The following is a 72,089-nucleotide window of genomic DNA, read 5'->3' as shown; positions in this document are numbered from 1 at the left end:
TATACTCTAATGGATCTACTTGCTCACGAAAACCATTAGAAGCAGCCTAGGGGTCTATAACATGCGCCCAGTAAACAATGGCTCATCCATTTACAAAAAATATTCTAGACATATTACTACCAAGAGTACTAGTGTTTACTTCTATGTACATGAGGGGAGGGTGTAACTAAATGGATGGAGGTTATGGGGAAAGAGACTTTAATTTAGTCATTCCATTTTTTTTTAAGAGTAGATAATACTCACATGGTTCAAAACAATCACAAAACAAAACATAGGAACAAACAAGAATAGCAAAAACACCGCCCCCAATGGTTCAAATCTCTACATTCAAGCAATGGAAAACAAAACCTGTACCTCCAAATTTGCACTACCCCAGAATCAAAGTGGTGGGAAAGCATCATTCTGCCGTACTTAACGTTAACAAAACAGCACTGCTACTTTCCTCTAGACCCAGGAAAACAGGCGCTCCTTACCAGATCCCCACTCTGTGTCACTAAATGAATAGCTAACCATCAAAGTAGCTCTTCTTCAGGATGCTACCAGACAGGCAATGGAAAGGACTACCAGAATCAAATAAGAAACATTTAGTAAATGTAAACATCAATATAGTATATCATGGTATACAATAACTCACCTGTGTTGTTTTACCAGACCCAGTCTCACCAACCAGTACAAAGGACTGATGTCTAACCAGAATATCTGTAAACCTATCCTTGTATTCCCAAACAGGGAGTTGAAGCCGTTTCTTTAAAATATCATAGTATCGAGGAGTATGGGGTAAGTTGGTAAATGGATTGATGCACTGTGGAAGTGATGTGTGTCCTGCATGTCCGGTGTGTGTTGAATGAGCAGAATGTGTCGAATGTGTTGAATGAGCAGAGTGGGTTGAGTGAGCTGAATGGGAAGCTTTTAAAGGTGGTAATCCAGCACTGATAAGCATAGCATTAGTCGAAGCTCTCAATTCCTTCTCCTTTTCTTTTTCCCTCTCCCGCTCTCTATCTCCTCTATCACGTTCTCGGTCTCGATCTTTAGACCGATCTTCACGATCCCGGTCACGATCTCGATCCTTCCTAAAAACAAAAATTTAGAATTCAGATTCTGAAATTTTATGCAGAATGTTCTTGGCAGTGTTACAGTAACAAAGGAAGTAAATGTCCAACAACCAAATGAATAAAACCAACGTAAAACTCAGTGAATTACTTAAGTATCAGAAATAATAATTCCTTATAATCAAGAATTCTCCATGCCTCACCCATAAACAGCTTTCCCTCCTTGATGAGGCCTCAGATTTTGTTAAGGGACAGGTTCTTTCCATAACCTTTAGTCACCAGCTAACACGAGAACTCAGACTCGAGTGAAGTAAAATCCCTTCCTATTTAGACACAGCAGAAATTAAAAAATGAGGGCAAGGTGGGAAAAAGGTAGAGGTCAATGATGCAAAAACAGGATGACATCACAATCTTCCCCAGATTCTCCTTCATGTTATGTGAAAAGGTATTTTGTGCACTGATTAGTATGTTAAAAATTCAAAACTATTTCTGTACTCAAAGACAACTCCTTTGCACTTAACAGGATATGAGTTAAAGGACTGTAGGTGAGTTTGTTTCCAAGTTACACTTTCCAGCACGTTCTCAATTCTGTTTAATAAGCATATCTTTGCTCTGTAAGAAAAACTAAAATTAAAACACTTTAAACTTAAATTTAAAACACAAAAATTCTTTTGTTTTCATTGTTTATTCCTACATGATCTCCTTAATAACAACTGCAAAACATTGAAATTACTCTGTAAGCCTATGTATACTTTGGTCATCCATCAAACAAGCTCCAATGGGGCGCCTTGGTGGCTCAGTCGGTTAAGCATCCAACTTCGGCTCAGGTCATGATCTCACGGTTGGAGCCCCGTGTCAGGCTCTGTGTTGACAGCTACCTCAGAGCCTGGAGTCTGTCTTCATATTCTATGTCTCCCTCTCTCTCTATCTCTCAAAAAAATTAAAAAGATAAAAAATGAAAAAAAAAAAACAAGCTCCAATGAACAACAGTAAGTTGTTTTAAAATGTTAAAATTATGCAGATGGCCACTATATTAAACCAAGGTTAATTTTAAGTACTCAATTCTAGTATCTACTTCTATTTACTAGACATGATTCCTAATACAATAATTTTTAAATAATCCCTGCTTCTTTAGTCTACTAATCCAGTTTACTTCAGAACAAATCCTATAGCAAACTTGCCACAGGGTGTAATTGGACCAAAACTTGAAATAGTGAAGCACACAGAGCTATTAAGACAAGCCACTAAACACATCACTATTCCTTATCCATAACACACAAAAGACATACAAATTTCCCATACCCCAATTATCAGTAGCTGATCAGGAAAGACCATTCATTCCTATAAGAGCACATCGGCAGGACAAGAGAAATCCCTTGGTAGTCCACAGCTAAAATTCTAGACCCAGCATGAGTTAGGATGGTTTCCCAATTACAGAAGTGGTAAGGAGACCAATTATATTTATTTTGTCCTTCCTAAAATATAATTGTATTCCACAGGAATTTACACTGACAGAAAAGCTTTATTATGTGCAAACATACATACACACATTTCATACTTATATGTACTTTCATATGCCCATATATACTTTTAATATAAATACAAAATATATATATGGAAAGTGATTCTCCCTTCTCCCATTCCAGTGTTCACTTTCTCCAGAATCACAGAACATACAAGCTAGGATTGAAGCCTTTCATTCCATTTGGCACAAAGAGAAAGGAAATCAAAGAGAAAAAGAAGCGCCAAGGATAACCTAATAAACATACAAAATTAAGTCTCAAAACTCAGCTTCCTGCCCTATCTTTGAAATATGCCATCAACCATCCTTTCTTTGATTTTCGCATCTGCCTCTAGTCTCAGGTGCTCATTAATTAAATAACTATATTGCTCCAAATGTAAATGACAAAGTTTGTAACAGGGCACACAGAAATGTGCCCAGCAAAAACGAGCAGCACTGTAGCCATGAATGGTTCAAAGACCTGGTATCTTAAAGGTCAGAGGACATAAAACAATCCTTAAAGAACATCTGGTCTAAATGCAAAAGATTCATGTTTCTAGTACTCCAGGGGTGGGAGGCAGGGTGTGATAGAAGACCATTACCTGACCACCAAGAGACAGGACAAAAACAGAAGTTTAATGAACTCCACTATACTCCTAGCACAGTACCTGGCATTTCACATAAGGACCTAACCTTTTAAGAGTTATAAAATACAGGAGATGGACAGTGATTGACAAAGTAAATCATTATCACCTTGCTAATAGCTACACAAAAATGTTTTTCAAGGGCCTACTTCATCAGAAACTTCATTACCAAAAATAACCAAAGCATAGGAAGCATAAAATATATTCTAAGGGCACAAAGATTTAACTGCTGACCAGGAAATGGGGGCAGACACAGTAAAAGGAGCACTGATATCAGTTGTAAAACCACTGGCAAGTCTCAATTTACTAACCTGCAAAGTGAAAAGTATTAATAAAACAGTAATAAAATAAAAAATAACAGGAAGTGGGGCACCTGCATGGCTCTGTCAGTTGGGTGGCTGACTTGGGCTCAGGTAGTAATCTCATGATCCGTGGGTTTGAGCCCTGCATTGATCGGGCTGTGAGATGACAGCCCAGAGCCTGGAGCCTGCTTCAGATTCTGTGTCTCCCTCCCTCTCTCTTTCTGCCCCTTCCCCTCGTATTTAGTCCCCCCCACCTCAAAAATAAACAAACACAAAAAAAATTTTTTAAAGAAAGCAAGCAACAGGAAGGATGCAGAAAGTAAATTCAAACATCTTGAAATGTTGCCTATGATTCAAACTATCTACTTCCAATGGCGGAGGGAGGATGAAAATTAAAAGTCAGCCAAGGAGGGCTCTCGAACCCACTGCTTCATAAATAACATGTAGGCTACTGAGTACATGCATGTTTTCTTTATTTAAACAAGCACTTTTACTATACAGAAGTTTTGCTGTCAAAAAGATTCACTCATTGAGATAAGAGTAATGTTTAAAAAACTGAGTGAAAAACAGTACTTTATTGATCACAGCCACAATACCAACAGGTAGACACAGTATGACACAGTTGTTAACCACGTTTCTTAATGGTCTCAACCACTGCTCTGGCTCAGCACTTAAGCTAACTGTATGACCACAGTTACTTCTTTCATTGCCTATAAAATGCAGCTACTCATATGCCTTGTGCAGTACTGCAAAAATTAAGTTATATGTAATGTGCTTAAAATTGTGCCTGGAACATAATAAATGCCCAATAAATATGCTTATCGTTAAAGTTTTTTTTCAATTTACAATACCATGTTAAAATTCTACATGAAACAACAGGAATTAAAGTACTGCTAATACAGATGTCAACTGATTATTAAAATCAGAATATTTTAAATAAGCATTCCCTTTATCTGGCAATCTTACTTCTAAGGATGGAAGTGCACAAATATGTATACATAACAATAATCTTTTCACTTGTAAAATAATAAAGACTGGGAAACTTCCTAAACACCAACGAACAGGAACTGGTTGGATAAGTTAAGATACCCCTTTAAAAGTGGAATACTCGACAGCCAATGAAAAGGATAACGTGTATCTATTCTATCGTTTGTGACACATTTCTTAGTAAATAAAAACCAAAGCACAAAACAACCCATATTGAAACATCCCACTGATAATATTACAATTTATATATGTGAATAATATGCAAAGACTAAAAACAATATTCATCAAGGGGTTAGAGGAGAATGAAGATTTCAGGGAAATTTCTGCCTTTTCTTTGTATCTTTACATATAGAAATTTCTTGTGTTCCCTGGGGCAAGTGACTTAAAATCTCACTTTCCTCAAAGGACTGTAGTGAAAATGTGGTTATACATACAAAGCACCCAGAATAGTTTGGGGAGCGCAGTATGTACTCTACATGTTTTATTTCACTTTTCCACAATTAGGAAGTGATCTCTGGGGTGCCTGCGTGGCTCATGGTCTCACAATTCCTGAGCTGGAGCCCCACACTGTCAGTGCAGAGACTGCTTGGGATTCTCTGTCTCTCCCTCTCTCTCTGACCCTCCCCCACTCATGCCATCTGTCTCTCTCAAAATAAGCGTTAAAAAAATATATATATATATTTTTTAGAAAGTAATCTCTGAAACAAACATCAAAATGGAAAATATCCCTACGTTCACAAAGTTTTTTCCCTACTTCAGTTGTCTTTTTTGGTAATAGTTTTATGTTATTATAGAAAATGTTGTGAGATGATGAAAAAAAGCAGTAAGGTCACTATGTAACAGAAACCTTCAATTTCTCTACTTGACCTGCAAATAAAATACAGCAGGACTAAATAATGCCATAAAAAATTTGGGAACTTGAATCTAAATGAAATCTTCCACCAAATTACCTTCCTCCTCTGGGGAAATGGGCCAGCCATTTTCAGCAGTGGAGTTCCTAAGACTGACAAGCCTAGTATTCTCTTAGATAAAACCACTTGCTAATAACTATTAGGACCAAAAAAGCAAAAACAAAAACCCTTCTAGACTGCACTGCAGTCAACATCCAATACCACGGAACAAAACCAAGCACTATTAAACACTGTAACCCACTGCTAAAGAAAATTAGTCCTGTGATATGGAAATGCCTACAAAACTTCTCTCCAGAATATCTCAGAACTTAGGCTTCATTCCAAAGAACTCTCCTTCATCAACAGGTAGATGTCACATAACATTCAAGAGAATCATAATGTCACGATCGTAGACCTAAAAATGTCCACATTTTACTGAGCGTACCTGTTTTGCAAGAGAAAGGGAGCAACTTCATATGTATCATGAAACCACTAATCCCAAGAAATGCATTTAAATGGTGCACATATATACAAATACGGATAAATGAATTCACTGCACCCCAGTATATTTTGCTGCAAGGTGAACTCTTGTGAGAGACATCAGTTGCATCTTAGCCAGATGACATGCAATTTATTTTTACTTCACAGGAACCAAGCACCAAGTGTTCCCTACTTTACCAACTCATTACAAATGTCATTAAAATAGGCTGCACCAGGGGCGCCTGGGTGGCTTAGTCGGTTAAGCGTCCGACTTTCGCTTAGGTCATGATCTCGCTGTTTGTGGGTTCGAGCCCCACGTTGGACTCTGTGCTGACTGCCAGCTCAGAGCCTGGAGCCTGTTTCAGAGTCTGTGACTCCCTCTCTCTGACCCTCCCCTGCTCACGCTGTCTCTCTCTCTCTCTCCTAGAAATAAATAAAACATTAAAAAAAATTTTTTTAAATAGGCTGCACTGACTTAACTATAGCCATGGTAGGTGCTGTAAAGGAAAAGAGAGGCTAAGAGAGAATGAAAAGATCAAGGTTCCAGATCCAGCTATACACTGTAAAGTTGCACAAGCCACATGAGTCTCCACCTCTCATCCCCTTGAGTAGAGCTGATTATACTCTTCAAAGTCACTTCCAGCTCTAAAGAGTCTGTATTATAACCCAAATATGCTAAAGTTTTCCTGGGGGGTGGGGGGAAGAGATCCTAAAGAGAAAACAGCCTAAAAGTAGAGAAACCTAATGTCCACCACGTGTAAAACTAAAAAAAAAATTACGAGATTAAAATGTTACATACTTCTGCTTTCCACATTCAGTACGTGGAAAGGTATCAAAAAGTACACCCTACCCTGGTTTATACTCCAGACACTGAACACATACTCGGAAATCAATCCAAATGAAGAGCTCTGGGTGAACAAAAATTCACAAGTTATATAGATGACGTGACACAGTGATTCTTTACATTCTTTACACATACCCAAGGATAAAATTATGAAAAGTATTTGGATATTCAGACTTTTGTGTTCTAGCCTGAATTATCCAAATAAATCTCTCTGAACTTCAGGAATGAAAACACACACTGGACAAGAAATCATGTCGATGAAATTGCTAAAAGTCAACTGTTAAATTCCTCTATAGCTTCCAGAAAAATGCGAAGGGAAAGCAATCTGAAACATCACGAGTCTGTACTTCAACTCTCAAACAACCTCCCCACGGGCGACATTTTGCCATAAATATTAAAAATTTTCTGAAAAGTGCCTGCCTCTTTCTAAAGCAACTAGGAGAGGGGCAGAAAACAAGAACTTCATGGGGGTGGGGGGTGGCATGCCTTCTAATTCCCATCCCAGGGATGTCCAACAACCAGTTTTAAGCAAAGCAGGAAATAAAGGAGATGGCGGGAGCGTAGGCAGAGAGCGGAAGTTTGCCTCGTATCTACTTTGAAGTGTTTGAATGGACCGAGACACAAGCTCTCCCGCCAAACGACAAATGCCGTGGCTCCAAACCACCAGCCCTCCAGCGCATCAGGTAATCTCCACATTTTCCTTTCTCCCGCGGGTCCTCTACTCTCCCTTCCCCCGAGAACTCGTCTGCACGCCTCCCTCAACTCCCGCCACCCCCATCCCAACCTACAGAAGAATCCACACGCCTCCCTCACTTTCTGCCCTCCGCCTTTCTNTCGCTCGGCCTGAGAAATACCTGGTGCCCTTGGAAGCGAATACTCCCGCCGCGCCCTCCCCCACCCGCTCCCCCGGCTCCAGGCCTCACCCGGGAAGCCAGGCCACGAGGTCCGCGGCTCCCTCCCGGCTGCTCCCCTCGACGTGACTCTGGCTTGGCTCGGCCCGGGGAGGAGGCGCCCTCGTGGCCACACAGGCCTCCCCACCCTCCCGATTGGGCCGGGCGGCGGCCGCACCACACATCTCCCCGCGCCCTTGCCCAGCCCGATCACCGGGAGTGGCGCCGCTTACCCCCGACCCGCCGCAAGTGAGCCAACCCACAGGGAAACAAAGGGTTGCGCCCCAGGGCCGACGTGCCTAGGGCGGCCTTGGCCCGCTCTCTGAGGGGACCCCAACAAAGCCCGAGCCGCTACCTCGCGCCCCCGGCCTGGCTTACCCATCGGTCCCCGCACGCTTCTTGCCGGAGGGGTAATCCTCCCCCAGGTCCAACCGGTGCCGCTTGGACATCTTCGGACTCTGCGAGCGCGCGGTATTGAAGGAAGAAGANCGCGCTTCCGCAGCGTGCTGTGCGTGCTGTGCGTGCGTGCGTGTGCGCGCGCGCGCATCGGAGGCGGGAACTCCAGGCCCGCCCTCTTTCCACCTCGGCGGCTTCCTTCCTGCCTCTTCAGGGCTCTCTCCCTGCCGAGTACGCGGCTACCCAGAGGCGTACGTACTATGGCCTTCCTGCCCTTCTGATTTAGGAAATTCAGAGAGAAGAAAGTCTAGTCCTGCTTAGGAAGTTTTATCCATCTCCATTATCCTGGCTTTAGGGGAGTCTGACGCCAAGAGAGGTTAAGAAATTAATGAAGATCATAACAAATGAAGGGCAGAGGCAGATTTGGAAGCCAATATTTTATAACAAATCTAGAAGAACTTGCAGCCACTGACCAGACCCCTTTCAATTATATTAGGGAAACCGAGGTGAGAAAAGGTCAAACTCTCCGTGATCCGTTTTGTCCCCCCTTTTTTTTAACCCAGCACAGACAACATACATTCAACCTATAGATGTTTTTTCCCAGAATAGAGATAATTAGCAGTAAGACCGTAATTTGCCTTCCCCCCCACCCCGTGTGCCTATTATGTGATTCCACAGTGTTAACCCTACTTATGTCCTCAGTTTTACAGTAACACTGCAAGGTAGGTGTTAATAGATGTGAACACTAAGCCTGGGGAAGATAAGAAGGCTTATGGTCCTATTAGCTATCTAAAGCAATAGCAAATTGTTGGGGTGAGATGACTTTTATGACTTTTGTAGATCTCTGCACCCAGAGCATATCCGTTTCACAGTTTGAAGGCTACCATTAAGTACTTTAAAATTTGGGAGAAATAATCAGGGAACAGTTGGAATTAGGCCCACCCTGAGGATCAGCTCGTCTTAAGTATGCAAGGAGACTTGATGAAAGAAGATCTGAAATCAAGACAATGATGCTTCTGCCTTGGCCCTCGGGTATATCTAAAGAAAAGGATAACCTAATCAACTGTGCTGTAGTCTGAATGAATGAAGAAAAGCCATCCTTACCAAAAGATAGCGGCCTTTCTGGAATCTATAATAAGGGGAACAAAGGGCCAGAATCTGCCAGGATGTTCACACTACTTGGGAGGAGGGGCAGAATTCTGTGCCGAGATGTTCTACTTTTGATTTTTAGATACCACTGTCCCTAGCATAGAGAAAAGCCACCCACCACGTCCCTACAGCTTCCTGGGAATGCCAGAAAATACTTCCTTTACACCAACTCTTTATCTACTGGACAAACCTTTGATCTGTTACTTGTGGCATGAATTTATTTGCCTAGAGGGAATGTCTTAGGCAACTAACCAGCTCCAGGTGTCCAGCCAGAGATGTCTTCCAACCTAAATTGATAATAATGAAAATAGCCAATGCATATGAAGAACTTATTGGGCACCAGACACTGTTTCATATATGTATACACATATATTTTTTAAGTTTATTTTCAGAGAGAGCAAGCAGGGGAGGGGGAGAGAAAGGGGGAGAGAGATTCTCAAGCAGGCTCTGTGCTGATAGCATGGAGCCTGATGGAGGGCTTGATCCCACCACTGTGAGATCATGACCTGAGCTGAAATCAGGAGTCGGATGCTTAACTGACTGAGCCAACCAGGCGTCCCTGTTTCTTTTATATTTTAACCTATCTGACCCTTACAACAACTTTCAGTGAGGTGCTATGAGCTAGACTCCTTTATAGGTGAGGAAACTGATGCACAGACAGGGTTAAGTATTGTGGCCAAGATCACAGTTCTGGGATTGCCGGACTGTCTTTGTGTTTAAGTGCTACTCTGTGCTGCTGCTGCTGCTGTTGAATAGGTATTCTTATTCCTGTTATTGTCCTTCTAGGGTTTGGTTGTTCGAGGACAAGTTCCACGAGTCTGACAAACTCAATGTGGACTGATAAGCTGAATTTTCTACATTTGTACATTTTCTACATTTTCTCCATCAAGGGGAGGACTCCTTTACAGGGCTCTGGCTAGACAAGTTAGGATTTGGAAGATTTTAACCCAGCCTGACTACAGAGCCACACTATTAACCACTACACTGTATCACTATTATCTATCTTAATTACTTCATTTACTTATTCAGTCAATTAGTATCTATTAAACCCCCACGTCAGGCACTGGGGTTTGCTCTGGGGAGACTGGACAGAACAAAATAGCCATAATTCCTGCCTTCATAACACTTCTCAAAGAAAGAGGCTAACTGCAAAAATAACTGTCATTTGTTAAAGCTCTGATAAGTGCTAAAAGGGTCATCCAAAGGTGCTGGGGTGCCTGGGTGGCTTAGTCGGTTGGGCGACCGACTTTGGCTCAGGTCATGATCTCACAGTTGGTGGGTTCGAGCCCCGCGTCAGGCTCTGTGCTGACAACTAGCCCAGAGCCTGGAACCTGCTTTGAATTCTGTGTCTCCCTCCCTCACTGACCCTCCTCTGCTCATGCTGTCTCTCTCTCTCAGAAATAATTTTTAAAAAAAAATAAAATAAAAGGGACAGGTGCTTTTTTCTTTAATTTTTTATTTATTTATTTTTTTGAGAGCCAGAGAGAGACAGTGCGAGTAGGGGACAGTCAGAGAGAGAGGGAGACACAGAATCCGAAGACAGGCTTCAGGCTCTGAGCTGGTTGTCAGCACAGAGCCTGACGCGGGGCTTAGAACCCACGAACCATGAGATCATCACCTGAGCCAAAGTCAAACGCTTAACTGACTGCACCACCTAGGCACCCAAAGGAGACAGGTGCTTTACATGCATATAACAAATGGTCCTGATCCAGAATGAGTGTTAGGGGAGACCTCTCCGAGAAAAGTACACAGACCCCCAAAATGAGTACAAATTGGTCAGGCAGAAAGAGGAAAGCATTCCAAACAGAGAAAACAGCCTGTGCAAAGGCTCCAAAACTTGAAAAAGTCAGGTGCAACCCATAGACAGAACAAAACGATGCAGATGCAAGAAGGGACCACATCACACAGAGCCTGAGGGGTTTTGCTAAGGATGTTGAGATGTTGTCCTTCCCGAGAGCAATAGGAAGACATCATAAAGTTTTAAATGCAAAGACAATATGATCACTCAGGAAGATTTGCCAGGATCAGTCCACAAATCTCCCTCTTTAGATTCTCTTTAGCAGCAAAATGCCTACAAATTTGCAAGAATCTTCAGTACCGTCTTCAATCACCCTGTCCTCTCTTGACCACTTAATGGATAGAAATGGTTACCAAGTGTAGTGGCATTACGGTTTGATTGGAAATCCTGCTTCATGATTGAAATTCATCCTTCAGTTCCCAAGAATGCTACCTGCAGACATCCTTTAGCTGTCAGCTCCTTGCAAGAACTTCATTGGCCAAGGGAAAGTGCCCGAGGGCAGTTTGGATACAGTGTGAAAGTATATGCACCTAGTCCTTCTTCCTAGCTTGGGACAACTGTGAGCTTCAGAGCATCCGAGCTCCCTGTGAGGTCAGCGAGGCTGTTGTTATAATGGCATCTTCTGTGCTGCAATACAGTTCAGTCAGTCACCACCTAGAGAGTTAGCTCAGACCCCACAAGTTAGGGGTATAGGCCTCAACAAGACTGGCCTTGCTGCAGATGCCATCCACAAGTTCGGAGAGTCCTGGCCATCTGCACTTCTGACCAACTGGCTGCAAATGGAGGTTCCCCCACAACTCCCTCAGGTTCACTTACTTGCTGCAGTGACTCATAGAACTCAGGAAAGCACTATAATTATGAGTACAATTTTATTGTAAAGTATACAAATTAGGAGCAGCCAAATGAAGAAATAGTATGAGGTCTGGGGGGCTGGGTCCCTAACACAGAGCTTCGGTGCCCTCTCCCTATAGAATTAGGATGCATCACACTCCCAGCACATGAGTATGTTCACAAACCAGGAAGCTCCACCAAGTTTCAACATCCAGAGTTTTTACTGGGGTTTCATTTTATAGCCACAATTGATTGAATGTTTAGCCCCATGATTGAACTCAGTCTTCACCCCCTTTCTCCTCCCTAGAGGTCAGGAGGTTGGGCTGATATCAAGAGGCTCAAAGCCTCAAACTTTTTAAAAAAAATGTTTTAATGTTTGTTTATTTTTAAGAGAGACAGAGTGTAAGTGGGGGGAGGGGCACAGAGAGAGGGAGACATAGAATCTGAAGCAGGTTCCAGGCTCTGAGCGGGCAGCAAAGAGCCAGACTCAGGGCTCGAACCAGCAAACTGGTGAGATCATGACCCGAGCTGACGTCGGCCACTTAACCGACTGAGCCACACAGGCGCCCCCCAAAGCCTCAACCTTTTAATCACAGGATTTGTCTTTCTAGCATGATCAGCCCTCACCCTGAACCATCTTATTAGCATAAACTCAAGTGTGGTCCAAAGACCCACCATAAATGGCAAAAACAGTCCTGTTTCTTGGGAAATTCCAAGGGTTTAGAAGTTACCTCCCAGGAACCAGGGACAAAGGCCAGTCAAATCCTGTATTATGCAACAGCATCACAGCCCATTTCTTTCATTCTGTCTGACCCTACTGTTTTCCTTTCCACTGATGTTGTGTACTCCTTAATAAACTTTCTGAACATTGATCTTTACTTCAGAGTTTACTTTTCATGGAACCCAAACAAAAAGATTTGGTGCCAGGAATGGTCCAAGAAAGCAGACACTGTGATTGAATTTTGGAGTCTGGTCGCTGGCCCACAATGAATCAGCGGTGATGGGTAGAACATAGCTACCATGAGAAAATAGGGTAATTGTTAAAAGTTTTACCCATGGTGTACTGAGAAAGAGCATGTGGTATATAGTGAAAGAACATGCATTACTGTCAAAATATGAGGGAAATAGTAACTGTAAGCACATAGGATGTGATGGCTACTGCTAAATGCAATTGATGCTTTGAAGAGATAATCAATGATTACAGTGATAGGTCTGCAATTCAAAGTAAAGTGTGAATGCCAGAAGACCTTCTGGGAACACATAAAGAAGTTCTCATCTCCTGCAGTGAGAAGACAGAGAAAAGTGAGGACCAGTCCCAGGACTTAAACTTGATAGTACAGAAAGCCAAGTGGAAACTTGCAAAGATTAAACTCTCAACTTAGGCAGGCATGATATGTCAATGTCAGGGCCCTAGTAGGGAAAGTGTGGAACTATCACATGGATGGGAACACTTAGGTTGATACACCTAAACAATCTTGAATCTATAAATTCCCCTCAACCTACTGAGACTGCCCAAATGCACCACTCCTCCCTATTAAAAGCTAGTGTTCCTTGCCTGTGAATTAGTGACAGTCTTCCTCTCTGCGGGATGCTATGCACTTCTCTCAGGATACACTGCCACTTCCCCTGCTGACTACTACACAATAATTAAAGTGAAGTCGCAGTATATGATATTCCAGGGAGGTCCTAGGGTTGATAATATTGGAAAATGACCTTACCCCAAAAAGGCCGTAGGACCTAGCCAAAAGGTATCTGCAGGCCCCAAGAGGGTAGGCATGGCAACCACTAGATTTAAGCATAATTGACATGTTAAGAGAGGATATATGATAGAATTATAGAAAATGCTCAATTAAAACTAGAGGAGGCAAGCAAAAGAACAGGCGAAAAAAGAAATAAAGAGAAAACTGTAACGAATAGAGAACAGTTACAAAATCAACCTAAGGAAACAAGAAAAACAACTTACTTTAAAAATGAGTAAAGGATTCAGGGGAACCTGGATGGCTCAGTCACTTGAGCTTCCAATTTCACCTCAGGTCATTATGTCACGGTTAGAGAGTTTGAGCCCGAATTGTGCTCACTGCTGTCGGCACAGAACCTTCTTCATATCCTCTGCCCCTCCCCCATACTCTCTCTCTCTCAAAAATAAACATTTTTCTGAAAATGAGTAAAGGATTTGAATAGACATCTCTCCAAAGTAGATACACAGATGACCAATAAACATATGTAAAGATGTTCAACATCACTNGGGGGAGTTGGAGGAGGAGGGGACCTGGGTGGCTCAGTCAGTTCAGTGTCTGACTGTTGATTTCAGCTCAGGTCATGCTCTTGAGGTTTTGTGAATTCAAGCCCTGTGTTGGACTCTGCACTGGCAGCTTCTTGGGATTCTCTCTCTCTGCCCCTCCCTGACTCATGTTGTCTCTGTTTCTGTCTCTCTCAAAATAAATAAATAAAGCTTTAAAAAAAAAAAAATCACACAATGAAAAGCCACTTTACACCCATTAGGATGGCTACTATAACAAAATAAAACAAGTGCTGGCAAGGATGTGAAGAAATTGGAAACCTTCTGCATTGCTGTTGGGAATGTAAAATGGAGTGGCTCAGTTGGTTAAGCGACTCCTGATTTTAGCTCAGGTCATGACCTCATGGTTGTGAAATGGAGCCCTGCATCGAGCTCCGCATCAGGCCCCCTTGGCACTAGGCATGGAGCCTGCTTAAGATTCTCTCCCTCTCCCTCTGCCCCTCCCCCCTCCAAAGGACATGTATTATATGATTCCACTCATCTGAGGTACCTAGATTGGTCAAATTCGTACAGAAGACAGAAAGTAAAATGGTGATTGCCAGGGGCTGGGTAAAGGGAGAAATGGGGATTTCTTGTTTAATGAACATAGAGTTTCTGTTTGAAACATGAAAACTTTCTTTTTTTTTTTTTATTTCAAGATACTTTATTTTCAAAACAGGTCACAGCACTAAGCCTTGGTCGGGCCCGTTCCGCCGCCACCCAAGCTACAAACGCTTGCTCAGCGGCCGAGGGTCTTGAAACATGAAAACTTTCTAGAGATGAGTACATGCACAATGTGAACACACTTAGTAAAACTGAACCATATATTTACAAATGGTTAAAATGGTAGCCATTATGTTGTGTATATTTTTACCACATTAAAAAGAAATAAGACAAAGAATGTAAAAATTGTTGCTTCCCTTAAAGATCTAAAAGATGGATGGGTAGTAGTCTGCATCATACCTCCATTGAGCTTACTGGTCTGGACTCTGCAAACTCCAGACAGATTCCGGAAAATGGCAATTGACTATCACAAACCTAACTAAATAGTATCCCCAATTGCAGCTGCTAGAACAGATTTGGATGGACTCAGGTATGTGATATATGACAATGACCTGGCAAATTCACTCTTTTTCTATCCCTATCAAAACAAGAATCAGAATTCACATTCCTTCAGAGTATGAAACAGTTTCCATTTATAGACTTGCTCAGTGCTATGTTAACTCTGCTGTCCTCTGTTATAACATAGTCTAAAGAGACATAAACCAGCTGGACCTCCCACAGAATATCACACTGGGCTGGGAAATTGATGACATCATACTAGCTAGACCAAATAAATAAGTGCCTAGGAGTTGGGAGGCCTTGGTAATTCACATGCACTCTTGAGGGAGGCAAAACTTAAAAGATTCAGGAATCTGCCACCTAAGTAATTTTTTAGGGTCTAGTGATCTTTGCTATGCGGGGATATCCTCTCCTTGCCATCATGTGCAAGGAAGCACAATGCCGGCTGGGTTGGTCTCTTCAAGTTCTAAAAGCAATATATTCTTTGGCACCTGGGTTGCTCAGTCAGTTAAGCATCTGACTTTAGCTCAGGTCATGATCTCATGGTTTACAAGTTCAAACCATGTGTCAGGCCCTGTGCTGACAGCTCAGAGCCTGGAGCCTGTTTCAGATTCTGTGTCTCTGCCCCTCCCTGGCTCACACTTGTCTGTCTCTCTCAAAAATAAATAAACATAAAAATTTTTTTAAAGAAACAATATATTCCCAGAAATATTGCTCCAACTCACATATTGGGCAACACAGTAGGAAAGGTCTCTACCACAGGTCCAGGGTGGAGGGCAAACAGCTAGTCTTCTGGGCCATACAACACAGCAGATCCTACAGCATCAGAGGTATCAGTGATTGAAAGAGATATCATATGAATTGTACATAACCACAATTGGAGAATCACAATGTGGATCCATAGGATTCTGGATCAAAACCATATCAACTACAGAGAATTATACACTTTTCAAAACACAGCTTTGGTAGTACTATCAGGCTCTGAGACAGGTACCTCATCATAGAACATCAAGTGACCATGACATTAGAACAACGCCTCATAAGCTAGGTTCTATGACTTCTTCCAAGCCATAAAGTGGGATGGGCCCAGGCAGAAGAGGAATCTTTAGGATAGGACACCTATAAAGCCAGATAGCACAAAGCTGCAAGAGCAGGAAGCATGCATGTAGCTTGATCATCCACCACCGTTTTACACCAACCTCTCCCTCAGCTGTAATGTATAATGGAGCCAGTTTGTACCAATTCACGAGAGCTCATTGTTAAATTTTCAGGAATGTTGCCATCCCATTGGCATCACATTGATAGTTTGAAACTGACCATAGTTGAAGTATTTATACCATGAAAATGAGTAAATGCTGCAAATCACATAAATTTTCTCCTTTTCAGTAAGCTAGTTGCTAAATATTTACTGGTACACCACTGCTCATCTCACATCTCAACGATCAGGTTGACATAAGAGGGAAAAACCTGAGATGGATTCACAAATGGCTCAATTTGGTTTGTTCATGAAAGCCAGAAGTGAACAGTGGCTGCACTGCTGCCTCACTCAGCACGATCATGAAAGATTAGTGGTGAAGAGATATCATCCCACACACTCAGCCACTTTGCATGGAAAGAAATGAGAACACACAGGGATTCATGGGCAATGCTGAATAGCTTGGCCATCTGGTCAGGGGTCTAGAAGCAGAAAGCTTGGAAGATTGGGGGTACAATGGCAGACAATGAAGATTAGGGTAAAGCCATGCAGATGAAGTGGGCACCAAGTGTGAAGATCTTTGTTTCATATGCTAATGCCTATCAGAGAACATCCATCATGGAAGAGGCACTAATAAACCACATATCACCCAGTGATGTACAGGTCTCTGTCATCAGCCACTCCACTGCTGGCTTGATGAGCATATGAATGGAATTGTCATGGTAGCAGGGATGGAAGTTATGTGTGGTTGCAACAGCATGGGTCCCACTCAACAAGGCTGATCTAACTATTGCCACCACTGAATGTTCAACCTTTTCATAACAGAAACCTCAATCCTGAATGCCCAGGATGATACAATTTCTCCAAGAAACAAAGCAATAACAGGTTAACTACATTTGATACCATCACCCCTGGAAGGGGTAGCCATTCATTTTGACAAGAATAAACAAATACTCTGGATAAGGATTTGCTTTTTCTATCCACAGGTCCTCAACCAGTACTATTGTCCAAGAGCATATGCAATATTTAATCCCCTATTATGAGATTCCACATACTATTGTGTCAGACAAAGGGACCTACTTAACATTAAAGGAGATGCTGGAACAGACATATAACCAGGAGATACACTGTTCATATCACATATCACATACTGCAAGACCCGGAAGTGATGAGTATGATGGCACAACTGGCTCAGACACAACATCTTCTGAAGATGGCATGCTGTCTGCCATAATGCAATGCACAATCTAAATTGATGATTAATGACCTCAGGGGCATCTGGGTGGCTCAGTCAGTTGGGCATCCTACTCTTAATTTTGACTCTGCATTGAGTTTGGATCCTGCTTGTTGGGATTCTCTCTCTCTCTCTCTGTTTTTTTCTCTTCTTTCTTTCTTCCTTCCTTCTTTCGTTCTTTCTTTTTTCCTTTCCAGTTCCTTCTTTCTTTCTTCCTTCCTTCCTTCCTTCTTTCTTTCTTCCTTCCTTTCTTTCTCTCCCTTTCTTTCTTCTTCTTCTTCTTCTTTTCTTCTTCTTCTTCTTCCTCTTCTGTGCTCTGTCTCTCTTTGTCTTTCTCTAAAAAACAAACAAACAAAATGAACAAACAAAAACCACACTAAATAAATGACTTTTATATGGTACTGTTTCCCCAGTAGGTCGAATACATAGGTCTGGGAATCAGAAGTTGGGAGAAAGAGTATCCCCACTTTCCTTCACTTTTAATTATTCATTTTGGGAATGTGTACTTTCCATTCCTGAAATTCTGGATTCTGAATAGTTAAGGTTCCTGGTTCGTAAAAAGTAATACTTCCACCATGACAGTCAACTGTGCTCTCTAAGCTCTTCATGCCAAGGGACTAGAAGGCAGGAAGAAGAATCACCATCCTGGCAGAAATAATTGGCTTTGGTCACAAGAAGGAGATAAGGCTGCTGTTGCATAAAAAAAAGAATATGTTTTCAACTCAGGTGATTCATTTGAGCATCTCTTGATACTCTGTTTTCTAATTTTGATGATAAATATACAAATGTAGTAGCTATATATAGACTGAGAATGGCATAGTCACCAGGGCCTCAGACCCTTAAGATTTGAAGGTCTGAGTTTTATTACCAGGTAAATCATCAGGATCACCAAAGATGCTGCCTGAGAGTGAGGGTAAAATAGATGGGCAGTAGAGGAAGGAGGCAATGAAGATTCATTGCAGCATTGAGACCTATTGCAATGCTGATGGGTAGCCAGTGTCTAGTGACCTAACATTATGGGAATAAAAATCTTGGTCCCGCCCACTGTGATCTGGACCCAATTTCAAGAGCTGTCCTAGCTTTGGAGTTCCCAGTGGGATTGGCTTCAGTCTTTTGGGGGACTATCACAGACACACTTTTTTCTCTGTCCAATCCTACTCTCTTCCCTTCCCTTTCACTTGTTTTGATCCCTGGAGCTCTCCCTCATACACTTCCTGTATGCTAATATCAATATCAGAATTTGTTTCCCAAGAAACCCAATTTAAGGTATTAGAGTTGGTTTCTTTATTTTCAATATGAAAAACTTCCAAACACATTCGAAATAACATGTCAGAAAGCTTGAAAGTTTCATATTTACATTCATTCATTCATATATTTACTTGGTGGCAACTGTATGTCAAGAACTGTTCTAGATGCTAAGGCTATAGTGATGAACAAAATAGAAAAGATTCCTGGTCTTGTGACACTTATATTCCAGTGGAGAATAATAAACAATAAGCAATAAATTAATAGGAGAATTTTAGATATTGAAGAGTATTGTGAGGAAAATAATACAGGATAGTATGATAGAGAATGACAGAAAGTGCTACAAGAAGGAGGGAGTATATTGAGAAGGTAGCTAGGAAAGGCTTCTCTTAGAAGTTCCATTCACCAAAGCAAGAGGGTCCCAGCCTTTTCAAGAACTGGAAAAGAATATTCCAGGCACGGAAGTGTAAGGAAGGAAATTAGTATGAGTGTGTTAACAATAGGAAAAGACCAGCGTGGATGGAGGTGGTGAACAAGAGGGAGTGGGCTGAGATGAGGTCACTGAGCTAAGCAGGGACCAGATTGTGTAGGGCCCATGGGTCATTGTGAGGAGTTTGGATGTATTCCAGCCTCAGTGGAAATCCACTGGATGATTTTAAACAAGGCAGCAATATTTCTGTTTTATTTTTTAATAAGTCACTTTAGCTACCATTTGCCATTGGAGAATCAACTATGGGGAAAAAATTAAAAAACGGGAGCAAAGAGACTCATACTGTAGCTTCTAAAGTAACCCAGGTGAGAAGTGATAGTGACTAAACCCAGATGACAACAAAGCAGGCAAGACATAATTGGATTTGGGATCTATTTTTGAAGCAGAGCCAACAGGACATGCTAGTGGGTTGTCTCAACAGAAAGTTGAGAAAGGAGAAAGAAAGGAGAAGAATATAAGACATCTGATCAACTGGGTTTATGGTGGAACTGTTTATTAAGACTAAGGTGGGTAGGATTGTGGTGGGGGGCGGTTGGAGGGGATGAATAAAGAGTTCTATTTTGAGGGGCACTGGGCTGGCTCAGTCAGTTGAGTATCTGACTCTTGATTTCGGCTCAAGTCATGACCTCATGGTTCATGGGTTCATGCCCCACGTTGGGCTCTGCACTGACAGCATAGAGCCTGCTTGGAATTCTTTGTCTCCCTCTCTCTCTGTCCTTGCCCCACTCACACTCTTTCTCCCTCTCAAAGACAAATAAATAAACATAAAAAAATTTTAAGTGTTCTATTTTGGTTGTGCTGAGTTTGAGATGCTTATCGTTCTGTGGAGATATCAGGGAGGCAGCTAAACATATGACTAAAGTTTAGGGCTGGGGATATAAACTTAGGCATCATCAGCATAGAGATTCTATTTGAAAACATGGAACTAGGTGAGATCACTTCTTCCATGAATAAGAACCAGGCCCTGGCATCATCCTAGTGTCCTTTCATCTGCCAAGGAAGACAATGGAGAAGAACCAACCATCAAAACCAGGCCCCTTAACATAAGAAAAGTAAACATATCATGAAGAAAACGTTCAATGTTTCTAGGAAGCCCAGTGAGGTAGGCAAGACTTTTGCTCCATGATCTTCATTCTCTGGATGTTTCCCCTATATCCATTACATGATGTGGCAAAAAGATACTTTGCAGATGAAATTAAGCTCACAGACTTTAAGATGGGGAGATTATCCTGGATTATGCTGGCAATCCCAGTATAATCAAATGGGCTTTAAAAATGGAAAAGGAAGGTAGAACAGTCAGTCAGATTGATGTGATGAAAGAAGAGGAAGGAGAGATTCAAAGCGTGGGAGGGAGCCAACCCTCTGTTGTTGGCTTTGGAGATGGAGGAAGGGGGCAGTGAGCGAAGGAATGAATGTGACCTCCAGAAACTGAGAACAATCCTTCGCTGAGAGCCTGCAAAGAAAACAATCCTATGACCACAAGAAACTGAACTCTGCAAATAAATCTAAATAAACAAAGGAGCATATTCTTCCCTAGAGCCTCCAGAAAGGAATGGAGTCCTGCTGACACCTTTATTCTAGCCTGGTGAGTCCCCTGTCAAACTTCTGTCACATAGAACTATAAGATAAGTTCTGTGGCTTTAAGTTGCTAAGTGTGTAATAATGTGTTTCAGTGACAATAGAAAATGAACACTGAAATAAGATGGCACAGACCTCTGACGACTGGATTTGGAATGATGGAACCCATTGATGGCCTTTATGTGAGCTGTTTCTGAAAAGTGTTGGGGATGAAAGCCCAGACAAAGGGGTTGAGTCAATGAGAGATGAAAATACATGATACAGAGTGATAGGTAAAGCCATGAGTTCTGATACAGCATCCAGTCCCCAGAGAAAGTGTACAGGCTGGTGAAAAATAATATTGGGTTCCACCAGCAAGAAATCAGACCACTTCAGCATTGGCAAACAGGTCTACTGCCAACATTTAAGGGGTCTGGGTCAAGGGTACAAATAAATGCTCCTGACCTGTGGCACGCACACTTTCTCTCCCTTCCCTTCATGGACATCCCAGCCCCATTGTTATGGCTCCTGTCCAGGTTCCCAGGGATAGGGACTCCAAATAGACACATTCCCTTGGCCCTCTAGACAACTGGACAAGTGGGTGAATACTGGCTCAAGAAGACCCCCCGTGGAGCCCTGAGTGACCCAGAACTCACAGGGTCATGAGAATGGTCATGAAATCTGGGCCATTCAGGGCTTGAGCCCTGGTTCCCTGAGTCTAAGGGATACCCTGTTCTAGAACCTAGTAGTTAATAGCAGTGTCTCCCCTTCTCATGTCAACTTTATAAACAGAGCAGTAGAAAGCTCAGGGCAGCACCTTGTAACCTGCCCCATACAGGTACTGAATTCTTTAAGAGGCAAGTAAAATGAATGGAAGCCTATAAAGAAAACAGGAAGGAAAAGAAAATAAGGAATCAATCCCACCAGACTGAGAAACTTGAGAACAGCAGCCACATCCCCAGAAGCTGAATCCACAGCACAATGCTTGGAACTTACTCGTGTATTGGGAATGTTTCTCCTTCCACCCCCAGCTTTACACACGTTTCAAGCAATCTTCCTCATGGGGAAGTACCAAGGAGGAAGATTTCACCATTTCCACCCACCCAGCGAGAGCCTGATCTCCACTAGTCCATTTTCTCAATTGGGTGGGATTAAGGAGTCTCTGTGTGACCCAGGATTTTGGTTCTTGTTCTCTTGGATCTGCATGCCTAAAAAGGGAGTCCATTCTCTTTCTCCACTCCTCCTCCTTGGTGTAAGTTGCCAAGAAGAACACCCACACTGCTCTTGTCCACATTTCTCCAACAAGAAGAGGAATGCCTACAGATACCCAGCTGTGCTACTTCCATTCCAAGAGTGAAGAGATATTAGCCACAGGTCTGAGCTACAGTTCGTGGTCAGTTTTCGAAAAGCCAATTTTCTAAAAACCAATTCACCAAAGGCCAATTCACTGAATGACTCAGTCTTCAAAACCTCAGTCACTCGAAGTTTCATGTAGGTCTCTCCCATATCTCCTGTGCTTCTTCTCCACACATTCCTGCCTTCCTCCACCTTCTTAAACTTGAGATTATTCTTTTAATGCCAATGCCTACTAGTTTCATCATCTGTATTATTTCTGGGTCCATTTTATTGATTTTTTTCCTCTCATCATTATGAGTTATACTATTCTGGCTTTTTGCATGTCTGGTAAATTTCATTGGGTGCAAATAATATGAATTTTGTCTTGCTCAACACAGGGTATTTTTTGTCCCTTTAAATATTTTTGGGCTTTGTTTTAGGGCTCAGTGAAGATATTGGGAAAGAACCTGATCCTTTCAAAGCTTGTCTTTACCCTAAAGCTAGTTGTGGGGATTGTTTTGCCTGATCCTTTCTGGTGGTCTTTCTCTCACTTACATGTGGTTTTCTCATATACATCGCTGTGGCATGGATGTTTGAATCCCCCAAATCCATACACTGAAACCTTAAACTCAACAAGATGGCATTTGAAGGTGAGGTCTTTGGGAGGTAATTAGGGTTAGATGAGATCAGGGGGGAATGGGCAGCTCACATGATGGGATTAACACCTTTTTAAAAAGAGTAGGAAACACAGGATCTCTCTTCTATCTACAAGCAGCACCAAGGAAGGCCACATAAGGGTATGATCAAGAAGAGGGTCCCCTCACCAAGAACTTCACCAGGTACTCTGATCTTGGACTTCCAGCCTCCAGAACTATGCAGAATAAATGTTCATTGTTTAAGCCACCAAGCCTATGGTATTTTGTCCCAGCAAAAGATACTAAGATACACATGTACTGATAAGTGCTAGGCAGAGACACTCAAAGGAAACCTTCTGCACATCTTCAGAGCTCTCTCCATGCAGCTCTTTCCTCTCTGGTGTGCCCCACACATTCTAGCTGCCTTGACCTCTTCAGACACTGACTCTGTGCTCAGGTCAGTGGTCACTCTTGTTGGATGCTCCTCCCTGAACTGCAGCTGAGAAATTCTCTGTGGGCAGGAGGCTTGGGCAATCATATGGTTCACCTTGTTTGTTTTCCTTCTCTGTGCTGCCTGTTGACCAATGCCTGAAACTGTTCTTTTATATATTTTGTCTAGTAATTTCATTATGTTGGGAGGAAGTTAAATCTGGATGCTGGTTGTTTCGTTATGGCCAAGAGCAGATGTTAGTAAACTAAGTCTACACTGTAGCCTCTCAGCACATGCTCCAATATCTGGCAGGGAAAATCTTCTCTCATTTTTCTTCTTTTCAAAACACTCATGGCCATTTGGGTCTCTTTGTCTTTCCTATGAATGTATAACTGGCTTACTAAGCTCCCTTAAAAAGTCCTGCTAAGGAGCACCTGGGTGGCTCAGTCAGTTGAGCATCCAACTCTGGATTTCATCTCAGGTCATGATCTCACCATTCATGAGACCACACCCTGAATAGGGCTCTGCACTGGGCATGAGGCCTGCTTGGGATTCTCTCTTGCCCTCTATCTTTGCCCCCCACCACTTGTGCTCACTCACCGCCCCCAAAATAAATAAAAAAGAACAACAAAAAAGTCCAGTTAAGATTTGACTTGGGATTGAATTAAATTTATGTATAAATATGAGATATAACTAATACCCTTACATTTACATATACCTTGCCCTTGGATGGGGAAAGATAACATCATAAAATAACATATCTAACCTGCTGGATGCTGTCGACAGACTAGAAAGGGAGGATGCATGATATGACTGAAGGGTGCGTTTGAAAACCCAATTGAGGGCTTTGGCCAATTCAAGGCTGAGAAGCTAGAAAGAGTGGGAACTCCACTGGATGAAAACATTAAAATTCTCAACATTAGGGAGAAAACGTGGTCTCTCCTTAGATAGATTGTTAAATGAAAAAAGTTAGAGAGAAGTATATACAGCTCTCTACCATTTAAGAAAGGGGAGATACACAATACACATATACACATACTAGTATATAGACACAGGTGCATAAATCTACTTACATTTAAAATTGGAAAGTTAATTAGCCATCACAGCAGTTTTAGATGACTCCCTGTTAGGGGAAGTAGTGAATAAGCAGGCACAGAAGCTGGACTTTTCTGAATACGTCTTGCTTTTAGATTTTACTTTAAAACCATGTATCTATTACATAGTTACACATCCAATTTAAATTTTTAACAAGCAGTCTCTGAAAACTGAAAGTAACCAAATGAACCCAACTCAACTGAAATCAGGATGGTGGCACAACTATACAGAGAGAACCTACATAAAGTGATTTTTAAAGCACAGTAATTTGATAGCCCATCCCTAGTGAGATATGCCCTAGGGGCAAGAAAAGAATTGCAAAATTTATCTTCAGCTGCTCTCAGAAATCTCATGTTTTGGAGGTAATGTGGAGATGGTTATTTTGAGCTTGTAGTGCCTGCAGAGTGGCGTCAAGTAAACTAATTCTACTGGGATTGTCAACAACCAAAATTTTTTAGTGTGGCCAAAAGGAAAGATCAATTAGTTAAGTAGAAAGGCTGGAGTCTTTAATTTGAATTGCAGCTATTAGTAGGGTGGCTGGGTGGCTCAGTCAGTTAGGCATCTGACTTTGGCTCAGGTCATGATATCACGGTGTGTAAGTTCAAGACCCACTTTGGGTGAGCGCAGCTTCTCTCCCTCTCTCTCTGTCTTAAAAAAAATTTTTTTTAATGCTTATTTATATTTGAGATAGAAAGAGAGAGACACAGAGAGCGAGCAGGGAAGGGGCAGAGAAGGAGACACAGAATCCAAAGCAGGCTCCAGGCTGAGCTGTCAGCACAGAGCCTGACATTGTTGTGCCCAATTCGCGAGTCCCCAGAGACCACCAAGGAGCTGACACCGATGCAAGTACAAAAGGGTCTTTATTACAAGCTCGAGCAGGGGCTCACCGGCCTACCGGTGTAGAGGCAACAAGGTGAAGCCAAGAACAATAGTGAGCACGGTTTTTAAGGGGTAAGGGATGGGGATGTCACAGTGCACACGTTGTACATACAGCGTCATCACATAAGCACCAATTACAATTGTACAGCACCCATGGTAACAGCTTTGACCATTCAGTATCTGTGAGGTGTTCATTACTTTTGGTGGGACCCAATCATGACTTTTGAGAATCCTTTGAAAATGACCAATTATGAGGTGAGTTCAAAGGGCCCATGTGGGGTTCAGGCAAGTGGTGAGAAATTGGCTAGTTTTGTATAAAGTAACTATCTGCAGTTCCCAGCCTTGACTCAGACCACAGGAATGTTTTTTGATCTGAGGGCGGTCCGAGGATGGCTTTAACCTTGAGCAATCTGGGGCTACATGCAGCCCGAGGTTGCTCTTAATGGAGGCCCTAATTTCAAAATGATGTTACTTAGGCTCTTCAGCATAAGGCTTGAACCAACAACTTGTGAGGTGATGACCTGAGACTAAGTCAGATGCTTAACCGACTGAGCCTCTCAGGCACCCCATTCTTCTCTCTCTTTCTGCCCTTCGTGGGATTCTCTCTCTCTCTCTGCCCTCGCTCACTTGCGCCCTCTCTCTCTCAAAACAAAAACTATTAATATAAACTTATGACACGTGTAATCTGATAAATAAACACCATTTTCTACTCTGTCTACTGAAAAAGTCCAGAAACAGTGACTAAGCCGATAATGCCAAGTGCCCAGATGGTGGTCCCATTTCATTTTCCCTAGAAGGCAGCAGTGTCCCTGGGGCTACAGCCAGGACAGGTCCAGGCCTCCTGCATCTGAGCTTCCTTTCCTCTGATATGACCACAAAGATTCCCTTCGCTGTGTGCAAAGGACACACCAGACAGCCTGAAGAGGCTCCCAGAGGCTGCTGAAACAAAATTAATAACTATAATTGAAACACATCAATATTTTAGGCCCACTGGTTCTTAACAAAAGACACAAACTGGACAAAACTCAGTGGTCACCTTTGGAGGATTCCAGGAAACCGGCTCTTCTGGAATCAATCCTTTATCTTGTTTTCCTGCATTACCTGTACTCCAGGTACCCAGGTGGTTGTAAAGGACACGGCATCTTTGTAGAAGAAACTTCTAGAGCTGCTCCAGTTAACAATAAAGAAGGAATGATGGAATTAAAATATCACCCCTGGAAGACCCCTAACAACTCAGTGGAGAGTGGAGTGCTAAGCAGCAAAGAGAGGTACTCAGACACCCTGTGTCTTCTATGCAGAGAATTTGCCAGAAAATTGAACGTGTGTCTGATCAAACTTCTAAAATCTAGCCGCTAACACAAAGAAACTACAGGAGACAGAGGAATACATTAAATGGCACCACAGAGGTGCAATGATCAAAATTTGGCGTAGGAAGATGCTACTAGACAGTCTATTTTCTTCAATAAGTCGCAGGAATAAATGTGACAGGGGGAGAGTCTACAGACTTAAAATAATTAAAAACCAATTGCCCCCAACACAATTTATGGGTTTATTTTGATCCTGAATCCAACAAGCAAAGTAAATAATCATGAGATAAGTGGAGAAATTTAAACAGTGACTAGACATTTAATTCCATCAAGAAAGTTTTAATTTTTAAAATGTGATAGTACTATTTCTTTTTTAAAGAAATACTGAATTTGTTACAGATTTTAAAAATATCAATTTTTCCCCTCAATAGACATAACACAATTCCATTTATTATCTCAATATCCTTTTGAGGGGTGGAGGGAGTTGGAGAAAATTATATTGAAATCCATAGGGAAATATAAATGCCTGAATAGCAAAGAAAACTATGAAGAAGATAAATAATGAGAGAATTGTCTTCAACTGAAAGCCACTACAATAAAAATCACTGTAATACAACAGACCTGGTATTGGCATAAGAGTAGACAAATCAGTGGAACACAAGAGCGGATCCAAAAATAGATCTCAATATATATCTTAATTTAATATGTGACAAAGGTAGTATTTCAATTCTATGGGAAAGAATGGTTTATTTAATAAACAGTGCTAGCATAACTCGCTGTTCATCTAGAACAAAATGAACTTGTATCCCAATTTCACAAGCCCAAAAATAAATTTCAAGTGGATTAACAACTTAAGTGTAAACAATAAATCTTATAAGAACATTTAGGTGACTACATGCAAATCTAGGGGACAGAGAATACCTTTTAACTAAAATCAGAAACATGGAAAGTATAAAAGATACACATTTGACTATATAAAAGATAAACTTATATATAATACATAATTATATAATAATATATAAATTATATATATATTTTATAATATATAAAAGTTAAACTTTTATATGGTGAAAGATACCATAAACAAAATTAAGAGTCAAAATATGCATTTAGAATAATAAGTGCAATGCAGGTAACAGATATAGGGTTAATATTTCTTAAATGAGAGGAATTCTTCTAAAGTGATAAGAAAAAGATAAACCCTTCCAATTTCGAAAAAGGGCAAAAGGTATAAACAGGCAATTTACAGAAAAGCAAATCCAAATGGCTAATAAACATATGAAAAGACAGCCAAACTCACCAGCAGTGGAGGAACTGAAAATTAAAATAATAATGAGACATTACTCTACACCCACCAGACTGGCAAAAAGTTAAAAAGAGTGATATTATCTATTGCAATCTCATGCATTGCTTGTGAAAATGTGAATTGTTATTGCCTTTTGAGAAAAGACTATCTAGCAGCATCTATAAAAATAAAGAATCCACATACCCTTTGATCCATGGATTGCACTCCTGTGAATGTAGCTAGTAGAAATAAAAGAACCAGTACAGAAGGCTCTTTGTAAAACTGTGCACTGCAGAATTATAGTGCCAAAAACCTAAAAACAAAGTGGATATCAAAATGGATACTTTGAGCGCCTATAAGGAAAGAGTGGAATAAACTGTGTGTACCTGTATCACAAAATACTATGTAGTTACTAAGAAGGTAGAAGAACAACTTCTCCCTCTGAATTAGAAGGCTTTCTACAAGATATTGAGAGAGAAAGGCAAGATGCTGAGAATTGTGTACCATACGGCTCCTAGGGATGACTAGTATATACATATAAATGTGTGTTTATGAGTAAATGCGTATATTTGTACGCAAACTTCGCTGTTGATGATTTCATGAGCTTGGGGGAAAAGCATGGAACATTCTTTTTTTTTTTTTAAGTTTATTTTTGAAAGACAGAGAGAAAAAGTGTGGGCAGGGGAAGGGCAGAGAGAGAAGGAGACAAAGAATCTGAAGCAGGCTCTAGGCTGTCAGCACAGAGCCTGATGCAGGGCTCGAACTAACAAACTTTGAGATCATGACCTGAGCCTAAGTCAGCTGCTTAACCAACTGAGCCACCCAGGCGCCCCAAAGCATGGAATGTTCTACATAGAGTTGTTAGCAGGGTTTATGCCAGGTGGAGGGTAATGGGATGAGATTTGGGTAGATGTAAGAAGGATAAAGGAAAAAAAAGAGCTGATCTACATTGTTTTCAAGTTTAGTTATTTTGAGAGAGAGAGAGAGAGAGAGAACACAGGCACGCTCAGGCGCGTAGGCACACACAGGATAGCTGGGGGGAGGAGCAGATAGAGAGGGGAGAGAACCCCACACAGGGCTCGAGCTCACAAAGTGTGATATCATGACCTGAGCAGAAATGAAGAGCCAGGTGCTTAACCAACTGAGCCACCCAGGCATCTTTAAATTTTAATTTAATTTTTAAAAAATGTTTATTTTTGAGAGAGGGAAAGACAGAGCGCGAGCGAGGGAAGGGCATAAAGACAGGGAATCTGAAGCAGGGTCTGAAGTTGGTTCCAGGCTCTGAGCTGTCAGCGTAGAGCTCGAACTCACCAAGCTCGAACTCACGAGCCACTAGAGCTGAAGTCTGACGCTTAACCGACTGAGCTACCTAGGTGGCCCCTAATTTTTTTAAAACTAGTTTTAGATCTAGATCTATCTACCTATCTATCTATCTATCTATCTATCTATCTATCTCTATCTGTACACAAACATTAATGTGTATATACATTATATATACATATGTGTATAGTGTATATGTGTGCGTATATATATATTAAGGGAAAAAAACTAAAGTTGGATCTATATCTACATATTTGCGGGGTGTCCATGAAATGTTAAATTTTAAAAAGCTTGTAATGTGTATGGTATGCTTCTGTTTTGTCAAAACAAAGTGCTTGCAGGCAAACCTTTAAAACTGTGGGCTGCACAAAAGCTTGTAATAGTGAATGAGCCATGAAAAAGATGTAAAGGGATAAATGCCAGGTTGTTAACATTTGTTACCTCAAAGGGGATTGAGATGGGGATGAAATGGTGATTCACTTATTCTTTATATATCACTGTACTATTTTACTTGTTACAATTGGCTGTCTTGCTTTGTAACTTGAGAAATATCAAGCAGAGAAAACAAAGAGAAGCTATATATATATTGGGGCTTCCATCTAGAGAATACTATACTATTCATTCACCACCATATATATTGAGGTCTTCTTTTTCCCTTTAAATAAAGTTTCTTTATATTTTTAGCCTGCTGAGGTTTTTGTTCTTACCATTGTTTTCTTAATCAGGAATGAGGGTTTAAAGCTTATTAAATTTGGGTCACCGGGGTGGCTCAGTCGGTTAAGCGTCTGACATCAGCTCAGGTCATGATCTCATGGTTTGTGGGCTCGAGCCCCGCATCGGGCTCTGTGCTGACAGCTAGCTCAGAGCCGGGAGCCTGTTTCAGATTCTGTGTCTCCCTTTCTCTGACCTTCCCCTGCTCACGCTGTCTTTCTTTCTCTCTCAGAATAAATAAAACATTAAACATTTTTTTTAAAAAAAATAAAGCTTATTGAATCTTTTGTGGCATCTGTTGAGATCATCAGTTTTTTTCTCCTTCAATCAATTAATGTCATTTTTCTCTTCCATATCTATACTGTCCCATGTAGTGATCTTATTCACTCTCATGGCTTTAAACATGCCAACAACCTCCACATAGATCTCTCCAGCCCAGACCTCGCTTCCATACTCCAGATGCTGGAGAACTGCCTATTGCCATCTCCACTTCAAAGTTTAATTGATATCTCAAATTCAACACTTTCAAAATGGAACTCATGACCACCTTTCCCTTTCTCAGATTCCACATAGCCTTCTCTACCTGTAGTTATCCCCATCTCAGTTGAGGTCAATCTCATCCAACCAGCAGCTCCAGCCAGAAAATGTGGATCATTGATAACTTTTCTCTTTCTCCCGCAATCTACACCCAATTCATCAGGAAATCCTGTTATACCTTCAAAATGTATTCAGAAACAGGGCACCTGAGTGGCTCAGTTGGTTGTGTCCAACTCTTGATTTTCGTTCAGGTCATGATCTCAGTGTTCATAGTTTGAGCCCTACATAAGACTCCACGCTGACAGTGTGGAGCCTGCTTGGGATTCTCTTGCTCCCTCTCTCTTTGCCCCTCCCCTTGCTCACTCACACTTGCTTGCACACTCTCTTTCTCTCAAAATAAATAAATAAACTTTTAAAAAAGAATTCTCTTCCTCCCCTATACTCTTCTACCTGACACTGCTCCCATTTTATTTAGATTAAAACCCAAGGTCCATAAAAAGGGTGCACAATCCAGCTGCCTGTGACATCTCAACTTGATCTTTTTCTACTCTCCTCCTTACTTACTCTCCTTAGACATTCAGCTTCCTTGAAGGTCTTAGACCATGACAAGCACACCACTCCCATCCTGGGGCCTTCACACTCACTGTTCCCTCTGCTTTGAATGCCCTTCCCCTAGATAGCTTCTTGGCTAACTCTCTAGTCCTTCTCAAAGAGGCCTACCCTGACCACCTTATTAAATATGTTTGCCTCCATCAACTTTTTCATTTCCGTGGAGTTCATCCTTACCCGGCATGCTGAAATATTTGTTAGGTTTATCTTTTATTGTCTGTGTCATCCCACTAGAACATATGCTCCAAGAGGACAAGAATCTTGTTTTGTTCACTGAGGGACCCAAATGCCTAGAACAGTGCTTGGCACATAACAGATGCTTAACTTGTAATTGGTGAATAGAAGAATGAATTAGTGATTTGCATTAGCTCTGAGCATAAAACTCCCCAAAACCAGTCCTCCTAATGCTCCAGTTCCTATCCTGCATGCGTTTTGAACTGTGATATTCTACTGGATTTATTTTATTTTAAATATAACTCCTTTTGGGGCATTTGGGTGGCTCAGTGGTTAAGCATCTGACTTTGGCTCAGGTCATGATCTGACAAGTCATGGGTTTGAGCCTCCCTTGAGCTCTGTGCTGGTGGTACAGAGCATGTTTGGAATTCTCTCTCTGTCTCTCTGCCCCATCCCCACTTGCACTATCTCTCTCTCTCTCTCTCTCTCTCTCAAAATAAGTAAACTTTTAAAAAATTTTAAAAATATAGCTTCTTTTGCTTTTTTCCTTCTAGAAATAATTCCAAATTTGTGGCTCATTAAGGAAGCTTCCTATTATTTCCCCACATGGCTATAGATTTATTCTTCTTACAAGTCCCTCTACAGTGACTTCATAGAATTTGGTGAGGAAGGAAAGGCAAATATGTGTGCTCCCTCCCTCCATCCTTGACCTCAGAGAATTGGTAGTTTGTTAGCGTGAGTCAGTCTCTCTGAGTCTGAGTAAATGTGATAGACATGAGTTACTGGTGACCCACCAACACAATGTAAAGCCTTGTGAGGCCTGGCTTGGCCACCAGCGGGAGTCTTCTAGTACCTCCTGCTCCAGCCCCTGAAATGTAACTTTGCTCTCATTAACCAGATCTTATAAAGTATTTTTTTCAACTCAGAGAGGAAATGAATTGCATAAATGCTAGATAATAAAAACGAGGTTCTAATGCCTGACACCACATTTCCTTCCTAATCAGCTCAATCTTAAAATTAAAGATACTCATCCACAACCTTAGGGAACTCATTGAAAATCTTATGCAGCTGGAAAAACTTCTCAATCTCCTTTTGCCATGGCTCTACGAGTCAATTAAAGACTTTTCAAAATGTAAAATATACATCTTTATGTCTGATTTCAATATCACTAAAGACCAGATTTTGACCATTGATTTATATGCTGAATATGCCCGCCCTTCGAAAAGAAATTTGGTTAATTTGAGAGTTTGGGAATGTGCTAAACTATTTATATCTAACTTTCCCACCAGCGTAGCATTTCTAAACCACAGAAAAACATACTTTTTGGTCCTTTGTTTAAAAAAAATTATATTCTCAATGCTTTTGATTCTTTGCTTTTATGTAATTTCATGACTATGTTGGATTTGAGGGGACTGTGAGCCAAACAGGAATTAATACAGATCATAAAAATCACAAAGCTGTGACCAAAATTACTATTTTTAAAGGATGTGACTTGATCAGGGTACCTGGGTGGCTCAGTTGGTGAAGTGTCCAACTTTGGCTCTGGTCATGATCTCGTGGTTCATGGGTTTGGGCCCCATGTCGGGCTCTGCGCTGACAGCTCAGACCTTGGAGCCTGCTTCAGATTCTTTTTTCTTTTTTAATGTTTTATTTATTTCTGAGAGAGAGAGAGAGAGAGACAGTGTGAACAGGGGAGGGTCAGAGAGAGAGGGAGACACAGAATTCAAAACAGGCTCCAGGTTCTGAGCTAGCTGTCAGCACAGAGCCCTATGTGGGGCTTGAATCCATGAACCATGAGATCATGACCTGAGCCGAAGTCGGACACTTAACTGACTGAGCCACCCAGGCACCCCCAGATTCTGTGTCTCCCTCTCTCTCAGTCCCTCCCCCACTCTTATTCTCTCTCTCTCTCTCTCAAAAATAAATAAAACATTAAAAAATATTTTTAAAAAAAGAATGTGACTTGATCTTTAACTACTAAAATGAGACAATATTGAGAAGAGACTTTGAGCTATCAGTTGAATCAGCATCCCACCAGTCAACACCCATCTATCAACTAGATGAACCAGTTTTTCTAGATCTTTATGTACAAACTGATAGAGGGACATGCTCTTTGCCTTCTGGTAAACCCCCACCTTTCCCTTACCTTCCCCAAGCTTCTCCAAGTAAGAAGTCCAGCTTGTAAATCATTGGTATAAATGATTTTCATTATCTTGGGAAAAACCTATGAAAATGAAGGTCCTCATCTTGTTTGGGATTTTATTTCATTGTTCTAGCAGGTAAATTCTGCCTTGTGTTCATCCAAAATGTATCTATATCACTGTAAACTCATTTTCTCTCAAACAAAATTATTGGACATGGAAAATCATTGCTCACATCCTCTGTATTATTCTTGGAGACAATGCCCAAGTTCTCTTTTTGGTCTGTTCTATTTAAATTTTTACTTGGGAAAAAACAGAAAACTACTTTTCATTTCTCATCATTTTTGGACGCTATTCAGCAATTCCATGGGATTATTAAAACGTGGTGGCCACAATGAGACCCCATTTACAAGATCTTTGCAGAAATGGTAGCTTTTGAAAGACTGAAACAATAGGAAAAATTAAACGGGAAATGATAGATTCAACAGTCTTCAATTTTTGGGTTTTTTTATCGTGAAAAATAATAAAGCTGTTGTGGAAAGTATTTGCACCACATAGAATGGTTAAAAATTCATATCTCTACGATCTGAAGAACTCACTCATATTGATGAAAATCTGCTCATATGTAAGATCTCATTTTTAACAAATTGCATTTTAATGAATTCTATTCATTTATTTTGTTATTTTTAACTAAAACAATCTTTTTGAGCAACACCACAACTCTAGTAGATACATGAATGGACAACACACTATTGGCAAATGCTCACTTTTCCTCAATATCTACTTGACATGTCATGGCTTGGAAGTCCCCAAAAACTCCCATAGAAAGTAAGCTTCTCTTCCAACTCTGTGATTCTGTATTCTATAGCACACTGTACTGCCTTTGTCATACAATCACTGCATTAATCTGCAATTACTCATATAATTAATAGTATTAGAAATGGCTACCTGATAAGTCATCAGAGCTGAGACTGCTTCATTGCTTCATTATCTTTTCATTATGTAACATGGTGTGCGGTGCATGCAGTAGGTGCTTCATAATTGTTGATTGAATGAATGAGGTTCCTTGTAAAATAAATGTGAATAATAATTATAGAATTATAGAAAACATCTCGCTCCCCAAGCTCTTAATCAGGGGTATGCAACATAATGCACTATCATCATTATTTTTAAATATATATATATTTTAAAAAATTATTTTTTTTAAGTTTGTTTCTTTTGAGAGAGAGACATAGAGAGAGGCAGAGAGAGTGAGCATGAGCAGGGCAGGGACTGAGAGAGAGAGAGAGAGAGAATCGTAAGCAAACTCCATGTTGTCACTATGCTGACATCGGGCTAGAACTCACAAATGATGAGATCATGACCTGAGTTGAAATCAAGAGTCTGATGCTTAACGACTGAGCGACCCAGGCGCCCAGGCAATATTATTTTGTACAAGAAGACTTTATTTTTTTAAATATTTATTTATTTTTAATTTTTTAAACATCTGTGTTCATTTTTGAGAGACAAAGAGAGACAGAGCATGAGTGGGGGAGGGGCAGAGAGAGAGAGAGAGAGAGAGAGACAAGATCTGAAACAGGTTCCCCCTCTGAGCTGTCAGCAAAGAGCCCAACACGGGACTCAAACTCACAAACAGTAAGATCATGACCTGAGCCAACGTCAGATGCTTAACCTACTGAGCCACCAAGGCTCCCTTAATCATTTATTTATTTATGTATTTATTTATTTATGTATTTATGTATTTATTTATTTATTTTTGAGAGACAGAGAGAACCAGAGCACGAGCAGGGGACATAAGAGAGAGGGGGAGACAGAATCCCAAGCAGGCTCCAGGCTCTGAGCTGTCAGCACAGAGCCCAATGCAGAGCTCGAACCCATGAATTGTGAGATCATGACCTGAGTTGAAGTCGGACACCTAACCGACTGAGCAACCCAGGCGCCCCATTATTTATTTATATTTGAGAGCAAAAGCTGGGGAGGAGCACGGAGAGAGGGACAGAGGATCCTAAGCAGGTTCTGCGTTGACAGTAGGAAGCCCAATGTGGGGCTTGAACTCACAAACCACAAGATCATGACCTGAGCTGAAATCATACACTCAGCCAGCTGCGCCACCCTGGTGCCTAAGAAGACTTTAACACATTGATGGACATGTGTTCTCTTTGCCTAGGAACTAAAAAGATATGAAGATTATTAGAAAGATATTAAAAGATATGAATTCTCCTGAAGTGAATTTATAAATTTAGTGTGATGCCAGTCAGAATGCAGGGTCTTTAAAAACTTGATGCAATTATTCTAATGTTCATTTAGAAAAACAAACAAGAGAAGAGTCAGGAAAAAAACTGCAGATCAAAAGAAATAAAGCAAAGAAATAGTCCTATCAAATATTTAAATTTTCGTTAAATTCCAGTGATTTGCATACTATAAACTGATATGGAAAAGATTCTACTAAGTAAACAGAATTGTAAACTGGGGAAGAATTGGAAATTCATAAATGATTGGAAGTATATATAAACATGATTATATTGTAAAGCTATCCTCTCAAAAACAGTGGTGTAAGATGGCCAATCCAATAAACTATGTTTCAAAAAATGGAAGGCCTTTTGACAAAGGTTGTCTGAATCTCTACATTATCTCTTTCAAAAGGAAATTCAATGGCGTAATCTCTCAAAAACAAAAATGCCATAACAACAAAAACTCTGGAAGAAAACATGAGTAAACTTAAAAAAAAAAAAGTTTATATGGGGAAGGCTGTGCTAAACCCGACACATTAAAAAAACCATTAGGGATAAAATTGATTATTTAAATAGTTGTTTTAATTCTGAAATTTCCATGTGGCAAGAAAAGGCCCACAGAAACAAATCAACAACAGCAGAAAACCTTCCAAAGATAAAATAAAGAAACAGACAGGAGACAGAAAGAATCCTACATGACACAGGAGGGATTAACCTCTTCAGTATCCAGAGAGCTCACACTGATCCATATGGAGAAAATTAATGATCCAATAGAAAGATGGGCAAGGGATAAGAACATAAAAGTCATAGGAAAGCAGTAAATGGCTAATAAACCTATAAAAAGATAACAAAAGAGTATCAAAAGAAAGCAATGATGTTCCATTTCTTACCTTTCAGATTAGCAAAAAACAGGTTTTAAATTGAAGGCATTCAGTGTTGGTAACAGAGAGGGCGAATAGATGCTCCCAAAATACTGGTGAAGGATGAAAAGATATATGATATATTGTAATGGCAATTTGGCAATATTAATAAAAACATCAAATAAAAACAAACAAGTAAAAATTGGTGTGCATGGGTGGTTCAGTCAGTTAAGTGTCTGACTCTAGATTTTGGCTCAGGTCACGATTTCATGGTTCATGAGTTCGAGCCCTGCATCGGGCTCTGTGCTGCTTGAGATAACTTCTCTTCCTCTCTCTGACCCTCCCCAGCTCTCTTTCCCTGTCTCTCTCCTAAAGTAAATAAATAAACTTAAAAAAAAAAGGCATGCAAAAATATATTTAGGGATTTTTGTTGTCGTAGCATTGTTTGAAACAATACTGCCAGATATAACCTGAATGTTCTCAATAGGGAAGAGATTCACCAAATTCTGACATAGCTATGCCATGGATTTCCATGCAGTTCAGATAGAATGTGCTAGAATAGGAACATATAGAAATGTGTTAGTTATATCATTAACTGAAAAGAGAAGCAAATCCAGAAGAGTAGTAGCATACTNATTAACAAGGCCTACTTGTGGAAACAGGATTGAAAGGAGAAAGATATGAGAGACTTTTACATTTTACTTTACACTCTTATTTTTTATGAGCATGCAGTATTTTTGTAGTCAAATTTAAAAACATTGTAAAATAATGCTCGTGTTTTACATAGCAGTCATTAGCAGCAACGACAGTCTGGCAACACATGATGAGCCGCAGAGGTGGGGCTGGGATGAGGCAAAGGACACACTTTTCCTGAGGGCACAATTTAAGGGGACAGCAAAACACTCAGTCATCAAGATAGACATTTTAATGCAACATTTTAAAAAGATCAAATTTAATGCAAAAAAAATCTATTGGTTAACAGAATGTCAAAAATTTAAATGAAGTCCTTACAATTGCATGAGTGGCCTCACTCACCTCCTTACTCGAATCCTGGTCCCTTTGATACTGTCTTTATAGAAAATATTGCTATTTTATGAACGTTTATTTAATTTTGAGAGACAGAGCGCAAACGGGGGAAAGGCAGAGAGAGAGAANAATGCAAAAAAAATCTATTGGTTAACAGAATGTCAAAAATTTAAATGAAGTCCTTACAATTGCATGAGTGGCCTTACTCACCTCCTTACTCGAATCCTGGTCCCTTTGGATACTGTCTTTATAGAAAATATTGCTATTTTATGAATGTTTATTTAATTTTGAGAGACAGATCGCGAACGGGGGAAAGGCAGAGAGAGAGAGACAGTGAGAGACGCAGAATCTGAAGCAGGCTCCAGGCGCTGAGCTGTCAGCACAGAGCCCAATACAGGCTCCCACCCATAAACCATGAGATCATGACCTGAGCTGAAGTCAGATGTTTAACTTACTGAGCCGCCCAGGCGCCCCTAAAATCTTTTTTTTGGAAATAATTATGCATTCACAGGAAATTGCAAAGGTTACACAGTAGTATCTCCTTATCTGTAGTTTCACTTTCCATGTTTTCAGTTACCTGCAGTCAAATGCCGTTTGGAAGCAGAGATGGTCCTCCTTCTAACATATCATCAGAAGGTCAACAGTAAGGGGTGCCCGGGTGGCTCAGTCGGTTGAACCTCAGATTCTTGATTATGGCTCAGATCATGTTCTCAAGGTTGTGGGATGGAGCTCCCTGTCGGCTCCATGCTGGGCGTGGAGCATAGTTAAGATTCTTTCTCTCCCTTTGTCCCTCCCCTGCTTGCGCTCTCTAAACAAACAGAAAACAAAACCACAGAAAACAAAGCAAAACAAAAATGAAAACTAAACAGTCAATAGTAGTAGTAGCCTAGCCCACCCAGAGATGCACACCCCCAAAGTCAATATCGGTCTAATGCTACATCACATGCCTACATTGTTCACCTCACTTGATCTCATCACAGAGATATTTTATCACCTGACATTGTCATTAGATGGCAAGGGAGTAGACTACAATAAGATAATAAGATATTTTGAGAAAGACCATAGTCACATGACTTTTATTAGGGTATAATGATGCCATTTTATTATTAGTTATTATTAATCTTTTACTATGCCTAATTTATAAATTACACTTTATCACAGGTCTGTAAAGGCAGAGTCATACTATATACAGGATTTGGTACCGTTGAAAGTTTCAGGCATCCACCCCGAGGTCTTAGAACATATCCCTGTGGATAAAGGGCGACTACTGTGCAGAGAGGTCCTATGTATTCTTGACCTGGTCTCCTTCAACAGTAACATTTTATATAACCATAGTATAATGTCAGAACCAGAGATCTGACATGGTGTAATGTGCGTGTGTGGTTTTGTGTTAGTTAATAATGTATAGGGACCCCTGGGTGGCTCAGATTGTTCAGCGTCCAACTTCACCTCATGTCATGATCTCACAGGTTCGTGGGTTGAGCCCCATTTCAGCCTCTGTGCTGACAGCCNCCATTTTATTATTAGTTATTATTAATCTTTTACTATGCCTAATTTATAAATTACACTTTATCACAGGTCTGTATGTAAAGGAAGAGTCATAGTATATACAGGATTTGGTACCGTTGACNTGGAGCCTGTTTCAGTCTGTGACTCCCTCTCTCTCTGACCCTCCCCTGCTCACGCTGTCTCTCTCTCTCTCTCCTAGAAATAAATAAAACATTTAAAAAAATAAAATTAAAAAACCCAAAATTATGTGTAGATTCATGTAACCACATGATCATGATGCAGAATGAATGATTCTATTCTCTCAGAAATCTCTTTTGTGTTACCCTTTTGGGTCACACTCATCCCTTCCTTTCCCCCTCCCTAACCCCTGGCAAAACCAACCTGATTCCCCACATCTATGATATTGTCATTTTAAGAATGATATGTAAGTCAAGTCACAGGGTATGTGACTTCTTGAGTCTGGCTTTTTTTTCACTCAGCATCATGACCTTTGAAAATCTCTCCCAACTGCTGCAAGCATCAATAGTTCGCTTACTTTTGTTGCTGAGTCCTCTACAGTATGGATGAACCAGAAATTGTTCAACTATTCACCGATCGAAGGACAGTTTGGGGCTATTCCAAATCGCGCTCCTATGAAAAATCACGTGTACACTTCCATGCAGGTTTAAGTTTTCATTTCTCTAGCATAAAAGCCCCAGAGTGCAAATGCTGTTATATTCTAAGTGTATGTTTAGTTTAGCTCTTTAAGAAAGGGGCAAACTATTTTCCAGAGGTCGCTGTACGATTTTAGATCCCCACCAGCAATGTGCAAGGGACGCAGGTTCTCTACAGCCTCCTCAGCACTTGGTATTTGTTATAGATTGAACTATGTTGTCCCCCAGATTCATGTGCTAAAGTCCTAACCCCAGTACATCAAAATGTTACTGTATTTGTAGATACAGTCTTTTGAGAGCTAATTAAGGTTAATGAGATTGGGGTGGGCTTGAATCCAATATGACTGGAGTTGATTTGGACACAGGCAACCACAGAGGGAAGACCATGGGAAGGCCCGGGGAGAAGACGGCCATCGAAAAGCCATGGAGAGAGGCCTCAGGATGAAATCAACCATGCCAACTCCTCCCTCTGGCACTTCTGGGCTCAGAACTGTGAGAAATAACTTGCAGTTGATTTAAGCCCCCCCGGTCTGTGGTATTTGTTATGGCAGCCCTAGTAAATTAATACTGTACTGTCACTATTTTTTATTTTAGTTGTTCTGACAGATGTGGGGTAATATCTCATCGTATACTATTATGCTGCATTTCCCTAATGGCTAGTGATGTTGGAATTCTGCTCATATGCTTATTTGCCACTTTTATGGCCATTTTGGTCAAATGTCTCTGCATGTCTTTTGCCCACTTTCTAATCAGATTGCTGGTTGACTTTTAAGTGTTCTCTGGATATTAGAGGAATGAGACCTTGGTTGTTTTGCAAATAGTTCTTCCCAGTCTGTAGCTTGCTTTTAATAGGGACTTTCACAGAACAAAGTTTTAATTTACCAAGTCCAACTTAACCATTTTTTCTTTTATGAGTAGTGCTTTTGGTGATATGCCTAAGAACTTTTCACTAAGCCCTAGGTCCTGAATACTTTTCCTACATTATCTTTTAAAATTTTTTATAGTTTTTATATTTTACATATACACATTAACTCATTTGAGTTAATTTTTGTATAAGGTTCAAGGTATAAGTCAAGTTTCCTTTTTGTTTTTTGAGTTTCATTTTGTTTTGGTTTTTGCCTATGGATACTAATTGCTCCCGCACCATTTATCGGAAATACTATCCTTCCTCTACTGAATTGCATTTGACCTTTATAAAAAGTAAGTTGGCTGTACTTGTACAGAGCTATTTCTGGGTCCTCTAAATTGTTCCCCTGATCTATGTGTCTATCTCTCTGCTAATACCGCACAACCTTAATTACTATAGCTATATAGTAAGTCTTGAAATCAGGTAGAGTGACTCCTTCCATTTTATTCTTTTTCAGAAAGGTTTTAGCTATCCTACTTTCTTTGCTTTTCTATATAAATTTTATAATTATCTTGTCTGTAGCTACAAAAAATCTTGCTGGGATTTTGACAGGAATTACATTAAGGCTGTATACCAGTTTCTAGAGAATTGACATCTTTAATTTTTTTAATGTTTATTTATTTTTGGGAAAGAGAGAGAGACAAAGAGACAGAGAGAGAGAGAGACAGAGTGTGAGTGATGGAGTAGCTGAGAGAGAGGGAGACACAGAGTCCGAAGCAGGCTCCAGGCTCTGAGCTGTCAGCACAGAGCCTGACGTGGGGTTTGAACTCATGAACTATGACGTTATGAGATGAAGTCAGACACTTAACTGACTGAGCCATCCAGGGCCTCTGAGAACTGACATCTTTGATATACTGAGTCTTTCAATCTATGTAAGTGGTATTGTATTTTTAATTTTGCCTTCCACATATTTATTGCTAATATGTATACAATTACTAATATGCACACTAGTAGGCAACTGATTTTGTTTGTTGATCTGGTATCCTGCAACCTTGCTAAAGTTTCTTATTCATTATAGGAGTTTTGTTTTTTTAAATAGAATCCTTGTAATTTTTTAATGTAGATCAGTGTGTCATCTACAAGCAGGTTGTTTTATTTTTTCCTTTCCAATTGTATCCTTTAAAAAAATGTCCTTTTCTTCCTTTGCTACTCTGGCCAGAACATCCAGTACTGTTGATAGCAGTGGTTAAGAGTGGACGACACTTCCTGATCTCAGGCCAAAAGCAGTCAGTCTTTCAAATGAAGTTTGATGTTAGCTGTGGTTCTATAGATGAACTTGTGGAAGTTCTCCTATAGTTTTAATTTTCTGAGAGTTTTTATCATGAAGGGGTAGTAAATTACTACCCTACAGAGTGTTTCTTCTGCCTCAGTCGATATGATCATGTGATTTTTCTCCCTTAGCCAGTTAATATGGTGGATCACATTGATTAATTTATGAATATTGCATTCTTAAGAAATAAAAACGAATTTAAAAAGGGAATTTTCTGTCCAAAGTCTAAATCCCTGGATTCATATATGTTTTGTATTTTATCTTCTTTGTCTCCAATAATATACATTTCTTTTGTCCATCTGTGCTCTGGTCCCACACCCAGAGTTCAAGAATATGGTGAAGAATATGGGAATACAAGGAAATGAAACCCAGAGGTGTCACTTCCCTCATCCATTTGCATAGCTACTTTCTTGGCTTTCATGGTCTATCCCCTGGAGTACTGGAACAGCCTCCATTGGCCTCCCTGCTTGCTTCCAGCCTGGTTCTCTTCCCATTCATTTTCTCTGCAGCTGTCTATCACATACATTGTTGTTGTTAACACATACATTTAATCATGGGACTTGCCTATTTAAATCTTTTTGTGAATATTTTGAGTGTAGAGGATAAAATGAAACACAAGCCCCTTCATATGGGCCTCACTCCAGCCAGTGTACTTTTTCTGTCACTACACTAAAATCTAGCCACTGAACTACTCAGTTTCCTGAATAAGCCAAATATCTTGGCTTCATTCATGTTATTTTCCTTTAATTTTCTTTTCTTTTCTTTTCTTTTAAGTTTATTGATTTATTCTGAGAGAGAGAGAGAGAGACTGTTATGAGTGAGCACGAGTAGGGGAGAGGCAGAGAGAGAGAGAGAGAGAGAAAGAATCCCAAGCAGGCTCTGCACTGTCATTGCAGAACCCAGTGTGGGACTTGAACCCTCGAACTATGAGATCATGACCTGAGCCAAAATCAAGAGTCAGATGCCTAACCGACTGAGCCACCCAGGTTCCCCATTTTCCTCTAATTTTAACTCTTGTGACAAAAATTTATCTATCTTTAAAGACAAAATTTAGAAAATGGGGCACTTTGGCTCAGGTCATAATCTCACAGTTCATAGGTTTAAGCCCCACGTTGGGCTCTGTGCTGACAGCTCGGAGCCTGGAGCCTGCTTTGGATTCTGTCTCTCTCTCTCCCTGCCCCCCACTCATGCTTTGTTTCTCTCTCTCTCAAAAATAAATAAAACATTAAAAAATTATTTTTCAAAGAAAGTTTTAAAAATCTGCATTTCAGAAATCCAATTTCTTTCTTGACTCTTCTATTTCAAAGAAAATGAACCACTCATGACCTTATTGACCTTCATGATCCATAAGCATAACATATTTTCTAATAAATATAATAGTACTACTGAGGACAACGGGTAAAATATTTTAAATCAAGACTCCATAGCACATCTGACAATGTATTACAATTATGGTATATTAACATGCTCTGTCATCCTCTCCATAAGCATATTAGACACTAAAATATAATTACCATAGTTCCTTGATTTGAAGACACTATTGGTTTTAAGATGGCATGTTTATTTAGTAATAACTTTTTAAAAGAACCATTAAAACTACTTCAAAATTTTTAAACCACCAAACTTATCCAGATCATCACGTTCTACTTTTTTGTTTAGTATTACAAAATTTGAGTTTAAGTCTTCAACAAATGGAAAATCTAAGGGTCCTTCTGAATCATATCTCAATACCTGCAGTTTGCCCACCATTGTGGTTTAGTTCATGATCGGGTTGTAATCTCAACTGATAATGATATTGAACTCTTTAGGGTCTTTAGTTAAGACCATTAAGTATTGAAGTATATTAAAGATTATCAGAGTTTTGTCTTTGTTTCTTATTTTGTTAAATTCAGAGTGTTGATTGCTCTATTGCTGAAGTTAAATGGCTTCTCTCTAAGTGACTGGAAGATTTGAACTAAGAAACTTGTAGAGCTTAAGTGACAATTCTTCATGGTGTGTGAATTGGTCACACCCGTCTCTCCCAGGTTTGGGAAGATCTACCAGCTATTCCTGAGAGACTTGGCTGTTTGTACTGCCTTTAATTGCCCTGCCTGTTGAAGACAGGCTTTTTTCTTTGTGTTCAATATTAATATATTTTTTAATTTGTAAAAAGATTTTATTTTTAAGTAATCTCTACATTCAATGTGGAGCTTGAACTTACAGCTCCAAGATCAAGAGTCACGTGCTCTACTGACTGAGCCAATCAGGTGCTCTGATATTATTTTGTTTTCATGCTTCATCATATCATAATATTCTGGAAGACATTTTAAGCAACAATTAAAAATCCAAAGTTCAGTTATAATTTTGTCACCAATGGGAATAACTTGTAGAGGTGAGAAAATGATAAATAAATTCACTGTATAGTGCTGGATATTTCCATGCTTGGGTCTTCCTGCTTGTTTTTATCCCGGATAGTGACAACTTACTTTTCTGCCTGGAAGTTGGTATGAAAGTAAGGACTGACATTGATTGTAATTGTGAAGACACACTCCAATTCCAGAAATATGAAATAGAAAAACTTTTGCATTTACAATCAGAAAATTGAGATGGTTGCCAATGCCTTTGTTTCCTTTGCAAGACTATACACTCCTCAGTTCTGCTATTTCTTCAACTCCGTCTCTGTGTTGCTAGAGTCCAGTATGGTGCTTGGTATGTATTATGTGCTCAGTAAATACTGTGGAAATGAGTAAATGAAAACTATAAGCTACTCAGGTAACTAATGGTACATGTTCATCTATCAGTTATTTAGTGGGACTGACGTAATTTTGAAAGGGTGGTTCTTAATTTATTCTCACTTGTTCCGTGGATTGTGATGGAGATGCTCTATTTCTTAATTTGAAGAAGTTTTTCTCAAATTCAGGAGGAAAAAGATCACATAAACGGGTAGAGCTTTCTCACTGAATGGAGTGCGTGGGTGGCTCATTCGGTGGAGAGTCTGGCTTCAGCTCAGGTCATGATCTCGCAGTTTGTGAGTTCAAGCCCCGCATTGGGCTCTGTGGTGACATTTCAGACCCTGGAGCCTGCTTGGGATTCTGTGTCTCTGTTTCTGTCTCTCTGCTCCTCCCCCACAAATGTTCTGTCTCTAAAAAAATAGACATTTAAAAAAATTTTTAAGGAGAACTTTCTAACTTAAACTGTTTATGAATCTTTGAAATTTGTTTCTATTTCTCTAGTAGAGACCAGTTCACAAGCAACTGAATAAACAAATAGCAAACAAATAGTAACATTTTAGAAATATCTGATAGCTCTTATGTCCAGAGATTGATTTTTCAAGGAAATATATGCTGAAGGCTGTGATTCTTTATTGCATATCCGTACACATGCGGCTACTAACATTCTTCTTGTCTGATATGATGGAATTAAATAAACCATTTCATGGTGCTATTCTCAACTGTTCAGGGTGCTATTCTCAGCTGCCTTGTCTGCCCAGAGGCTCTTCAAAGAGGGAGGCATTAAAAGCCTGAGACTGGGGTGTTCTAGTTTATCCACTGCTATGGAATTAACCATCCCAAGCTTTTTGGCTTAAACCAACAGCCAGTTAGGTATATCTCACATACTAGGGCCTAAGAAATTTAGGCAAGGGTCAGCAGAAGTATTTCATGTGGCATCACCTAAAATCACTTGGCAGTGTTGAACTGAAGGGTGGGCTGGCTGGAAGAGTTCAAGTTGGCCTTACTCACATGTCTGGTGGTTTGGCAAGTTGTATGAAACAACTGAGTTCAGCTGAGGCTGTCCACTGGCATGCTTACATGTGGCTTTTCTATCATGGTGGCCTCCAGGTAATTTGTGTTCTTACTCGGCAGCCCAGGATTGCATGACTGTTAATGGCCCAACCTCAGAATCATGTAGTGGCACCTCTATCATGTTCTATTGGTCCAAGCCTGCCCAGACTCAAAGGGAAGAGACATGGATCCCACATCTCAAAGGAATAAGCATCAAAGAATTGGCAGGTGTGTTTCAAAACTGCCATGAGTGTGGGGGTGGGGAGAATCCAACAAGAAGCCAGATGTATGGGGGGAAGACTATGTGTCCCTCAAACCTGAAGGGCATGATGAGGCTGCAAAGTAGATGGATGAAAACAAGGTCTGATAATGTGGTCACTGGAAATCACTATTTCCTCTTCTCAACAACTCAGTCTTTTCACAAACTGTGAGATCATGCTCTGAGCCAGAATCAAGAGTCGGCTGCTGAACTCACTGAGCCACCTAGGCACCCAAGGTACAGACTTCTGCTCAGTTACCTGGTCCACCCATTGCTTAAACTCTGGGGGCTTTGGGACAGGGGATCATGGGCAGACTCAGGGCTTCCTTGTCTTCATTAAACTGCTGACAGCTCCTCCATCTTCATTAACGGGTCTCAGATCTGTCTTCTGAATCTTGCCTTCCTTTGTCACTTCCTCCACCATCTTCAATCTCTTTCTTCTTCCGACTACCTTCCTGTTCCCATCCCCAAATTCTAGTTCCCCCAGGGTTCACTTGAGGCTTTCCCAAAACCCATGTTTTTCACCCCAAATTTCCCCAGCAGCAGCTCTCAGGATAGCTGCGGGTTGAACTGTCAGGAAATCTGCAAGCTCGTTAGTTTCACATGGATAGCCATAACTTGGCCATGGTGGAGCTGCCATAAACCAGCCCTCTCTGCCCCAGAACAAGTTGTTAAACACTTACCAGCACACTATTGCCTGCCTCTTTATGATTTTCTTCTCTCTCCCTTTGCCTCCCCCCAGCTCTGTCTGACTTTAACTCAGATATCACCATTTCCACTTGCTGTGGGGTTGCAGAGCATGAGTACTTCTTGAAAATGTTAAAGAAGGGTTATCAAAGGGTTAAGAGCAAGTGGCTTCGCTTCTCTAAGCCTTCATCTACTGTCTGTAAAGTGGTGACAACCCCGTCTTTATCGTAGGTGGTGGTGGCATGAGACCTGGTCATGCAGATCAGTACTCAGCAAATAACTCAGTGCTGTTGGCTCACAGCCCTCTGCCATTCCCCGCCCTGCCCAGCTATGGGTTATTCATTTATTCACAGATACTTTTTGGAGTTGTGTGAAAAGCTGGCACTGGTGATTCATCAGTGATATGTGTTTCTAGTTGAGAAAAATCATTTTAATGGTGGAAAAAGCTCACAACAATCCATCCACACTCATTTATACCATGATGAACTGTGAAAACTAGTTCTCTTTCTGCAATGCTAGATCCTGGGCAGTTTGTAGGCATTCTGAATACAAATTCTTGGATTGTTCTCCATGCTGGTACTTTTTGACTTGGACAAAGCTATTATTCTTCTGGGAGTACCTACATGGCATGTGTCTACATTTGACTTTGCCGTAATTTTGTAGGACCAACTTCCCAATGTGTTGAGGTCATTGTGCATTGAGATCTGATATAAGTCGCTTGGGCAGAATATGTTAAGAGTCCTTCTCCCCTCCAACCCAGACTCTGAAACACATGCATCCTATTCTATGCATCATCTGATGTTTCCAATGGCTTTTGCCCAATGGAATTCCTATCTGATTTTTCCTAAAAGACTAGTTTTACCTTGAGGAAAGAAATATTTTCTTAGGCTAGTGTTACTATATGTGATGAGATTAAGTACCACTTACTTCTAAAAATGCATATTTTAGAGGTGCCTGGGTGGCTCAATTGGGTAAGCGTCTGACTTAGGCTCAGGTCATGATCTCATAGTTCGTGGGTTTGAGCCCCGAGTCAGGCTCTGTGCCGACAGCTCAGAGCCTGGTGCCTGCTTCGGATTCTGTGTCTGCCTCTCTCTCTGCCCCTCCCCCTGCTCATTCTCTGTCTCTTTCTTTCTCTCAAAAATAAATAAACGTTAAAAAAATTAATTCATATTTTAATAGCTAACAAGGATGTCAAAAAATGCATAAAATAAAAATAAAAGGAGAAATTCGAGGTTATTTGTTAGGCTTTGGGAAATGCCAAGGTCTTTTTTTTTTCTTTTTTTTGCTGTTCTATGGCTCCTGTGGACAATTTCATTTTAAAGTCAGGTTAATGAAGCATGATTTACAAGGGGTAAAATTAACCCATTTCAGTGTACAGTTCTAGGACTTTTGACAAACACATGTGTATAGGTATAGAACATTTCCATTCTTCCCCCAAATTCTGTAAAGTCCTTTGTAGTTGACCCCCTTTTCCCACATCAAGCCCTGCCAATCACTGATCTGTGTTCAGTTCCCATAGTTTTACCTTTTCCAGGAAGTTGTATTAATGGAATCATATGACATGTAGCCTAAATTTTAAATCTGGCTTCTTTTACCCAGCCAATGCATTTGAGATGTGCCATGATGCACTTGTACTGGTGGCTTGTTCTTTATTATTGCTTTACTGCTGAGCAGTATTTCATTGTGTGTGCATACCAGTGTGTTTATCCATTCACCAAGTTGAAGGACACGTGGGTTGTTTCCAGGTTTTGGTGATTAAAAATCAAGCCTCTATACATATCTGCATACAGACTTCTACATGAACATAGATTCTTATGTCCCTTGGGTAAATCCATGGACCATTTCCTTGGCTCCCCACAACTCCTGTGGCTCCCCTATATCTGTTGCCTTAGCCCATGCCTGGAGAGTTGAGTACTGTCCTTACTTGAAGCAGAGATGGGTGAGTTCCAAAGTCAGGGAGCAGTTTCAGTAGTTAGGTCTCCAGATAACTGGCATACCCTCAATGGAGACAGGGAAATAAATAATAAGCGGAGAAATAGATGGGCCATAGTTGGAGGAAGGAGAAATGAGGACGAACAAGGCGAGTGAGCATGAGACAAGTCTCCTATGTCAGGTGCTGTAATTAAGGGCTTCTTCTTAATTAGCAGCCCAGCTGCCTATAAAATTGAATTGTGCTTCTCTGCTTATAAACTGGAATCGTGACTCACTGAATTATGATGTGCTTAAATCCACTCTTGCCATTTGTGCGTATGAGCTAATGCATTGCAGCTGATATCTGGACCCAAGTGAAATGATTAGGAGGTCTCTGGTCATCAGAGATTTTTATTAATAATGCTACTTGAAGAACAATAATAGTAACACTCACTGAGCACTTGCCGTGTAGCAGATGCTGTCCTAAGGACTTTACATATACGAATTCACTTAATCATTACAACCTTACGAGCCAGAAATAACTTTCTCTCCTTTACAGATTTTACAGAATCTGAGGCCCAGAGAGGTTAAGGACAGTTAGCAAGTGAACAGGCCACATACAAACACAGGCCATCTGGCTCAAGATCCCAGCAACTTAGCCACTGGGCTACCCTATTCCTATCTGCCTGCCATTATGAGCCAGACATTTGGCATCCCTTTGGTCTTCATACTGGCCCAGCAAGGTGACTTCCTGTGATCCCTATTCTTCAGAGGAGGGAATTGAGACTCAGAGAAATTAAATAACTAGGGCAAGTTGTCTTGACTGGTGGGTCATGGAGCAGGGAACAAAATCCAAGCCAGCCCTCACGCTCTCTACCACCTTTCCCTGCCTCTAATAAAATTACTTGGCTTACCTTGGACTTGACCTAAGTTGAGAGGCTGTCGAAGACATGAAATGAAGATGAATTTGTTTGATTCTCTGTTAACTTGCTGTCTAGGCTCCGCACATGCTGCCTGCATGCTTCCTGCTAGGAGCTTGCTCCACACAGCCTGCTGGCCCCGGGGAGCATCTCTGTGGGGAGCAGGAAGCCTATTGTAAAAATATTCTGATTTTTACCTGGCTTTTTCTCAAACAATAAACTCCCCTAGGAAAGATGGGGGGAAAAAAACCCCACGAAAACTAAATACTTGGTAAGGATATATTTATAATATAAGCCCTTCTGCATTCGACTCAAATTTCTTTAATAGGCCGCTTATTCTGAGCACCGTGCTTGCTCTAATTAGTTTTCTCATCATGTGATGCTGGTCTCTGGAGGAAGAGAGAGCTTGAAAGTTTGAGCAGCAGCTATGGCTATAAAACCACCAAATAAGCCCATCATTCCTTTGGCTGAGCTTCTGAGAGGTAGAGGGTGATGACCAGCCCGGTCCTTACGAATCTGACATTCCACAGGAATGCCCTAACATGGGGGAGGCTTGCTTTTTATTATTTATTTTATCATTATTGGGCATTTTCTCTGTGCTAATGTCTGTGTTCGGCACTTTTGGACGCTTGCTATCTCTGGTTCCCACAACAGACTTTATGTATACATCTGTCTCTCTTTTGAATTATGGGCTTCTGATTGTAGAGAAATATGTCATCAAGGATGGATTGCTTCTGATTTTCTATCACCCAGGAGCCCCTAGTTTTGTAGGAGAAACTGACATATATTTATATACATATATATAATATGAAAACATGGCACACTGTGATAGTGTAAAATTATTATAACAATAATAAACATTTAAGGAGAGGGTATCATAGTTCTGGCACTATGCTAAATCCTGCACGTGTTTATATGCTTCTTTAATCCTTAGTAAAATCGATGCTGTATTGGTTATCTATTACCATAATAATGCTGTGTAACGACCATAAAACCTCAGCGGCATGCAATGACACTTTTGCTTATGAGTCTGTGTATCAGCTGGGAGCCTCTGCTTTTGGGGCAGCTGGCTGTTGGCTGAGACACCTCGGCTGGATTCTCTCCTGCATCTGGGCAGCCAGAGACTGGCCCGTCTGGGAAGGTCTCAGGTGAAATGTTTTGCCTCTGTTTTACTTAGTGTCTCCTCCTCCAGCACACTCACCACAGTGTCAGGATTCCAAGGAGCACAGAAACCTTTGGAGGCCAAGACTTGAAACTGGTGGGTGGTCAATTCTGCTGCATTTGCACTTGGCCAAAGCAAATTTACAAGGGCAAATTCAGGGAATGGGGAATAGGTTCCACCTCTTTGTGAGAGGCACTGCAAAGTTATACTGTAAAGAGTGTGGAGACCAGAGGGGTGAAGAATTTAGCCGGCTTTGCAGCCTACCCAGGGACTATTATCCCCATTTTACAGATGAGACCGAGCCATTTAGAATACCTGGGGCGCCTGGGTGGCTTAGTCGGTTAAGCATCCGACTTTCGCTTAGGTCATGATNTTTTTTTTAGAATACCTAAGTTCACACAGGAAGTAGTAACTTGCATTAACACACACCTTTTGGCCTTCCTCTTTCAAAGAAACCACCTACAGCGTAGCCCTTGTCTCTGTTTTTTTTTTTTTTTAAGAAATCTAACCAAGGCACCTTGAAGGATGGATGAGATATTGACCAATGGAGGGAGGCCGGTGCAGTGCTGTAAGCAGAGGGTCTTGCTTGAATAAGGTCTTGAAGCTGCTCTAAGCCAGTCTATTCTGTTTGTATAGAAGTGATCTCCGGAACATCGGATCGATCCTGTAACTGGAGGCACACACATGTTAGCAAACATGAGGGGTACCCCTTACCTAGTGACTCATTAAGCATGTTTATATTTCCTTTTTAAAAAATTAACTTCACTAGTTAAAAAAGAAATTCAAGTGGACTGCTGAAAAATTGGATGTGCAGAAGTTAAGTAAAAAGAAAGAAAAAAATACATACTCCTGCCACACAGGCCATTTCTACTATTTTTTTAAAAATATATTTCCTTTTGGTTTTTCTGGTAGGCATACTTTAGTATATTTCATATGTGTTCTATATTCAGTTCTGTGTTCTCATTTTTTCCCTTAACATCAGAGCAAAAGCATTTTCTATTACTAACAAACCTTTAGAAACATGACTTCTTACGACTGCTTTATTTCATGTGAATGTCACCTAGTTTTACTTACTCATTTCCCCCACTTCTGGACATTGAGTCTAAATTTTCTTTGTGCATACTTTGCTGTATTTACATCTTTGCGCAATCACAGATTATATGTTAATCTCAGATTATTCCTTTTAAGATTGATTCCTAGAAAGAGAACTAGTAAGTTACAAAATTCACAGGCTTCTGGCCACCAAAATCTTAACTTTAACATTTAGGTTTTGCTCAACATAGATATCTATCTCAGTACCTGAAGAGGTTTTAATTAAGAACTTCTTTCATATCATCAAAATACATTTATCGAGCACCTATTATCTTCAGGCGTGATCCTAGGTACTGAAGATACAGCAATGAACAAAATAGAAATCCTTGACCTGGGTAACTACAGGATGAACCTTGAACATCTGCTAATGTTCAGAGAGTCAGAAAGCACCTGCATAAGGTCGAGTGCACGTCACAAGGGACACAGAATGTGCTCGAAAGGGTTCCCACCAGCAAAATCTGGGACATCTAAGTGCCAAATAATTAGAGACTATACTGAATTATAAATCGTTAAAAAATAGAAATAGATGGGTAGATAAACAAGGGAGAAGGGAGGGCTCTTGCTTATAGTAAAAGGCCAAGTACCCCTGGTAAGTGTGCTCGAAGTTCTAAAGTTGGACAATACTCCTTATCAGCAACACAGTGAAGGTAGGCTGAAACAAGGATCGTCAATGGCTTCAAACCTAGGAGGTAATTTTCATAAGCAACGGAGATTTGCATGGGCTCAAGTATCTCTCTAGAGATTGGTCATCAGTTTCAAAGAAAAGAACAGTAATTATTATAGTGCAGAAGTCAGACATCACCTTGACCAGCTGATTAAAACTGACATCACCGATGAGGGGCAGGTGGATGCTGTGTAGCTCCAGATGTTCTTTATTGAGAAGGACACGTATCACCTACGGTGAATTCTGGCAGGGAATGTAGATCCTGAATACAACCATGAGGACATATCAGATGAAGTCCAAATGAGGAATCTTCTATTGACAGACAGAAAGGGAGAGAGAGAGAGGCACTCTGGTCTTCCGAAGTGCCAATGTCATAAAATACAAAGGAAGGCTGGGAGGGGGAAATGCTATGAAGTACAGTATTGATTGGGTCAATTGACATTTTGGGTTGATTGCCATTATTGGGTCAATGGTCAGCTGGAATATAGCAAGTAGATTAAAGTGTTTTACCAGAGTTAAATGTACTGAAGTTGATATCTGCACTGTGGTTATTTAGGAGAATGTCCCAATGCTTGGAAAATACACATGGAAGCAACTAGAAGTAATAATATGGTTATATAATTAAAATAATCACATATTTTCTATACAAGAGGGAAAGAGTAAATTATAAAGGTGAATCTGGGAAAAGGCTGTTCTTTGTACTATTTTTATGTTTGCCACTTTTCTGTGTTTGAGATTATTTCCAAATAAAAAGTTACACAAAAAAACCTCTGACCTCACTGAGTTCCATTCATTAAGATTAAAAGGATTGGACAGGACGATAATTGAACCCCCATACTGGAATGGAAGGTGCTTGGACATTTTTCTAATCAGGTACTTAAGCATGATCACCTCCAATATCACCTTCTAGTACCCTCTCTAGGCTAGGATGGGGATCCTCAACCAGAGGAGTGGAGGTCCTCCGTCTGCACCTCACTTCTTTGTGGGTCTGCTCACCTCTCCTTCCCCTACTGTTCCACGTAGGAGTATTTCTCAGTTTCAGGGCAGTCAGGTCCCAGCCAGGACAGTGGGAACCTTCTGAATATTTAAAACAGGGAGGGACGCCTGCCTGGCTCAGTCAGTTAAACATCTGACTCTTGATTGTAGCTCAGGTCATGATCTCATGGTTTGGGAGTTCAAGCCCTGTGTCAGGCTCCTCACTGACAGTACAGAGCTTCTAGGGATTCTTTCTTGCTCTCTCTTTCTCTCCCTGCCCCTCCCCTGCTTGCTCTCTCTCTCTCTCTCAAAATAAATAAATACGCTTTGTTTTGAACAGGGAGTTTAATGCTGGCATTGGTTAGTCAGGTGACGGAAGAGTTGAGAAGACAAAGGGGAGAGTGAGGTGGCCCAGAGATTTGCAAGAGCAGAAAGCCACTGCCATCTCTTTGTAAGGACAGAGGGAGAAGGCAGTGCTGCTGGCGCCCAAGGGCTGGGCAGGGCTCACCTGTAGGTGCAAGAACCACCCCAAGTCTGTTGCTGCTGTTGCTGGAGGAAGAGGGGCTGTTCAGAGGAAGAGGGAAGTCCTGGTTTCTCCCTCCCTTGGGTTCTGGTCTCACTACTGCCTCCTAGTGAATGCATCCAGTGTGAGCCAGCTAACGGGGCAACCTGGGAAAAGCAGCGTATCAGTCAGTCTCTCTCACCCTCTTTTTTTTTTTTAAGTTTATTTATATTTGAGAGAGACAGAGACAGAGAGAGGGCAGGAGGAGGGGCAGAGAGAGAGGGAGAGAGAGAGAGAGAGAATCCCAAGCAGGCTTTGCATTGTCAGCCCAGAACTTGACATGGGGCTCAAATTCATGAACCATGAGATCATGACCTGAGCCAGATCAAGAGTCAGACACTTCAACTGAATGAGCCACCTGGGTGCCCCGTCTCTCACTCTCTTAACACACACGCTTTGCAGGATGCACAGCAGAGGAGAGGGGTGGAGAAATGGATCTTTGGACACCCACTCCCCTGTCTTTATTGTTATTTGCAGAGAGTCCTTGGCTTTGCATATACAATGTTCAAAATCCCCTTAACATACTACCTTTAGGAAGGTGGTTTCTCTCATATCTTTTAATGTAAATTTGGGTCTAATTTCTTGGGCCAGTGACTCCATCTCCCTACGCTACATTCTCTCCCTGTTTGGTCATTATCCCTGTCAGGCTACCTCGACCAGCTGTGGCTTCTATGGTGGAGCAGAGCTGTCTCAGAAGTCTTACCTTGTGTTCACTCTGAGGTTTCATCGTGGCTGCATCTTTGGGCATGTTAATCTGCACCTCTCACTCTCTCTCTAGTCCAGTTACAATTTCCCAAATACCATCTGTCACTATGTGAACAGTGTTTGAATGCCCTTTGGTGGAAAGAGTCTCTTCATCTGGGACCTGGTCTGAACACAAAGTTCTCCATCATGCACGTCTTGTGTCCTATTATTGAAGACAACCCCACTGTCGCCACTCAGGGATGCTTCTGCCACAGTCACGTCATGCCCAGTGGTTTTTTAGCCTGGACTCTTCTGTGGTCTTGTATCCAGGAGTGGAAATGATGGGTGTTGGGCTCCCATTTTCCCTGGAAAATGGATTCGTTCTTTCCACATCCACACTACAGATGGCCGGAATATTAGAAATGGGGACATATTGGAAGTAACACTGCAGGAGAACAAGTCAACGCTCTAGCTCACAGTGACTACATGTCAGCTATCTAGAAGCCCCCAGTCCTCCCAGCTGTGGTCATGATGCCCTTTAAGATTTAAAGAAGATTCGCTCAGGGGCGCCTGGGTGGTTTACTCGGTTAAGTGTCCGACTTTCGCTTAGGTCATGATATCGCGGTTCGTGGGTTCGGGCCCCGAGTTGGGCTCTGTGCTGACTGCCAGCTCAGAGCCTGGAGCCTGTTTCAGTCTGTGACTCCCTCTCTCTCTGACCCTCCCATGCTCATGCTGTCTCTCTCTCTCTCCTAGAAATAAATAAAACATTAAAAAAATATAAAGAAAGAAGATTCGCTCAAATTTTCCCATCTCACTTTCGCCCGGGATCAACACCCTTCCCAAAATCGTTTATACATTTCTCTGTGGCTTTAAATTCCTCCTGGCCACCTCTGGCTTTAGTTTCTTGCTTTCATATAATTCTCCGCCTGCATTCTATATCCTTTTGGTGGGTGGGGTGGAGGGGAGTGGGGAATGCTGTTCCTTTTCCTCATCGCCTGATTGATTTCGTTCTTAACATCGCACCAGTCTTTGACTTGGGAGGCCATGTGTTCCAAACACATAGCCACGAAGTGCTTCCCAATCCTCATTGGATTGTGACCAGAGTGAGAGATAAGCATGTATCGATTAAGGTTAATCTGTTTCAAGCTTACCTGCTACCACAGCTAGTACTGCTGACTCAAAGGCATGCACTCCCCTCAAAGTCCATCTTGACACAAGGCATAGGAAACTTCTGGTGATATTTTGAGTGTATGGGGGTTGCTTTTAACTCAATACAGCACATGCACACACATGCATGCACACCCCAAATTAAAGTGAAACATTAAAATCCCTATTCTCAATGGCCGTTGGCCTTTCTTGTACCATGAGCTTCTTACTGGCTGGTCTTCTGTATAAAACCATGATCTATCCCCATATTCTACCTTCTTTCCTTTTTCTCATCTCTCTTTACTTCCTCCGTTTTAGCAGACAGCCCCCAAACTAGCCCCTGACGGCCAATGTGGGTACAGGACGAGGTGGGAGGAGGGTTAGACAGTAGGTGCCCCTTATGCAGAGGACAAAATAAACATGATAAAAATTGAGAATAAACTGGACTTTCCAGCTCCCCCCAAATATCCACCTCAAAGGCTCTAATTCTGTGCTTTGTTCTTTTAGATCCTGAAAGCTTTTTGGTCTTCAATAATTCTCTATTAAAATGCAAATACCTACTGGGAGTTGTTAAGCCTTATCAGTTAATAGTTGACTCTTGCATGAGCATAGGATCCTGCTTTAATGGGGTCAGAATGGCAGAGGAATGGGTGGTTTTTTCCAAAAATAGATTAGGGAAGGAGAGAGAGTATTATTTATTGAAGGGGTGGTTTTTTGGCTCTTTCATATATTTTGACCAGAAGGAACTCTGTTCACCATTATCTATAACCCTCTCTTTGCCTTCTGCAGAAAAGTAGCTTTAAAATGGTTGGTTTATTTCTCCTTGACCTGAGCACAAATTGAATTAAGGAGAAAAACTGGAGCGTCCCTGCTTCACCATGCCTAAATTAGAAAGAGTAAAAGTAATCCAAGGAAATTACTACAATGAATCCCCCTCCGGTCTAATTTTAGCTCCATTTGATAGCATCAGTCCCGTGGTCCACAGGCGGCCCCAGTGGCTCTGTGGATTGCAGCAAAGCCCAGACACGGTCAGGATGATGAGCGTACTTCCTCTGTGGTGGGAGGCAAGCTGAACTCCTCTGAGGTGGACGTGCCCATGTGAGCCCATTAGGAAGCACCAAAAGAGAGCGCAGGTGCACGCTGCCAACTGATCCCAACTCCTAGGAAAACCTCAGAAACCCTCTGGGGGAAATGAAGGTATCCATCCGTCAGCTGAGTCCCCAGGAGCATCTTCCCCAACACCTGTGCTCTCTGCCACGCCCACCACACCAGGGAGTGCCTTCAGCAGGAGCCAAGTCTCCTTCGTGTCCAAGTGCAAGTGCAAAATGCTTTCAGCGCTGGGAACAAGTGACAGTGCAGGATCGTTCCAAAGCAGAAGTGGAAAATACACAAAGTCTTTGCCACCTTCCCATCCCTTTTCTCCAGAATTCTGTTTTCCCTTTCAGATCGGATATTCGAAGTAAGTTACCACCAGAAAGGCACCAGCATCCACCAAAGTACAAACAGCCTTGCTCAGAAGCAGGGTCCTGGAGCCACGTTAACTCTTTTCGTTCCTAAGGGATGGGGTTCTGTGGGAGGCACTGCATTGTCCGAGATGTGCCCCCTTGGCTCAGAATAGCATCTATTTATCCACCAGTGTGGAAGCAGTCCAATATTTTAACAACCTCTGACTGTCCTGGTGTGCCCTGGCCCTCTCTAAGCACCCTGCTCTAAGCTCCAAAGATGTGCTGAAACTGAGTCTAACGGACTTCAGCCCTCAGTGGACGATGCCCTTGGGGGTAAGTGGGCCAGGGAGCTCAGTCCTAGAGCAGAGGTAGGAGTCTTTCTGAGGAGGCCCAGGGTCTTGTGGGTCAAGAAGGCAATGTCTGGCAGGACAGGCCACAGCCTCTCCTCACCCAGGTAGGCATGGGCACTGGTTTCGGTACCCAGGGAACTCCCCTGCAGTCTGTAGCAGTCCCGGAGACAGGCCTCCTCTGCCATCCGCGTATTAGCTCTCTGTGCTTTCTAGCTTTTTCTTAGCTTATTTCCACCAATGAAGGAAAACCTACTTTCCCCTTCTCCACGGCCCCTAACTGCCTTATCAGGGAAAAAAAGAAAATCTTTAGGCAAGCCCACCTCTGCTGCTTGCTGGAGAAAAGAGAGGAACTGCTTTTGTTGTGTGCACATTAGATCTGGCTCACTTTTCCTACCTCAGTCCTCATTCGTGCCTCAGACCTCTCTGTCTGGTACAGGTGTAGGGAACTCTGATTCACAGGGGTCTTTGCATGTAATCATGGGCCTGCTCTGTGGGGGTGGGGAGACAGAAGGAGGAGAGCCGGGAAGGGAGCTATTTTCAGTTTGTCAAAAATCCAAATGGAAATTATAGATGAACACAATACCCTTGTGTGCAACTAGGGAAATTCAACTTGAGCCGGCTTAGCGGGGGAAAAAATGGAATTATTGGCTCATGAAATCAATCCACAGGAAGAACTAGGGTATGCTGAGCCTTGGGGACAGCTGGAACGGGGGCCTCAAATGTCACCAGGACATTCTCTCATTCTCTAGCTCTGCACCTGTGTTCTTCCCCGAGTGTGGGCTTCATTCTCTACACCAGTGGTTCTCTGCCAGGGACGGGGAGGGATTCCGCCCCCCCTTCCCGGGGGCATTTGGAGATATCTGGGGCGAGGGTGGCATCCAGTGGGTAGAGGTCACAGATGCTGCTAAACATACTGCGATGTATGAAACAGCCCCCAAAATAAAAAGCTATCTAACCCCAAATGTCAATAGTAGTTGAGAAATCTGCCTCCTCCATGTGGCTGGCAAGGAGGCTGCTGGCAGTTCACAGACCCACCTCCAACAGCCTTGCTGATCCCAGGGGGACTGAGACTTACTCATTCTGAACCAAATGTCAAAAATCCCATGGAAAAAAAGGACAAACCATACGATTTCACCTTCGCAAGGAATCTAAAAAGCAAAACAAATGAACAAGCAAAACAAAGTGTAAACAGACTCACAGATACAGGAAACAGCTGTTGGCTACCAGAGTGAGGAGCAGGTAGGGGGATGAGCAAAATAGGTGAAGGGGATTAAGAACCGCAAACTTCTAGTTACAAAATAAATAAGTCATGGGGATGTCATGTGCAACATAGGGAATATAGTCAATACTATTCTAATAAGTTTGTACAGTAGCAGGCAGTAACTAGACTTGATGTGGGGATGATTTTGTAATGGATGAAAATATCAAATCAAGAAGAAGAGGAGAGGAGGAGGAGGAGGAGGAGGAAGAAGAAGAAGGAGGAGGAGGAGGAAGAGGAGGAGGAGGAGGAGGAATGATCCCAGGGAAATTCTCTGATTGGCTCAGCTTGGTAGCTTGGTTTGGGGGTTCACCAGCAGACTCGTCTGGAAGTCCAGAAAGGTAAGAGTTCAGGTCATGAATACCCTATTTATTTAGTTATGCTTTAGTTTTATTTATTTTTTAATGTTTATTTATTTTTAGAGAGAGAGAGATGGAGTGTGAGCAGGGGAGGTGCAGAGAGAGAGAGGGAGACAAAGAATCTGAAGCAGGCTCGGCTCTGAGCTGTCAGCACAGAGCCCAATGCAGGGCTAGAACTCATGAACTGTGACATCATGACCTGAGCCAAAGTTGGATGCTTAACCAATTGAGCCACCCAGGCACCCATGAATACCCTTTGTAGGACCTCAAGGTTGACATTGGGAAGAAGCATTCTCAAAAGAAGGAAGGTGAAAAGCAGGTGAAGAAAACATAATACAAAGTTAAATAAATGCTACCATTGAATAAGTTTAGTTTCTTTGGGAAACAGCATCTTTTAAAACAAGATATGGGAGAATAAGTAAGAGAAGTGATCTTTGGTGGAGTAAAGCTTGGGAACCATATAATATAACCCTCCACTAAAGTACTGCATGGGCCAGGCCAGTGTCCCATGCTCCAGACCCTTTNAATCTATGGGTGGTAAATGGCTATTGAGATAAACTAATTATCGCTAATGTTTAGCTAGCTAATGAATTATTCCTTCCAGATGACATAATGCCTAACCCCATTACAATGTGCATATCCTTTAAAAGGTCCTTAAAGGAGAAAATAATGGTAGAAATTTCAGGCAAATGAGAGCTTGGTGGGAAGATAGTTTTGTTTTGGAGGCCTTAGATTTTGGGTCATTCATTTAGGTAGTAGGTTACACTGTATCTGAATAAGCCAAGCTCAAGGTCAGCAGTTTCTGAAGGATGTTCTATAGAACACTGAATCCTTGGGGGTGGTACTTAGTGTTACTGAGAATAAAGATTTCATGGAGGAGGAGGGCAGGGAAGAAAAAAAGAAAAGAAAGATTTCATAATCTGATTGGTTGGGAAAATCTGGGTTTGGATAAAATTTAGTGGGTTTCTTTACTATAGGACTCAGAGCTTTTAACAGAACTGGTGCTGTGACCCTCAAGAAGGGAACTCGAGTGAGCAAACTTTTGGGCCAAGGAAGTTTCTTTGCTGAGGCATATCGTACATCGGGTGTAATTACTCCATTTTATGCCCGTTGTCCTTGCATAATTGTGATAGGCGTTCCCTTTCATTCCTCAAAGTGTACCAGTTTGGAGGGTAGATGATATGATCGCCCTATTATAACAGCAACACACTTTGGGAAATGCTTTTTTATTGTCATCTTTATTTGTGGAGAATAGCTTTTTAATACCATCTTAAATCAGTCTTAGGAGGTCTCCTCTGGGAGCTCTCCTCTGTGTATTTTCACACTGAGGCATCGAACTTAGAGTTGATTCCCAATAATTTCCAGATGACCACAGGATGAGAATGACCTGGAGCAATGGTTTCCCATCGTCTCCCCAGAACACTGCTAAATTGACCCCTTTCCCCCCCCATCAGTGCTAGCATTGGAATGCCAGAATCAAAGTGTAGACTGTTCAACATTGGACAGACTCCGAGGTCATTTCATTGTTAAGGAATCATTTGGTTGTAAGAGACAGAAACTCAACTTAAGCAGGCAAAAAAATAAATAAATAAAATAATTTCAGGAAGAAACTTTCATAAGCGGAGGACAAATTTCAGAAGCCAGAGCACTGTTGGGTGCCTTGGGGGCTGAACCCCGTTTCTTTTTTTTTTTTTAATTTTTAATGTTTTATTTGTTTCTGAGAGAGAGAGAGAGACAGCGTGAGCAGGGGAGGGTCAGAGAGGGAGGGAGACACAGAATCTGAAGCAAGCTCCAGGCTCTGAGCTAGCTGTCAGTGCAGAGCCCCACACTGGGCTCGAACCCACGAACTGCGAGATCATGACCTGAGCCAAAGTCGGACGCTTAACCGACTGAGCCACCCAGGCCCCCTGGAGCCCCATTTCTTGATGTCTCCAGGATTCTCTCATCAATCACAGCTTTTTTTCTGCCTTAGCTTCAACATGTCCCACCACTGACCCTGCTGCCTCTAGTTGCTGGTGATGACAGAAGTCCAGCTCATGACCTTCAAGTGCTCACATAATAAATAATAGACAAAACAAAGACGATTATTTTAAAATTAGAACCACAGTGGGCGCCTGGGTGGCTCAGTGAGTTTGAGACCCATGTCGGGCTCTGTGCTGACAGCTCGGAGCCTGGAGCCTGCTTCAGATTCTGTGTCTCCCTCTCTCTCTGCCCTTCCCCTGCTCGCACTCTGTCGTTCTTTCTCAAAAACAAATAAACATTTAAAAAGTAAAAAATAAATAAAATTAGAGCCACGAGCAAAAATGTTAAGCAACATAGAGTGGTTTCAAAGGAGCAGAAACCCGGAATGATGGGGGTTTTATTTTAAAGCCAAAGAGAAGGACAGAAAACAATCCCTGTAAAAAATTACCCTTGAAAGTCCTTAAATCACCTATAAAGTACAGTATATGTGGTTTTATGTCCTCAACTCTCAATGTATACAAATGACAGAGGCCTGCAATAATGTACAGAAAATAATGAATAATGTACAGAAAATAATGAATAATGTACAGAAAAATAAGAGTACATAGGCAAAACACAAAATTTCTTACATAAAGGACACATAAGAAATATGTGAATAATATTCTTATATTCGCATATAAGAATAAAGAGGAAAATAAAGAAAGACCATAGATGGTTTCTTCAGCTGAACACTGGCTAAAGTATGCAGGTTAGAATTAAGGGGCATTATGTACCAAAAAAGCATCTAGCTTTAAATACGAGCATGATATTTAGGGCAGAGATCATGGGCCGCCTCCAGGGAGCAGAGAAGTTTTGTGATGAACCTCCCCGCTCACGCTACTTGGCATGTGGTTCCCTGAGTGGGAGGTGGAGAAAAGTCACTTGTCCTATTCTGTGTTTGTTNAGTGGTTGGGAAAATAGGGTTACACAGGTTTAAATCCTTGGTGGCTCAGTCAATTAAGCTGACTTTTCATCTCAGCTCAGGTCTTGATCTCAGGGTCATGAGTTCAAGTCCTGAATCCAGCTCCTTGCTGGGTGTGAAGCCTACTTAAATAAATAAATGAAATGCATCTCACCACTGGGAGGACCTTGGATGTGACCTTGGAAAAGCTCCTTAATCTTTCTGTACCTCATACCTAAAACGAAGGCAATGACAGAACACATCTGGTAGTTTTATTGTGATGATTACATGAGAGAATGTGTACAAAGCACTTAGTTACAGACACCCATAACCACTACTATTACTCTTTAATACTTTTGTTTATTTCTATAATAACACCAACAGGCTCTCTGCTCTCTGAGGAGTTTTCCTGATTTTCACTTTGTTCATTTCCTCCCTTTCCCCAATTTTTGCTTTGTTACTTGTTTATTTTGTTTTTGTTTTTTTCTTTCTGAGAGGAGAGAGACAGCGTGAGCAGGGGAGGGTCAGAGAGAGAGGGAGACACAGAATCCGAAACAGGCTCCAGGCTCTGAGCTGTCAGCACAGAGCCCGATGCGGGGCTCAAACCACCAACAGTGAGATCATGGCCTGAGCCGAAGTCGGACGCTTAACCGACTGAGCCACCCAGGCGCCCCCTGTTTATTTTGGTTTTTATTCAATCCCTGGCTGGCTCCGACCTCTTGGAAGAAAAACCCCTCTCCTTCAGAAGTCACACAGTGTCCTTAATCCATTCATTCAGGTATGTGTTTCACAAGCATTTATGGAGTGACTTCCGTGTCCGAAGCATTATTCCAGGTGCTGGGGATATAGCAGAAAACGAATCAACGCGAACCCCTGTTCTCAGAAGCTAGTATCTTTGAGGGAGAATAAGGCTACTGGGGAAGAAGTGTCAAGTGCCTCTGGTCGCTGGTGTGCAATCCAAGTTATGGCTGTCGTCCCGTTCCCCACTCCTGCCTGCTTACGTCTTCTTTCTGGATGCTACCTCCTTGCCGTCAACTTTTTCTTCTTTGGTTTATTTGCAAATACCTTACGTGGTTCCAGAGGAATTTCAGGCAGCTCCCTTGCCTTTTGGCCTCACGCTTCCGATGCCTTGTTCCCTCCCCTGCCATGTGCTGATTTTCTTCCTAGGTGCTGTTCAACTTTTCCAATTGGATCCACCTTCTGCCTGGTCCTTTCAGAGTCTCTTTCTCTGGTGCAGGCACGAATCCCAATTTAGCAACACTTGTGATTATAATTAATGTGCTGTTTACTCCCTCTTCCAGATCATTAATGAAGATGTTAAATGAGACCAGAATGAAACTGCGTCCCCGTGGCATCCCGCTAGACACCTTCCAACAACTTGACACTCTGCCATTTGCTGTTTCATTACCCTTTGTTTACCTTGCAAACACAGGCCCTTGCTTTTGAAAGAGGCAGAAAGCTTGATATTTCTACTGCTGCAGAGATGCCACTTAAGGATGGGGATATGAAAACCGAGCATATTGTAAATACATCCTTTTGACTTTGAGTTAAACGTGGATTACAAATTGAACATTGTCAGTAAATACTTCTTGCTCTCCCTCCTCTCAGATGGCTTTGCCTTCCCTGGACTTTCTGCAGCTGTTCTGTCTTTGGGAGCCCGGAGAAGACTAGATGGTTGCCTTTTGCAAAGATGTTGCTTGTATCAGCCTAACTATGAACTGTGAAGTTACTCTGTTACATGTACATGAACAATCTGTGTTCACGGGCTGCATTAAAGCCCTATTTTTTTGGCCATGTAATTTTGCAGTGCCTTCCTGCTCTGACCCTAGCCCAGCCTCATGACTTTCTCTGGCAGGTGGAATTTTAGCAAACATAATGCAGATATAAGCTTGAAAAAAAAAAAAAAAAAGCACTTGCGTGTCTCTGCTTGCATGCTTGCACCCTCCACAATTGCCATAAAAATATGCCCGGGAGAGCCTGTTGGAAGATAGACACATGGACAGAGCCCAGTTACCCCAAGTGTCCAGTCAACACAACTGGATGATCACCAGATATGTGAATGAGCCCAGCCCAGATGAGCAGAACCTCCTAGCCAACCAACAGATGCATGAACAATAAGTATATTGCTTATGAGGGCTTCCTGTTTGTTACACAGCATTAGCCATAGCCATGGATAGCTAATACAGTAGCACACATTTGGAGTCTCATGGACTGGAAACGCATTGATCTCCTAATGGTTTTGCACATACTGCTTCTCTGACACGATCTTCTACAAGAAAGGAGGAAGAAAAGTTTTCTAAGCAGGAATTGAGAAGTATAAAATTGGTCCTGGAGTCTGCTTTTGTGCCCGAATCGCGAGTCCCCTGAGACCTCCAAGGAGCCGACACTGATGCAAGTACATAAGGGTCTTTATTACAAGCTCGAGCAGGGGCTCATCCGTCAACCGGTGTAGCGGCAGCAGGGTAAAGCCCCGAACAATAGCGAGCAGGGTTTTATGGGGTAAGGGACGGGGATGTTACAGTGCACACGTTGCACATATAGCATCATCACATAAACACCAATCATAATTGTACAGCACCCATGGTAACAGTTTTGACCGTTCAGTATCTGTAAGGTGTTCATTACTTTTGGCGGGACCCAATCATGACCTTTGAGAATCCTTTGAAAATGACCAATTATGAGGTGAGTTCAAAGGGCCCATGTGGGGTTTAGGCAAGCAGTGAGTGATTGGCTAGTTTGTACAAAGTAACTATCTGTAGTTCCCAGCCCTGACTCAGACCACAGGAATGTTACACATTTCTTTTGATTGGCTGATCCAAGGGTGGTCCGAGGGTGGCTTTAGCTGAAGCTTTTCCTGGAACTGGGCTACGTGCAGCCTGAGGTTGCTCTTAATGAAGGACTTAATTTCAGGCTCCTCACTTTCAGGCTTTAAAAAGCAAAAAGCAGAATACAATCTCCATGTGTTTTCTGCTCAAGATTGTTAAAGCACTTATTGAGCACCTGCTGTGTATAAAGTGCCATTAGAATTCTGACAAGTACAGTAACCTTTATGTGGGGAAGGGGTTGTGGGAGAAAAGGGTCTTCGTGGAATGCTATGGAATCTGCAGAGAACCAAAAAAAAAAATGCCCTTTCACCAAGGAAGATAGAAAAGAGAGAAATGAAGCCTGTCCAAGAAGAACAAGAATGTACTTCTTCCCCCTTAACCCTAAGCAACAGTTTGCTGCTTCCTTTTTCAAAGACTTGCCTCCTGAAACTGCGCTGACACTCAGCCCCCTGCTGAAAGATGCTCTTTTGATTTGTAGCAACAAAGTGACTGGTGACCTTGATAGGCCGGGCAAAGCCTGTTTATATATCCCAAGTAGAAGCCACATGCTTCTGGAGTGCGGAAGAAGCAGCCTCTAATTGCTTCCTGGAGTATTCCTCACCTAGCAGCCCTCTATGCTCTTAACACAGCTGACACCCAACCCTGGGACCCAGCTACTCAAAGTGCGGCCATGGCCCAGCAGCATGGTCAGCACCGGGGGCCTGATTGGATGGGCAGAATCTCAGACCTTTTGCAGAGCTACTGAATCCAAATTGATATTTTCATAAGAACCTTCGGATCTGTGTGGATGTTGAAATGTGAGAAGCACTATACTAGGCGACTGAGAGGTTTTCCGGAGGGGTAAATGATTGATTTGGAGGTCAGCCACCTCCTCTAGATCATGGGCTTCTGGAAGGCAGGAGTATATGGAATGGATATTTGCATCCCCAGACCTAACTCTAGTTCCAACTCTAGAAGGAACTCAAGGTAACCTGGTTGAACTGGGGCGAGTTGCTGTCACTCGTCAGCCAGACCTACTAAAGCTACCCCACGACCCACCGGTCAGACCTTTTCTTTCCATGACTCCTGAGCCTCCTGGAATGGACACCTGCTTGAATTGACCCAAATGAAACAGTCTCCGCATAGACAGTCTCCGGGCAGCTCCGCACACTCCAGAGATTCAGGCTTAAACATTGTGACATAAGGCATGACATCAAGTGCATTTGAACAAGTGAGTCTGGGGCCAGGGTTCTGCATCTATTAGAATGAAAGCCCTGAGCCTAAATTAGGGCCCTACCGAAAAAGGTGCTGGGCCTTCTGCAATGAACACAGAAATGGACCCTCAGCAGGCAGGAAGGGAGGGAGAAGAAGGAGGAAGGTAAGAAAACAGAGGGTGGGAGAGGGGAAGGAAAGAAAAAGTAGGCTAGGGCTTGTGGGACCTAAATTTTTCCTTCTTATTTTCCGGTGGAACTTGGAATTTTTCACCCCCCTCTCATGGTATCATTGACATTAAATATCCAATCTTCTCTGCCCCATATCAACTTGAGTAATATACTATAGCTAAGGTTGGCTGCATCTGTTCTCCTCCTTACTCAATTCAAGTTAAGAACGCTCCCACCATACATTACTATTGGGATTTTAAAAATGATTTATTTTGCTATACAATTCAGACCTTTGAACCATACTGGATGCTGGGTGCTTTGTTGACACAGTAGTTAGGGATAAAAGGAGAGTTTAGGGGATTGTGGAATTCTGTCTTTCAATAAATCACTAATTTTATTGTAGTAAATAGAGGTCACCTCCTGGTATGTCAATAGCCTGCCTTGAAAAACGGTATGAAGCTATCACAGTCCATCCAAAGAAAAAGAGGACAAATGGAGTGGAGGGAAAAGAATATTTTCTCAGCGTTAGCCAAGGCTGCAGCAAGAATGTGGGAGTATGGTCAGAACTCATTGTAGGAGAAACTTTCCACTGTTTGCTGGGCATCTTGTATGTGGCTTCTGCCCAGATGAGAAGCTTTATGAAGATGAATGAATAGCTGGGAAGGGTGGGGTGTGGACGTTCAGTTCTGCCGTGATGTTAGACAGACCTTGGGCAGCGGTGAGAAACTCAAGAGCACACCCCTCCGTGATGCCTTTACATGGCTGAGAATCAGAGAGACAGGCACCTCCTAGAGCAGGAATTGCAAACAAAATAGATGCCGGGGTCACGGAAGGAAGGTAAATGATACCCTGCCTAGGAAGTTTCTGTACTAAACTGAGGCAGTGCAATTAGAGCTCTTCTTTCCAGCTCCCTTCTTTCTCAGCTACAGAGACAGAGTGCTCAATTTCCCAGCATACTTGCGGCAAGGTGTGGCTAATAGGACTCACTTCTGACTTTTGCGATGTAAGTGGAACTCCCTGGGAAGTCTTCCTTTCCAATATTAAAGGACAAAGCCTTGCTAGGAGAGATTTTTCTCCTTTGCCCCTTTACCTCCTCCGTCTTCTTTTCTTTTCTTTTTCTTTTTTTTTTTTTTTTTTTGGCCTTAGAAATATTTGCTNAACCAAGAGTTGGCTTAACTGACAACTGACTCAGTCACCTGGTGCCTCCCTCCTCCCTTTTTTTTTTTTTTTTTTTTTTTTTTTTTTTTTTTTTTTTGGCCTGAGAAATATATGCTGCAGCTGGGTGTGCAGCAGCTATCTTGAGATTATGAGGCCCAAACACCACATGCTAAAGGTGGCCGGACATCAAGACAGAGGTGCCCAGCTTCCCGATGGCATCGTTCTGCCTTGGTGCCCGCCCTGGACTTCTGACTCCTGGATGTCATGCTGCCTGTGAAAACTGAACCCCTCAGTTGTTTAAACCCTGGTGGTCACATTGTCTATTATCCACACCGTAATATACTGCCCCCGAGCGCTATCCATTGTTGCCGTGTAGAAATGCTGGCCTGGTGTTGGCCAGATCTGACTTCACAAGAGAAGCTGTAAGTCTGGATTGCTTTTTTACATGAAATTTCTCAGTTGGCAGCTGAGACTGATCCCAGTAGAGACAATTCATTGAACTATTTGAAAACACACTTACAGTCTGTGACCTCTGATTTCTAGAATGTTTACTCTGGGCCAGGTGTGATGTTAAGCACTCTGTATTGATTATCTCATTTAATCCTCCTACCAGCGTTGAGAGTAACGCTATTATTACTTCTGTTTTATAAGTGAGGAAACTAAGGCCAAAAGGCTAACTTGTCCAGTCCTATTAGCGACTAGGGCAAGAGCCATTAGGAAGGCTCATGCCTGACTTTGGAGCAGGCATTGCTGATTACTATTGAATCAATCATCTGTCACCACAATAATGCTACTCAACAAACCACCCCAAACTCAGTGGCTTACAGTCAGCCTCTATTCTCATGCTCGGAGGTCTGTGGGTTGACTGTGGCTTGGGTGAGCTACCCTGGTCTTAGTGGGTGACTGGGCTTCAGGCTGTGGGCTCTGTGGGATGGGCTCTGGGCTAGGAGTCGGACTCAGGTCAGCTGCATGCGTGTTCACTCTGGGGCCCAAGGGAAAGGGCAGTGGCCATGCAGTTATGTTCTTCCTTCACGGGGACACCAGAGTTGAGAACTAAGCCATATGGGCGAGTGCACTTACGGCCTCAGAGTCCTGTTGTGACTAGTAGTCCATTGACCAAGTTATGAAGCCAAGCCCAGCATCTATGGAGCAGGGATGTGCACTTGGCCCATGGGGAGGGAAAACGCATCTGGCCCAACAGTCACCCAAACAATGGCAACATTGCTTCACAGTCTCGGGACAAACTGGCCTTCATTTTGATGAAACAAAGCCTCCTTTTTTCCCCCGCTGCCTATTTGCAAAAGTGGCAAATGGCGCCTGGATCTGGTAAAAGGGACACGAAGCGATCCAAACTCATATAAAATCAGTTCATTTCAGAGATGTCACTACCCTCTGACAATGTCACATCCTGCCCGTTGTGGCCCAGCTCCAGCTTCTGGGAGGCAACTACAGGAGGTGGGGAGGAGCCGATGGGAAGGCATTCCAGCTCTTTGGTGGGGGAGGGGCTTTCATCCCAGTTCTGAGCAGTAGAAGCTGTGCCTGCTGCCTTCCACAACATCCCCTTATCATCATTCCTGTTTTATTTCCTCCTTCTACAACACTCGGGAATATTCAGTCATCCCGTCATTTAATTATTTAAGCAATAAGCACTTATTGACTGTGTCTTTTGTGCCAAGCACTGTCTGTGAGGGCAGGACCAGAATCATACCCATTCCTGCACAGCCTACTTCTCACAGACTGACAGATAACAAACAGATGAAATGAATGAGGCCATTGCGAGGGTGGGAAATGAGGAGCGGCCAGCCCTAGGGAAAGGCAGGAAGGAGAAGCAGAAGTCTCTCCTCCCACTCCTTTTAGGGGGTGGACCAGGTGTCTGGTGTCCCTCCCCATAGGCAGGCTTCACGCAGACCTATGGATGTGCCATCTTAGATCACTTATGTTCATCAGAGAGCTACAAGAGAATCCAACCTGACCAGGTTCTCCAGAACAGTGGTTCTCAATGAGGACAGGACAGTTATTTGGCCCCTGGGGACATTAGCCATGTCTGGGGACATTTTTGATGATCCCAGCTCGGGGACAAGGTTGCTACTGGCATCTAATGGGTAGAGCCCAGGGATGCAGCTATACATCCTGCAATGCACAGGGTAGGATTTTCCAGCCCCAATGTCAACAGTATCCAGGTACATGCATGTTGGCCTCCCGTGCATCTCTGCAGGGATCAATTTAATTTTTAGATATCATTTTGTTTGCCTTGAGAAGGGGTGATATTTGCACATCACAAAATTCAGAAAGTACAGTAGGGTTCATGGTGAAAATACCCATTCCCTCCAACCTTCTAGGTCCTCTTTCTTTTTTCCACCACTGACACCAGTTCCTTATGTATCTATCTCCGGACAGCCTCTGTGTGTATTGGAGCAGAGCCTGTTAGTGACCCCCTAATGTCGTCTCTCCCCTCACCTTGACACACCTGTGAATCCTGAGTCTTCCCACCTGGGGCCTTTGGTTCTGGCCCTGGGAGCACTTGCAGTGAGCAGGAATGACTCCAGAGTGAATGCTCCTGGGAGGAGCCTACAACCAACGACAGATGGAAATTTAAATACCCCAGCTTCCTGGCCTCTTGGGTGAGATCATTGTGGGGTGAGGGCTACACTGTTTACCAGACTTCTCCAGCAGAACTGCCTTCTGGCTGTCATCAGTGGCAAGTTTTGACTACATTTCCTTCCTTACCTACCTTGCCTTGCCTAGCCCTGCTTCTCCACTCTCCTACTGGAGTTTCCTGGGATTGCAAACAGCAACACACATTTACGTCCTTTCCTCACAATTTGATTCTGCAGAAGCACAAATTAAGACAGATATAAGGGTAATATGTATATATACATAATAGACATTTGTAATGTAACACATACGTATGTAATGTAATGTATGCATATCCATCCATGTAATAGAGTGAAATATTAGGGGACGTATGCATTTCCCTTGACAGAGCCCTCTTGAAATTTCACAATGACAAATGCATTCTAGAGCTTACTATGCCTGGCAGAGAGCCAAATGCTTTCCTTGTGTCCTCTTACCACTTCACAATCCTATATTCAAGATGATGTTCTTATCCCTATATGTATATTTAAAATATATTTTGGTGGGAGGCGAGCGCAAGCAGAGGGGGACGGAGGATATGAGGAGGGCTCTGTGCTAATGGGCTGACAGTAGTAAGCCTGATGCAGGGCTCAAACTCATGAACTGTGAGATCATGACCTGAGCAGAGATCAGACGCTCAACTGACTGAGCCACCCAGGTGCCCCATGTTCTTATCTCTGTATTTTAATAGGGATACTGAGTCACAGAGCTATCTGCAGAGGGAGGCAGTTCAAAACAGGGTCTTTAGCCCAAACTGTCTGGGTGAAAATCCAGGCTCTCTCTCTTCTTAGCAGGTGACCTTAGGCAAGTTGCCCTTCCTCTCTGTGCCTCAGTTTCTTCCCCTATGAAATGGATACACTGTTGTGAAGATTAGATAAATTGATAGAAAACTCTCAATAAAATTTGGATATCCTTATTGTCTTGCTGAGTCTTTACTCTGGAATTTTAGTCACCGTTCACCGTGATTTAAGGTAATCTAGTGATCCAGTTCACTTTTTAAGCTAAGGATAAAACTTGTGTTTCTAAGATTTTAAGAAAATAAGTCAAAGAGATAACATGAAAGTGTTATTCCAGAAATTCTCAAAGTCCATTTAAAAATGATGCTGGAGCCAATCTCACACCTGAGCAGCAAGGAAGGCTGGGGCTTCCTGGCAGGAGCAGATTACACCACCGAGAGTCGCAGTGACCGACGTGAAAGTCTGTGCTGCGGTTATGCTCATCTGCAGAAACCCAGACTCCCCGCATTCTAGAATAATTTGATCCACACCATCTGGCAGCTTGAAAGAAGAGGAAAAAGAAGAAGAGGAAGGAGAAACAACAGCCATGTAGCATGAATGTCATTCCCAAGCTAAGTTATGCGCTCTCATTTGCTTCATGTAATATGAGCCAAATTTAAACATGTCAACATCTCAACAATTGCTGAGTTTTCAAGCGCTATACGATGCATCTGGCGGGCGCTCATTGAATGTTCTTCAATGATGGTGATGTAAACGTATTTACTAAAATACAGCGTATTGAAAAAATAAATCGTATATTGTGATGTCCTTTGGTTGGCGTTTGCATAAACTGGCACTCTCTGAAATACGAGGTTGAGATTTAAAAGAACATGACTGTGTTTTAAAATGTTCAAAGAGTCATAATTATAGAGCTTCCAAACCATTTAGTCCGTTTCCCTCGTTTTAAGTGTAGGAAAACTTAGCCCGAGATTAATATCTGATGATGAGAGGAAGGAGGGAGCCTGAGACCCTGTACCCTCAGCAGGGAGGAAAATGGGGACAGAGGTGAGGGATGGTGGCAGCTGGACCGTGGCTTGGATCCTCCCTCCCTCCTGACTCCTGCTGTGACTTCTTAGAGAGGAAGCAGGAATGCAACCACTTACCAGGTGTAACTACTTTTCTTCTTCCTCTCCTTCAAGTTTGCTCTGAGATGCAGGTAGTGTTCCTGAGGTTTGCTAGGAAGGACTCTTGCAATTGGTGCCTGTAGAAAGAAAAAGAAGGAAACAGGACTAGGCAGGAGAAGAAGTTGAACTGTGATTTAGTCTCCATTGAGCCCCCAGACAACTCTATGCGGTGTGTCTCCAGAATTGTCCCAAGCGGAGGGAAAGGGGGCCGGCCTTTGTATGCTCCCACTCCCTACTAATCAGACATTAAAAGTCAGCCACCCCGGGGTGCCTGGGTGGCTCAGTGGGGGTCCGACTTCGTCTCAGGTCATGATCTCGCAGTCTGTGAGTTCGAGCCC

At 42.0% G+C, this 72,089-nt stretch overlaps 1 protein-coding gene and 2 long non-coding RNA genes across 7 annotated transcripts in view; 1 reads left to right on the top strand and 2 right to left on the bottom strand.

The window, feature by feature from the left end:
- The window catches only part of DHX15 (DEAH-box helicase 15), a 58,868-nt gene extending 50,799 nt beyond the window's left edge, over positions 1-8,069 (bottom strand). The window contains exons 1-2 of the mRNA XM_077776596.1: positions 7,966-8,069; positions 635-1,070 (exon numbers count right to left, since the gene is read on the bottom strand). Of these exons, the coding sequence (XP_077632722.1) occupies positions 635-1,070; positions 7,966-8,036 (507 nt within the window). The 5' untranslated portion in view covers positions 8,037-8,069. The remainder of the gene's footprint in view (positions 1-634; positions 1,071-7,965) is intronic.
- Positions 8,070-14,689: 6,620 nt separating this feature from the next.
- Positions 14,690-38,145, bottom strand: LOC144241916 (uncharacterized). Of its 5 annotated transcripts, none has more exons than XR_013338239.1 (7): positions 37,975-38,145; positions 36,402-36,484; positions 34,229-34,345; positions 32,645-32,796; positions 27,993-28,101; positions 26,233-26,361; positions 25,161-26,153 (listed from the first exon to the last, which is right to left on the bottom strand). It is a non-coding gene; the product is annotated as an uncharacterized LOC144241916 (long non-coding RNA). The 5 variants fall into 5 exon arrangements; XR_013338238.1 differs by having other exon boundaries at positions 25,161-26,135; XR_013338240.1 differs by having other exon boundaries at positions 25,161-26,132.
- A 27,785-nt stretch (positions 38,146-65,930) lies between these two features.
- LOC144241919 (uncharacterized) lies at positions 65,931-71,395 on the top strand. Its single transcript, XR_013338245.1, has 2 exons — positions 65,931-66,055; positions 70,926-71,395. It is a non-coding gene; the product is annotated as an uncharacterized LOC144241919 (long non-coding RNA).
- The last annotated feature ends 694 nt before the right edge of the window (positions 71,396-72,089 follow it).

This window comes from Crocuta crocuta, unplaced genomic scaffold (genome assembly GCF_008692635.1).
Source record: "Crocuta crocuta isolate KB4526 unplaced genomic scaffold, BGI_CrCroc_1.0 scaffold57, whole genome shotgun sequence".
In the NCBI taxonomy this organism is placed as follows: Eukaryota; Metazoa; Chordata; class Mammalia; order Carnivora; family Hyaenidae; genus Crocuta; species Crocuta crocuta.
Note: the sequence above shows the minus strand (reverse complement) of the source record. Positions and strands in the feature narration are given on the sequence as shown.